General features: G+C 41.0%; 1 protein-coding gene across 2 annotated transcripts; it reads right to left on the bottom strand.

Moving 5' to 3' along the window:
* Positions 1 to 15,288: 15,288 nt before the first annotated feature.
* Positions 15,289 to 36,729, bottom strand: LOC139470221 (photoreceptor-specific nuclear receptor-like). 2 transcript variants are annotated; one of them, XM_071252543.1, is made up of 8 exons: positions 36,563 to 36,729; positions 21,906 to 22,200; positions 20,524 to 20,627; positions 18,507 to 18,707; positions 17,595 to 17,794; positions 17,060 to 17,300; positions 16,621 to 16,726; positions 15,289 to 16,155 (listed from the first exon to the last, which is right to left on the bottom strand). In XM_071252543.1, exons 1-8 carry the CDS (start codon positions 36,594 to 36,596, stop codon positions 16,023 to 16,025), a joined length of 1,314 nt encoding a protein of 437 aa, XP_071108644.1. In that variant the 5' UTR covers positions 36,597 to 36,729; the 3' UTR covers positions 15,289 to 16,022. The 2 variants fall into 2 exon arrangements, with proteins under 2 accessions (XP_071108644.1, XP_071108652.1); XM_071252551.1 differs by lacking the exon at positions 18,507 to 18,707.
* Between the last annotated feature and the right edge of the window lie 17,184 nt (positions 36,730 to 53,913).

Below are 53,913 nucleotides of genomic sequence, written 5' to 3'. Positions count from 1 at the left end.
TTTGTGGTATATAGGGACATGGATACCTTCGGAAGCTTGGAAACGTAAATAGGCGCCAACAAACCCGCCCAGTGTCATTGGTTTCAATATTCAATATCAACCTGTTAGACTAACTTGTATCTCTTTCTAGACCAACGACTTTGATGTGGAATATTGCTGAGTGCGGCGTTGAACAGCAAACAAACAACATGTTTTGTCTATGTATTTATATCATATCTGAAATATAACCAAACAAACTCTTTTTGACTGAGCTTGTCATCTCTATTTACGGTAGATAGAACGATCAGTCAACAGTTCTTTGATCTTGGTCTTGCCCAAGTTCTTACAGACATGTTTCAGAATTGCCTACAGCAGCAGCATGACTTCACACAAGGTTTATAAGATCATAGAAAGGTTGTTTTTTTTTATCGTGAAACTTTTAAATGTTGAACTGTTGGCATAACATGGTCCTTGATGTCTCACACTCCACTAGGGCCATTTCAACACTCTACGGCTTTTCGTCTGCATAAAGAGGCTATCTATGGCACCAGTGATGTTTGGTTGCCAAGGTTACGCCAAACCACACCACCCATTACAGCATTATTGTTATTTATACACGCCCATGAACGCACCTTGTGGCTTCATAATCATTCAGAAGAGAATGTACAAATATTCCAGGAGACGGGGAATTCTTTCAATGTCCAATGGCGTGCAATGTACCCAAAGGTACAGGTCATTCAACGACCATAAGTCGTTTGTGGATGAAGTCTCCATCAATAGATTAAAGTGGAGGATTGTCATGTGTGTGCTAAGGAACACCAACACGATCTATTTAGAGCATAAATATTATGCTTTCAATGCATAGCAATGTTACTTATAGATTTGACGGCGCTAAATGGAATGTGCGAACCGAAAGCGCATTTCTTCTATATCCATTCAAACAGGACAAAAATAAAAAGGGTGTATGAAAGGGTGAAAAACTATACCAATGTTTCACCCCTAAGGGATATAAAACTATACCAGTGTTTCACCTCTGAGGGATATAAAACTATACCAGTGTTTCACCTCTAAGGGATATAAAACTATACCAGTGTTTCACCTCTAAGGGATATAAAACTATACCAGTGTTTCACCTCTAAGGGATATAAAACTAAACCAGTGTTTCACCTCTAAGGGATATAAAACCATACCAGTGTTTCACCTCTAAGGGATATAAAACCATACCAGTGTTTCACCTCTGGGGGATATAAAACTGCATCATTGTTTCACCTCTGAGGGATATAAAACTGCATCATTGTTTCACCTCTATGGGATATCAAACTGCATCATTGTTTCTTCACTTTGGAATATAAAACTGCATCATTGTTTCACCTCTATTGGATATAAAACTGCATCATTGTTTCACCTCTATTGGATATAAAACTGCATAATTGTTTCACCTCTATGGGATATCAAACTGCATCATTGTTTCTTCACTTTGGAATATATAACTGCATCATTGTTTCACCTCTATTGGATATAAAACTGCATCATTGTTTCCCCTCTATGGGATATCAAACTGCATCATTGTTTCTTCACTTTGGAATATAAAACTGCATCATTGTTTCACCTCTATTGGATATAAAACTGCATCATTGTTTCATCTCTATTGGATATAAAACTGCATCATTGTCTCCCCTCTATGGGATATCAAACTGCATCATTGTTTCTTCACTTTGGAATATAAAACTGCATCATTGTTTCACCTCTATGGGATATTAAACTGCATCATCGTTTCACTTTTGTGGGATATAAAACTGTATCATTGTTTCACCTCTACGTGATATAAACTGTGTCATTTTTTAATCTGTTGCTGGTCCATAGTGTGCAAGTGCTAAATTGTGTGTGTTGTGTATTCGAGAATACAAATACTGTGTTGCTTTTGTTGTCCTTAAATCCCAAATCTACGTAAAAAGATTTAAATAAGTAATGATAGCCGACGCGGCGTGTCAGATGAGAGGTGTTCCCGCGTGGTCTCTCGGGCGCTCACCGCAGAAGTCTCTTCCCATTTGGTTAACAAACCGATCTTCTTTTGATATAGATTGGACTGAGTTGTGCTGTCGGTGAAGTTTCATCAATGATAAATGTAACTTTCTATGTGCGGAGCAACAATCTTTAATCCACTAACAAAAGCTTGTACAGTATTGATAATTGAAGCATACTTTTCACATCGTAAGACAAAACAGATCAGTCTTGCATACAATAATGAGCACAAGTCCTTAGAGAGAAAATTTCAGACAATTAGGCCAGACTTGCATATTCATGCCCCGCATCAGTCGCCCCCATGCATCATCACCATGCGTCTTAATACACCACCGTCATCATCACCGTGCATACCCATGTATAACCGTCATCATCACCGTGCATCCCCATGTATAACCGTGCATCCCCATGTTCAACCGTGCATCATCATCATGCATCCCCATGTATAACCGTGCATTGTCACCATGCATCCCCATGTATAACCGTCATCATCACCGTGCATCCCCATGTATAACTGTGCATCATCACCGTGCATCCCCATGTACAACCGTGCATCATCATCATGCATCCCCATGTATAACTGTGCATTGTCACCATGCACCCCCATGTATAACCGTCATCATCACCGTGCATCCCCATGTATAACCGTGCATCATCACCGTGCATCCCCATGTATAACTGTTCATTATCACCGTGTATCCCCATGTATAACCGTGCATCATCACCGTGCATCCCCATGTATAACCATATGGCTGAGATACTGCCGATGTGACGTAAAACTTTAACTCGCTCACTCACCATGTATAACCGTGCATCATCACCGTGCATCCCCATGTATAACCGTGCATCATCACCGTGCATCCCCATGTATAACTGTTCATTATCACCGTGTATCCCCATGTATAACCGTGCATCATCACCATGCATCCCCATGTATAACTGTGCATTGTCACCATGCACCCCCATGTATAACCGTCATCATCTCCGAGCATCCCATTGTATAACCGTGCATTGTCACCATGCACCCCCATGTATAACTGCCATCATCACCGTGCATCCCCATGTATAACTGTGCATCATCACCGTGCATCCCCATGTATAACCATATGGCTGAGATACTGCCGATGTGACGTAAAACTTTAACTCGCTCACTCACCATGTATAACCGTGCATCATCACCGTGCATCCCCATGTATAACCGTGCATCATCACCGTGCATCCCCATGTATAACTGTTCATTATCACCGTGTATCCCCATGTATAACCGTGCATCATCACCATGCATCCCCATGTATAACCGTGCATCATCACGATGCATCCCCATGTATAACCGTGCATCATCACCGCGCATCCCAATGTATAGCCGTTCATCATCACCGTGCATCCCCATGTATAACCGTGCATCATCACCATGCATCCCCATCTAGAACTGTTCATCATCACCGTACACCACCATGTATAACTTTTCATCATCACCGTGCATCCCCATGTATAACCGTGCGTCATCCCCATACATCACCGTCACCATCACCGTCTATCCCCAAACATCATCGTGCGGCACTGTGTATGTGCTGCTGATTAAAGACCTGCAAAGCGTCTGTGAGCTGTGGTTTAATACAGTTATTTAATCAAACATTTAAATACTTAATACATTTATAACATAAGGGACGGCCGATGTGTTAGTTTACACATGACAGAAACAGAAGCAATGGTCAGTTGTGTACAGGGACCAGAAACAGAAGCAATGGTCAATTGTGTACAGGGACCAGAAACAGAAGCAATGGTCAATTGTGTACAGGGACCAGAAACAGAAGCAATGGTCAATTGTGTACAGGGACCAGAAACAGAAGCAATGGTCAATTGTGTACAGGGACCAGAAACAGAAGCAGTGGTCAATTGTGTACAGGGACCAGAAACAGAAGCAGTGGTCAGTTGTGTACAGGGACCAGAAACAGAAGCAATGGTCAGTTGTGTACAGGGACCAGAAACAGAAGCAATGGTCAGTTGTGTACAGGGACCAGAAACAGAAGCAATGGTCAGTTGTGTACAGGGACCAGAAACAGAAGCAATGGTCAGTTGTGTACAGGTTGCGGATCGGGGGCAGGACAAACCCTGCTCAATTCATCCCTCTTCCAATCTGATCTAACCATGATAATGGAAGCACGGAAAAGTGTTGCCAAATGTTCCCGAAAACTACAACATTGGATCAAGATCGGTGCCAACATTTGTAATTGTCCCACATTTAGTGGTATGTAGCGTCGAAGGTCCCGCATCATTAATGCATGGGACGGTACTCCAAGGCTTGCAATTGTCCTGCGTTGGAGTAATAGTTCGGGGAATAATTCATAGCGGCGGTAATAGTCCGCCTGGCAGTGTTCCAGCTCGCGAGTCCCAGGTTAAAGCAGTAAGACAGGAACATAATTAAACACCGGTAATGTTGGTAATGGTTCAATGCAGGAACCAACTATTGCTTCCAGTCAATCGATCAGAATGTTAAGTGACTGATGTGTGTCACCAGTAATGTAAACGTATTTCAATTAATCAAAACAATTTGAGGTAATGTTTGAGGACAGTATCCACTAGCAACTATCTGCCGTGACTGTCGTTTGTAAACACCATGAACCTTCATCCGGCATTCATCCCTGTAGACATGGCCGTAGATCTACCAAGGTTCCATGCGTGTTCTAAACGGGATTAATTGGTCTAGTTATGTTGGAACATTCGAATGCTTGTTGTCACTGACCCTCGGTGACTAATCACTCTGCTGCTGTTGACGCTTGTTGCCTGAGTTGAAGTGTGCGTGCAGACCAGGTCCGTGATAGGTACATGAAAACAAGGTGCTTGAATTGAAGCATGCATTACAATTATAAGACTGAATTGTAGAGTGCACGAGAACCTGGTGTCTGGCTCAAGAGTGCATGTGAACGAGGTGCATGAATTGAAGTGTGTGTGTGAACTAGGTGCACGAGTTGATGGAAACTTGAGAACGAGGTGAATGAATTGATGGATGCGTGAGAACGAAGTGCATGAATTGATGAATGCGTGAGAACGAGGTGCAAGAGTTGATAGATGCGTGAGAACTAGGTGCATGAATTGATGGATGCGTGAGAACGAGGTACACGAGTTGATGGATACGTGAGAACGAGGTGCATGAATTGATGGATGCGTATTAACGAGGTACAAGAGTTGATGGATGCGTGAGAACGAGGTGCACGAATTGATGGATGCGTGAGAACGAGGTGCATGAATTGATGGATGCGTGAGAACGAGGTGCAAGAGTTGATGGATGCGTGAGAACGAGGTGCATGAATTGATGGACTCGTGAGAACGAGGTGCACGAGTTGATGGATGCGTGAGAACGAGGTGCATGAATTGATGGATGCGTGAGAACGAGGTGCAAGAGTTGATGGATGCGTGAGAACGAGGTACATGAATTGATGGATGCGTGAGAACGAGGTGCAAGAGTTGATGGATGCGTGAGAACGAGGTGCATGAATTGATGGATGCGTGAGAACGAGGTGCAAGAGTTGATGGATGCGTGAGAACGAGGTGCACGAGTTGATGGATGCGTGAGAACGAGGTGCATGAATTGATTGATGCGTGAGAACTATGTGCACGAGTTGATGGATACGCGAGAACGAGGTGCACGAGTTGATGGTTGCATGAGAACGAGGTGCATGATTTGATGGGGGCGTGAGAACGAGGTGCAAGATTGGATCGATTCGTGAAAACGAGGTGCCAGAGTTGATGGATGCATGAGAACGAGGTGCATGAATTGATGTGTGTGAAGTAGGCGAGTGAACTGATTAATCCGTGTGAACCATGGAGATGCATTGCAGTCCCTACATTGAAGTGTGCATGTGAACTATAGTTCCCAACGTTTATTACGAACACGGTCATAATGAACCGACGGATATAACGAACTTAAGTTCAGGTCCCGGCCATTTGTTGTATATATTCTGTATATACACTTAACACGAACTATGGTTATAATTATATATTCTAATATTAGTCGTCCCTTTGAGTTCGTTATAACCGTAGTTTACTGTGCGTGCATGAATTGAAGTGTGCGTGAGAAATGTGTCTCTGGATTGAGGTGTACCGTGAGAAATAGGTGCATGAGTTGAAGTGTGTGCATGAACTGGGTGCATGACTGGAAGTATGCATGTGAACGAGGTGCATGAGTTGAAGTGTGCGCATGAATTGGGTGCTTGGCTTGAAGTGTCAAACAGTTCAGCCACTTTGTTTTACACAATCAACAGTTCAACCACTTTGTTTCACAAAATCAACAGTTCAACCACTTTGTTTCACACAATCAACAGTTCAACCACTTCGTTTCACACATATCAAACAGTTCAGCTGAACTGTTGTGAGCGTGAAAAAAAGTGGCTGAACTGTTGTGAGTGTGTGAAACAAAATGGCTGAACTGTTGTGAGTGTGAAACAAAGTGACTGAACTGTTTAGTGTGTGTGAAACAAAATGGCTGAACTGTTGTGAGTGTGAAACAAAGTGACTGAACTGTTGAGTGTGAGAAACAAAGTGACTGAACTGTTGTGAGTGTGAAACAAAGTGGCTGAACTGTTGAGTGTGTGAAACAAAGTGGTTGAACTGTTGTGAGTGTGAAACAAAGTGACTGAACTGTTTAGTGTGTGTGAAACAAAATGGCTGAACTGTTGTGAGTGTGAAACAAAGTGACTGAACTGTTTAGTGTGTGTGAAACAAAATGGCTGAACTGTTGTGAGTGTGAAACAAAGTGACTGAACTGTTGAGTGTGAGAAACAAAGTGACTGAACTGTTGTGAGTGTGAAACAAAGTGGCTGAACTGTTGAGTGTGTGAAACAAAGTGGTTGAACTGTTGTGAGTGTGAAACAAAGTGACTGAACTGTTTAGTGTGTGTGAAACAAAGTGACTGAACTGTTGAGTGTGAGAAACAAAGTGACTGAACTGTTGTGAGTGTGAAACAAAGTGGCTGAACTGTTGAGTGTGTGAAACAAAGTGGTTGAACTGTTGTGAGTGTGAAACAAAGTGGCTGAACTGTTTGATGTGTGTGAAACAAAGTAGTTGAACTGTTGTGAGTCTGAAACAAAGTGGTTGAACTGTTGTGAGTGTGTGAAACAAAGTGGTTGAACTGTTGATTGTGTGAAACAAAGTGGTTCAACTGTTGATTTTGTGAAACAAAGTGGTTGAACTGTTTAGTGTGTGTGAAACAAAGTGGTTGAACTGTTGTGAGTGTAAAACAAAGTGGTTGAACTGTTGTGAGTGTGAAACAAAGTGGCTGAACTGTTTGATGTGTGTGAAACAAAGTGACTGAACTGTTGTGAGTGTGAAACAAAGTGGCTGAACTGTTGTGAGTGTGAAACAAAGTGGCTGAACTGTTGTGAGTGCGAAACAAAGTGTCTGAATTAAGAGGAGTGAGATATTTAAGTTCCTGAAATGACGGGTGGTTGAGACCTAATCCGAAATTAAAGAATTCGTGTGTAGCTACCCCCGAAGCATTTAGCCAAGCGTGATCTTCATGATCTTCATTTGTTGTAAAGACCGTTACAGTTGAGATGACTTCTCACTAATTGGATTTCACGCCAAGACTCACAGTAGAAACCGTGGTTGAGTTAATGGCTGGTTAATATTTCATTAGTACATTCGACAAATCACGAAAATGACCCCCGGGACATACGATTTGCATTAATAACTAGTCCCCTGGTCCTGTGCGGAGAGACTCGTAGGGTGGTACGAGCATCATTTATCAACTCTTGAGACCACACGCAATTATTCATGTTTCACACATTGTTCATATAAACCATTTATACCTTTACTATCGTGTAGAACTACATGCAGTGTGAATTGTTTACATTCAAGTCTTTTGTGTTTGGCCTACCTAGTGCTGGTCGATACTTCACATCAGTCGTGCTGTCGTTTTAGCGACTTCCACAGATACCGCCTGCCATGTTTTGTGTTTATGTAACTTTAAAAATGCAATGTTTTGATAGTTTGAGTGTAATATTATCCATGTCCCTTGTATAATACTTCTCGTGATATAGCTTGAGACAAAAACCCTTGGGTATTCCTAGTTAGAAATGTTTCTAGTAAGTACCTACGCTGGTGGTAAGAGGTGGCTAAATGGGTCGGGAGGTCATTTATCAGTCTCGGGGACTTGGTTGATTGCATGACATTGTGTCTCTGCGGCGTGGATCGATGCTTATAATACCAATCACTACACACGTACGCGCACGCACATACACACACACGCGTCTACACTCAAATACATACACACGCACACACACACACGCACCTACACTCAAATACATACACACGCACACACACACACACACACGCGCACACACACGCGCACACACACACACACACACACACGCACACACACACACACACACACACACACACACACACACGCACGCACGCACGCACGCACGCACGCACGCACGCACACACACTCACACGTGCATGCTCGTGAAACAATCTTGAAGGCGACGTTAAACTCCATTTCCCCTCACCTCGCCACAATGTGTTATTTTTGTCTGCATACCCAGGTCTCTCTCTGTTAAATGCGCTCATAAAATCCCCGTTAGGAATCCCAAGCTAACTGAACATTTCACTCCCCGTCCATCTGACATCTATCGTTCCGGCTACAACCCGAAATATACACCTGTAGTTTAAACATGGAGAATACATGTATTCTTGATGAAATGTATTCTTATATCATATTTCTAAAAATAGTTTACTGTAGCGATCTAAGTCCCCGAAACAAGCTGTGCACCACCCCGTCCCGGTTTGCTTGTTTGTTTGTTTGTTTGTTGTTGTTTAACGCCCCACTCAACACTATTCCAGCTATATGACGGCGGTCTGAAATAATCAAGTCTGGACAAGACAATCCAGTGATTAGCATCCATCTACGCAGTTGGTATACGATGACACGCATCAACCAAATCAGCGAGCCTGACCGCCCGAGCCCGTTAGTCGCCTCTTACGACGAGCACAGTCGCCTTTTACAGGCAAGCATGGGTTGCTGAAGACCTATTCTCTATCCGGATCTTCCCCGGTTTGATGGTAGTGGGTTCGAACCCTGTATTCTGTCAGCACCATATCTGGATTGTTTAAGTTTAAGTGATCGACAACATGACAACTTGATCGACAGGTCTTTCTATATTTAAATGACACAAGTGACGCTAAACCCATCTCTGAGTAAAATCATTCTATAGTTTTATCTGCTATTCATTCTACCTCCTAATTGTTACATTTAACTACTGGCTCTACCAAAGATTGTATTTACACGATTTGACTGTGTTTGACAATCATCTTCATGATGTAATGCTGCTGTTGTCATGTGATGGATCGTGTCGCGTATCCGACAATCCAGTTCAGCTCGTGATATTCCTGGACAAGCCGAAGAGCGACTTGTACCCCTCTCTTCTGGCCATATTTGCGACTGGGTTCCGCCCAATGTCAAATAGGCATAGCTAAAACATTTGTCAACTCGTTGCGTAATCTTTCACGTATATTTTCCCCATATTTCATATATATTCCAGATGCTATTGAAAACACATTGGGCCTTTCAGTTGTATACATCATGATCGAAGATACGAGTATTTAACTGTTGGGTATATATTCAAATGATGACATATGTAAAAAATAATTAAAAAAATTCTGAGGGATTCCTTGGCCGAATTACTTGAATTCATATGCGCATTCTGATTGGTTTGTCGTTTTTTCGCACATAACATTCACCGATCGTCTTTCTTGCAAGTTACGAAAAGGGGCGAGTTTTGCCGAATGGATAAGAAAAAATGCAAATGACCATTCGTGACCAACTCGTGTTATTCCGGGACAAGCCGGATCTTCTTGCAGGTTACGGAAAGGGGCGAGTGGTGACGAATGGCAAATGACGTTCCCTCGCAGGAAGCACTTTTAATAAGTTCCACACACCGATGTTGTACCTACTCGTGCAATGCACTGTTGTAAGTATAGTAAGTTAAGATAGGGTAGGGAAGGGTACCCTGATTCTTGTCTAGTTACACATCATTTGGTACAGTGTGATAATGGTTTACTAAGTGTATAGTTTTATTTGTAGGTGGTTCCTAAAGTTACTTCAGTGAACAAAAATACTCGCATAACACGCATTTCGCCTTGCCAACATATGATTTTTATGATAAGGTAACACCCAAATACTTATCTCCATATACCTCTAAACTATTACTCATCAACCAATGTATTCTTAACATAACCTTAACTAGCACTAACACTAAATGAAGGTAGCGTACAATGTATCGTTCAACAATCAGAACTTATGGAATTACTTAATCAAACATTTAATTATATATGTATATTTTTCTGTACGTGTTTCACCACACGTTGCTGACCTGACATGTACATATGTGTATGTGTGTACTGACACAGATGTACTGACACATATGTACTGACACATAAGCACTGACACATATGTACTGATACAGATGTACTGACACATATGTACTGATACAGATGTACTGACACAGATGTACTGACACATATGTACTGATACAGATGTACTGACACAGATGTACTGACACATATGTACTGACACATAAGCACTGATACATATGTACTGATACAGATGTACTGACACATATGCACTGACACAGATCTACTGACACAGATGTACTGACACATATGTACTGATACAGATGTACTGACACAGATGTACTGACACATATGTACTGATACATATGTACTGACACAGATGTACAGACACAGATGTACTGCCACAGATGTACTGCCAAATATATTCTGACACAGATGAACTGACACATATGCACTGACAAAGATGTACTGAGACAGATGTACTGACAGAGATGTACTGACACAGATGTATTGACACAGATGTACTGACACAGATGTACTGACACATATGTAATGACACAGATGTAATGACACATAGGCACTGACACAGATGTACTGACACAGATGTAATGACACAGATGTACTGACACATATGTACTGACAGAGATGTACTGCCACAGATGTACTGACGCATAAGTACTGCCACAGATGTACTGCCACATATGCACTGCCACAGATGTACTGACACATATGCACTGACACAGATGTACTGACACATATGCACTGACACAGATGTACTGACAATATGTACTGACACAGATGTACTGACACAGATGTACTGACACAGATGTACTGACAATATGTACTGACACAGATGTACTGACACAGATGTACTGACACAGATGTACTGACACAGATGCAATGACACATATGCACTGACACAGATGTACTGACACATATGCACTGACACATATGTACTGACACATATGTACTGACACATATGTACCGACACATATGTACAGACACAGATGTACTGACACAGATGTACTGACACAGATGTCCTGACACATATGTACAGACACAGATGTACTGACACATATGTACTGACACAGATGTACTAACACTGATGTACAGACACAGATGTACTAACACAGATGTACAGACATAGATGTACTGACACAGATGTACTGACACATATGTACTGACACATATGTACAGACACAGATGTACTGACACATATGTACTGACACATATGTACTGACACAGATGTACTAACACAGATGTACAGACACAGATGTACAGTCACAGATGTACTGACATAGATGTACTAACACAGATGTACAGTCACAGATGTACAGATACAGATGTACTAACACAGATGTACTGACATAGATGTACTAACACAGATGTACTGACATAGATGTACTAACACAGATGTACTGACACAGATGTACTGACATAGATGTACTAACACAGATGTACAGACATAGATGTACTAACACAGATGTACTGACACAAATGTACTGACACAGATGTACTGACACATGTGTACTGACACAGATGACACACCGTACCACGGGGACACCGTACCACGGGGACACCCTACCACGGGGACACCCTACCACGGGGACACCCTACCACAGGGACACCCTACCACAGGGACACCCTACCACGGGAACACCCTACCACAGGGGCACCCTACCACGGGGACACCCTACCACGGGGACACCCTACCACAGGGGCACCCTACCATGGGGACACCGTGTCAGGGGGACACCTACCAGGGGGACACTGTACCAGGGGGACACCCTTCAACAGGGACACCATACCACGGGGACACCCTTCAAGGGGGTCACCCTACCACGGGGACACCCTCCCACGGGGACACCCTTCCACGGGGACACCGTACCAAGGGTACACCCTACCACAGGGACACCGTACCACGGGGACACCCTCCCACGGGGACACCCTTCCACGGGGACACCGTACCAAGGGTACACCCTACCACGGGGACACTGTACCACGGGGACACCCTACCATGGGGACACCCTACCACGGGGACACCCTACTGACATAGATGTACTAACACAGATGTACTGACACAGATGTACTGACATAGATGTACTAACACAGATGTAGAGACATAGATGTACTAACACAGATGTACTGACACAAATGTACTGACACAGATGTACTGACACATGTGTACTGACACAGATGTCATGTAGTACATATGTGTCGGTATATATGTATCAGTATATATGTGTTAGTACATATGTGTCAGTTCATGGGTTAGTACATCTATGTCAGTACATATGTGTCAGTACATGTGTTAGTACATATGTTTCAGTTGGTATGTGTCAGTATAAATGTGTTAGTACATATGTGTCAGTTCACGTGTAAGTACATATGTTCCACTACATATGCGTGAGTACATGTGTCAGTATATATATGTCAGTATGTATGTGTTAATATATATGTGTCAGTATATATGTGTTAGTACATATGTGTAAGTACATACGTGTTAGTGCATATGCGTTAGTAGATGTGTTAGTACATGTGTAAGTAGATATGTGTCAGTACATATGTGTCAGGACATGTGTTAGTACATATGTGTCAGGACATGTGTTAGTACATATGTGTCAGGACATGTGTCAGTACATATGTGTCAGGACATGTGTTAGTACATATGTGTCAGTTCATATGTGTCAGTCTATATGTGTGAGTACATATGTGTTAGAACACATGTGTAAGTACATGTATGTCAGTATATATGGGTTAGTACATGTGGAGACATCCTACCACGAGGACACCTTACCACGGGGACACCCTAGAACGAGAACACCCTTGAACGGAGACACCGTACCACAGGGACACCGTACCACGGGGACACCGTACCACGGGGACACCCTACCACGGGGACACCTTACCAGGGAGACACCCTTCAACGGGAACACCCCACCACGGGGACACCCTACCACAGGGACACCGTACCACGGGGACACCCTTCAACGGGGACACCCTACCTCAGGGACACCGTACCAGGAGGACACCCTTCAACTGGGACACCCTACCACGGGGACACCCTACCATGGGGACACCCTAACACGGGGACACCGTACCACGGGGAAACTTTACCACGGGGACACCCTACCATGGAGACACCCTACCACGGGGACACTTTACCACGGGGACACCCTACCATGGAGACACCCTACCACGGGGACACCGTACCACGTGGACACCCTACCACGGGGACACCGTACCACGGGGACACCCTACCACGGGGACACCCTACCACGGGGGACACCCCACCACGGGGACACCCTACCACGGGGACACCGTACCACGGGGACACCCTACCACGGGGACACCCTACCACGGGGACACCGTACCACGGGGACACCCTACCACGGGGACACCCTACCACGGGGACACCCAACCACGGGGACACCCTACCACAGGGGCACCCTACCACGGGGACACCCTACCACGGGGACACCCTACCACGGGGACACCCTACCACGGGGACACCCTACCACGGGGACACCCTTCCACGGGGACACCCTACCACAGGGGCACCCTACCATGGGGACACCGTGTCAGGGGGACACCTACCAGGGGGACACTGTACCAGGGGGACACCCTTCAACAGGGACACCATACCACGGGGACACCCTTCAAGGGGGTCACCCTACCACGGGACACCCTCCCACGGGGACACCCTTCCACGGGGACACCGTACCAAGGGTACACCCTACCACAGGGACACCGTACCACGGGGACACCCTCCCACGGGGACACCCTTCCACGGGGACACCGTACCAAGGGTACACCCTACCACGGGGACACTGTACCACGGGGACACCCTACCATGGGGACACCCTACCACGGGGACACCCTACCATGTGGACACCCTTCAATGGGGACACCTTACCACGAGGATAGACTTTGTGGTGGTCTCACGATGACGGGATTACTATTTACAAGATGTCCGCATGTGCACTTTCAGTATTCAACAAAGATGCTACTGTATATTACGATGAAAGTCTTTCTATGGCCCAAGATTAAAAGCTGTTGCTTTAGTTAAAACACTTCCTCGGCCGGAGCTGCCTATACAGGTCACATCAGGGGACAAAGATATTCCTAACGATTTCTGTTTGAAAAGAGTCAAATATTTAATGCCTGTGCAAATTTCACTATCAGTGATCAAATTCTAACAAGGTTTCCTCTTGTAAAGTATTTCTGAACAGATTGGTATCGATAACACCTGGTGTTGAACATTCCATCTTTGCTGCTGCTGCTGCTGTACGTTCAGCACGTATGAGCTTCACATATGAAGTAAAGCATGTGGGAGTGGGCGGGTCTCGTGTCGGGAGTCCGGATCAGAACAGGTCGAACAATATCATGGTGAGAGCCGATGAATATGAAGATCGGTTGGACAGACTCCGGCTGCCACGTGTCTGACCCAACGTCATCAACCCATGATGGCGTAGGGCGCTGCTGATTTCAATCACCGGTTTTCCTGGTCCAGAATCGATTCTCTGTATGCCGCCGTCATGTAGCTGGAATGCTGACAGCGGCGTAAAACAATACTGACGCGAACACTTTCACCACCAGACTACCCACGGACCCACCCCAGCGTGAATGCCTGGACTTAGGTCCCATCCTTGGTGACCCAGGTTATTATACCTCCACTCTATTAGTATATATACCCTGGACGCTTCCATAGTCTCCTTTTGAGTCCGCATTGAATAAAACGACGCTAAATAAAGCCGTCTCATCAAATTACTCTGTTGAGCGAGAGGAATATTGTGCTAACGTAGTAATAGGAGAGATCGGGGTACAGACGTCACTTCCGGACCGAAGAAAATGATGCTTCTTGATACTATAAACATTCAGTACTGAAAGAAAACGTAGTTTGTGACGAATGAACGGTTTATTTGTGTCTCACAAGATACACAATGAACAGTTATGGGACTTATATACACATATCTATTTCAATGCAATATATGACTATATGTATATGTACACGATAAACACGATTAAGCATCACAAGACAGTCACATGAAATTGATTGGATAATAAATAGAGTGATGTATGTACATTGCAGGAAGACGATTCGTGTTGAAGACTACTGAGCACTAGATAATGGGATAAATGTGTAAATAACACCAATATGATATATATGCAAGCTATTTACAATAAACTATTTACAGGGTCTCTTGGTGAGTTACTCGACTTCTTTTGGTTTTGTGTGTACAAGAGAATGTTCTGTATATGAAAATTCTAAGTAACATAAAGCACGTAATTTGTCACAAAATGTGAGATATTGCACAGGTGCCCGTAATATAAATATAATATACAATGATACTCATGAATAGACTCGGATGTTCCATGTGAAGTTATGTACATTCTTAAAGAGATGGGTGGGTTCCTTGTTTTGCATTTATAGATGTGGGAAATGTGTAGTCGAAGAGGATAGCGATAAGACGTCTTTCATACAAAAATACTGTGCAAAAATTCAAAGTATTCTGAAGAATGTTGTATAAATCCGACTGTGACTGTGTTACCAAAGGGAAGTAACTACTGCTGCAAGAACTTCATATCCTTCAAAATGATCGAGATCACGTGATTTAACTGACTAACCACGTGGGCCAGCGAATGTCTTTGAAAATTTTATGAACACTTCAACTCTTAAACATATCACAAAGCAGTTTCTCCATTGGTGTGTTGCCGATAGTTCTGCCAAAAAACAGCCTCTCGATCCGGTCTGACGGAACGTATCTCAGCGTTGGGAGGAGAAGCAGCAGACGGCCAAATCTGAAAGAAAATATTCCAAATTAACTTCACTGACAGAACGTGACAAATATTTGAATAAAAAGTTTTTCCTGTGCAACAAACTGTTGGTCGGATGGAATTATCCTCATAAATCGATGTTTACTTCAGCCCCGAGTGATCGACGCTCTGTATTTTATTAGGTGAAATGGCACAACTGACGCGCACCCTGTGACCGTGGTTCACAAGTCGACCTCAGCACAGCAACCGTGTCATGTCCATGTCAGATCATAGGAGAGTTCTATCTGTGGTAAGTCTATGTTAAAGTATTGAAGTCACGACTCTGCTGAGTCTATCTTAAAGTATAGGGATTACGACAGAGGCAAGCCTCTGTTAAGTATACAATAAGTTACTACGGTGATAAGTCGATATTAAAGTATAGGAGTTACGAATGTCGTAGCACCAAGATAGACATGTGACTTTGAGACCTGGAAGATGACCTGATCGTACCTGCAGGGTTGTGTTGGATGCTGTGCCCGGATGTGCTGGCCAAGCATGACCTGAGCCTGGTCCTGAAGGTTCTCGACCTGGGGCGGGTCCTTCAAGCTGCGCGTGTCTAAAGGGAGATAACTCCGTATAAGTAAAGGCATTTTCGCGTCATGAAATGAGATAAGTCCTTGTTTCCAATAAAAAAAGTATTTGTTAACCTAAGACAAAGAACACATACAGTGGTATATTTGCGCTTATTCCTATTTAATAAAGGGTATTTGTACATTGACGTGGAGGTGCAATTATTAATTTTCATCACATCGTGATGAAATGGTTCGCGTACTGGAACGACCGAAGGCTAATTGTTATCAAGCAACCATTACCATTACATGACGTAAGAGGTCGATACAACCACATAAAACATGAACAGAGCATTGGTATGAAGTTGGATTATTCTTACCTGGTTTGAAGAGCACGATGGCCTTGAGACAGGCGAATTCTGCAGGGTCGACTTGGATGGCTTTGAACCTGACCATGACCTCTTGAAGCACGCGCATATCAGAGAAAGGAGAGATTTTTCCGTTTTGTGCGTTGGGAGCGTGGTCAGGGAGCACAAAGAGTGGACACGCATCCATCGGCATTGACCACTGGATCGCACAGAGAAGGAACAACTCACTCCAGGCTTCTTCGAGAAGGATGACCTGGAAGAGACCAATAGAACTAATTTATTACAACGATTATAGATTTTGATTATCGATCATGACCTTCTTGACTGCGCGCCGCCATTTTGTTTGAAGCAAATGCAAGTGATATGAGAAGTGGAGTCTGATTGGTCAATAAGAGGGACATGGAAGGGACATAACTCGTAATGGCCACTGGTAACGCTACGATAGAAACCAGAAATTCCAGCCTAGCTCGGCAGGGGTGGAAACTGGACTTTTACAGTCAGTTAACTCCCTTGCCTCTGGACGATGGACTTTATCACACAGTCTTACCTGGTCTCTGAAAGGGAGGTTGGCAAAGGAAGGCAGGTTCTTGGACCACTTGACTGCCATAAAGAGAAGTCGTGCCGAGCACTCGTAGATGGTTTCCTGCCCCGCCGGATATAGGGTGATTTCTGGGTAAATGTGGGGTTGTTGAGGGGGCGCTCGCTCCTGCTCTACGCTAGTGACATCGATGTTTTCTTCTTGAATGGCTGGAGAAGAAATGACGTGTGATACACAAGCAGGTTGGGTAACTACATCAGGTTGTTTCACATACTCAAACAGCAACAGTTACTCTTACATGTCTTATGTACATATATTAGAAGAAACTGCGAATGTTTTTTTAAAAGGGAAATCAGAACAGCCCATGACATCTGTGTTTCAGATGACCAACACAGCTGATTTCAAAGGATGAGCCTGCGGGCGACCAAGGGAGATAACTCTGTCCTTAAATGACGTGTTACTGCGGAGCCGGAGAAAGGTATCGTGTGGCCCAAGTAAACCCTTGTATCCACAACGACTCTACTACTACTACTACTACTACTACTACTACTACTTCTACTACTACTACTACTACTACTTCTACTACTACTACTACTACTACTATTAAAACCACTACTATTTTTAACTTCGGGACAATACCGCCCCTCGTTTGAGTGGACATAGACCTGCATAAAACTAGTTTTCCGTTATGACTGAGTGAGTGAGTATTGTTTTACGCCGCTTTTAGCAATATTCCAGCAATAACACGGCAGGGGACACTAGAAATGGGCTTCAAACATTGTAACCATCTGGGGAATCGAACCCGGGTCTTCGGCGTGACGAGCGAACACTTTAACCACTAGGCTACCACACTGCCCCTTTCCCGTTATGATCTGCGTAAACATGACCGTGTTTATTCTTTGATTTTAATATAGTCTCTACCTGAATCTTCTGGCTCGAGTTTAGCGCAAGTCTCCGCGGTCATGAGACTGGCCATAAAGCGGTGGTTGGCCCCGGGACTAAAGGCGGGGTGGGTGGCGGACACCGTGGCGTTGTTTGCCCCCAGGGGGTGCTCCAGTTCTCGATCTATCTGGTCCTCGCGCACCTGCGCTGTATTGCGGGGCTGCCGTTCATTCTGTACAGCTGCAACACAGACGAACTCAGATTGAGGAGAAGTGATGGCGACAACATCGTCGACGGTGGCAGTACAACAATGGGAGTCTCTTTAACGAGCGCAGTACTTAAGGGAAGCCATCGAGCGATACCCAAAGGCTGGAAGACCTACAGTAACACGTGAACAAGATACGTCACGATGGAATTCCCGTTCTTCACACGACACCAGACTTATCGTTCACGTGCACATGGGTAATATATAACAAATTTACAAATATATGTTCCCAAAATTACAACTTTTAGGAACATCAATATTATCTGTGTAGCCTTACAGGAATGTAACAGGAAACGATATGACAAGATTATGAAAAACTTGCATATCTTAAAAAAATAGTGTTTCACTAGTTTGTTCCCTTGTTCCGTAATTTTTATGTCCATCAAAATCTCCAAGAGAAAATTACACACATTTGTCGCGGTTTCAACAGAATTTTGATAAAAATATCACGGAACCATGTATAAAATTTTTGGGATATTTCTGCGGTGTAATCGATTGCAATTTTAATTAATTGCCAAATTCAAAGACCAAATAATTTCTTTCTTTTATATTTTTTTCACTTCAACACAAGAGTGTACAACAAAGGGATGCAATCCCAGCATGCTATAATGTTTATTTTGGTAATACACTTCAACTGCTTTCCATCAGATATGAGTAACTCGGAGATTCTACGGTCTCTGATGTGTTTTAGTGAGATGACACGTCTTATCATTATTAACTTTTGTCATAAACTTTAACAATGGTTAGTTATCAGATAACAAACTTCATGTCATCATGGCAAATCGCAAGAGCACTTACACCGACGCCGCAATGTAAATACCAAGAAAAATTATCATCTGCCATTGATTTGGAGGATTATTTCACCGGAGAACAAATTCCCTGACTACAAAACGCTTCCGAGGAATTAAACCGATAACAGCACTTGACATTTAGCAATATTATCATAATTGACAACAATCGGGAAACGCTCTGGTAAAACTATTTTGTATTTTTCCATTACGATGAGTCCGTAATTCCATCATTTTGATTCTGCTTTTTAATTTCCCGCGTCACGTGACTTGCACGCGTGCCGCTCCAGGTCACAAATTAGATCTCCTTCAAGAGGGATTTAATGTTTTGTAGCAAATAAAATTAATTCCTAATGTGATTTCCCCTTGATTGCGTTTACCTTCAGGCGTAGGAACGATGTTCGCCAGTAGAAAGACGATAGTTGAAGTTACTGTAAGTTTAATCGGTGTCACGTGATCAGATCAATACGCCATAAATGTTCGCGTTGGCCGGAAGATTCAGGGAGAGACGAGAGTGTGCCCATTCTTTGTCGTATAATTAATATCAACATATGTCATACTTTTGACAATATTATCTTACAAAACAATCATGACTGCCACTAGAATACATTGTTTCACAGTACGTTTTTTCAATTAATCTAGAAATTAAATAATTAGCAAGCTAGACTCAGATTTACTTAAAGTTTACTTTTCATTGTAATGCTATGTGATAGACACTGCCTACAGATAGGATCTAAACCTATTCGCCGCAGTGAATTTAATTGGCCCCCGCGTCAGTCATGATAAACTGAGACTTGTCATGTCCCAGAAGTGTTGAGTCCTGTTCACAGGATTAAATTGTAAGATTTGAGATCCAATCTGTTGTCATCCTTGACATGCAGTGGTGCACGTTCCCCATCTGAGGGACGACTATATGGTGTATGACAGATACACACGTTCCTTGACATCCGGTGGTGCCTATTCCCGTCTGAGGGACGACTATACAGTATAGACAGATACGTACCATCCTTGTTCATCCCCATGGTGAGACACTTCTTGAGGCGGCACGCCTGGCACTGGTTCCGGTGCGCCTTGTCCACGTTACACAGACCCGTACCTGCCTGGCACCTGCAGCAGACAGAACCATAAAACCATGAATACCTGCACCTACATCAGACAGAACCATAAAACCATGAATACCTGGCACCTGCAGCAGACAGAACCATAAAACCATGAATACCTGCACCTACATCAGACAGAACCATAAAACCATGAATACCTGGCACCTACAGCAGACAGTACCATAGAACCATGAATACCTGAACCTACAGCAGACAGTACCATAGAACCATGAATACCTGCACCTACATCAGACAGTACCATAAACCATGAATACCTGCACCTACAGCAGACAGTACCATAGAACCATGAATACCTGAACTTCGGCAGACAGTACCATAAAACCATGAATACTTGGCACCTACAGCAGACAGTACCATAGAACCATGAATACCTGCACCTACAGCAGACAGTACCATAGAACCATGAATACCTGCACCAACATCAGACAGTACCATAGAACCATGAATACCTGAACTTCGGCAGACAGTACCATAGAACCATGAATACCTGACACCTACAGCAGACAGTACCATAAAACCATGAATACCTGGCACCTACAGCAGACAGTACTATAAAACCATGAATACCTGGCACCTACAGCAGACAGTACCATAAAACCATGAATACCTGCACCTACAGCAGACAGTACCATAAAACCGTGAATACCTGGCACCTACAGCAGACAGTACCATAAAACCATGAATACCTGCACCTACAGCAGACAGTACCATAAAACCGTGAATACCTGGCACCTACAGCAGACAGTACCATAAAACCATGAATACCTGGCACCTACAGCAGACAGTACGAGACAACCATGAATACTTGCACCTACAGCAGACAGTACCATAGAACCATGACTACCTGCATCTACAGCAGACAGTACCATAAAACCATGAATACCTGGCACCTACAGCAGACAGTACGAGACAACCATGAATACTTGCACCTACAGCAGACAGTACCATAAAACCATGAATACTGGTTTAAATGTACGGACAAAAATATTGTATTGAAGCATCTAACTTTCAATACCCCGATTTAAACATTCATTTGTGCATGACAATGACAGGTTTGCCTCGCCATGGCGAAAAAGGTTTTGTTGATAAGCTTGCTACAATAGCTTATCTAAGTGTTATTACATTTGTACTTAATCATTTGAAATTGTGGTTAGTATGGTTTATATTCATAGTGTTCATAAAAACGACATTATTTTCTAATTTATTGAAGATTTGTACTATTTGTAGTTCAGTCAATTATATTTTGACATCGTTGCGTGCATACCTGTATATTAGTTTTCTTCGAACACTTCTCTTGAAAAATCCACTGCACCCATTGCATGCCAGAATGCCATAGTGTTTGCCGCTAGAGGTGTCCCCACACACAACACACAATAGCCCAGGGCAGGGCTTCTTGGCTGGGCCACCCCCGGGACTTGGAGAGCAGCTTCGGCCCGACCCAGGGGAAGCCACAGAAATGTCGATAGAGTGGCTCAGCATGGGGGAGGGGGATTTTGTAGCGCATACCGTCACGGGGGACCCCTGGGGAGAGATGCGGGGGGACAGATCGGGACTCAGTGCTGGAAAGGAAATAGGAAATTACATTAGGCAAGACAACTTTGAGCCAGAGGATCACCACGTACGGCGCTAAGGAATATTGTAGCATACCTACCTGTCAAAAAGCGTATATAAGTGACCAAGAAGCTAAAACGAATTGTGATTTGCATGTGGTACCTTCAAAGTCAGGAATGAGAATATGGCACATTTCAGTTTCACATTTCAGTTTCAAGAAGAAAACAAAAATATTATGAAAACATGTAATCTTTTTTTTTTACAACAATGACATCCGGAAACATTTGTTATTGTTTTCAAAGAAGCACTTATTTAAACTGCCTAATCGGGGCTTAATATAATGCATCAGTTTTCAGCAGGTTTGTACGCCACTGTTGTTTTCCCAGTACATAATTTCTTCGATAACGTAGAACGATTCGTTCAGCTTTTCTGTCTGGATAACAGTACGATACTTCATATATGGGTATTCATTTTATAGTGTATTTATGTGCTATGTATAACATTATATTTTCTCTTATTCTAGAACAGCACCTTACCTTTTAAAGTAATGAATTGGCTTATTATTAATACATAACTAGGACATACTTACTGAATGTAAATAACATACACCAACAATGTTTATATGTGGATACAGTGCGTATATGTTTGTTATATAATCTTATAAATGATTGTACAAATGAGAAATTGTGGAAAAGAACATTTTGTGATTAAACACTGCAATGTTTCATGACTTCATATACATCAGACATTACATAAGGTCATAACAATTATTTATCTATGGTTTTAACTAATTTACATACGATTTCATCGTGTGTTTAGTTTTATAAAAGTTTATACAATAATACTATAAAATATTAACTTACTACAATCTTGACATGGGTCGTGTTAACTGACACCGATTTAGAATTGACCAGAATAAAATTGACATCCGTTTCTAAATAACGATTGATGCAGTTTGAAATTGATCGACATAATTAGTTAACTTTCGGGCCAACTCCAATTGAAATCAAATTTACCATTTCTGGAGCCTCTGCTTTTGGAAAGAGCAGTAAATTTCAGCAAAAGTGATATTTTCTCTATAATTGCAAGAAAAGCCAGATTTTGATAAAGCCACTTTGTAATAAAAAATCAAATCTTGATTCCATATAAATGACAAGTACTTCTGAAGTTCTGCACTGTTTTTGAAAATAAAAAACCGCCACAGCCCAGCTCTACGTTGTCAAGTAGTAGGTGCCTCGACTCATACGGTCCTCCAAGCCGGAGTCATTAATTCTGTCAAAGGGGCTAGTTGTTAGATCACTTTCTGAAACTTTTTCACCAACTTCGAATTGTCAATTTCACGCAAAATCGATTTTATGTTCGCTTGTGGAAAGTGCCAAAGTGACGTGTGAAATCGCGACCTCAGAAAGTGCTAAAACTCGAATAAGAAGCAAAAGGCGAGAAATAGCTGTTCAGCATTTGCTCATATATTACGTCCATATCAAATTCATTGTTGGCATCGCCCCAAAAAGGTGTCAGATTGCTTGTGAGAGCAATATATTTGTATCACTTCTCTTCTTTTCCTTAACAATTTGCTTCAAACTTTCCTTTTTATCCGAAAATAATTTTCAATTTCTTGAGATATATAGGGTATTTATCAAACACCATTATAACAGAGAAAACATCCCTGACAGCGTTCAATAAATTACCCTTGTGATGGACTAGGTTTTGAAAATGCTTGAAAGGGATCAATTTACTTGGATCCAATTCCGGAAAGTGATGGTTCCGTGTCTTGTGTTGTTTGTCTTGCACTTGTTGAAATACACCTAAAACATTCCGTCTAACATTCCAATCCAAATACGCTAAATTTAAAAACACTGTTTAAGTGTGTAGACGAAAAGCTATTTTCACGGTTTCAATTTCAATTTTGAACATTTTGAGATAAGACTACTTTTCTCAGTTTTCATGTGTTTTTTAGTTTTAAGAGCAGCCACCGCCAGGTCGTCAAGGGTGTGATATATAATTATGCTTTATGACAACACGTCTGGGGATGTAAAGAAACAAAACAAATAAAAAACGGATCAGACCAAGACGATGAAATCGGAACATTTCGAAATTAAAAATGACACTGTTACACGGATTACAATAACATAGAATACCTTGATAATATTAATCTTTGTTATTACGCGTTTGCTCCATGTTGTTTGAAGGTAACGTTATTGAATGACGTCACGCGATTCCAATTCAAATCACTTGTCACTAACAGCGATTGCACAAACCAGATAAGAGATTACTAACAGATAAGGAATGAATCGGCTTATGCTTTTCGGATTGGCTCATTACAATATATAATTTCCGTCTGCTTTCAAGACTTCATTACCGTCATTCTTCAATTGCGTTCTCCGCTGGAGATCAAACCAGGTGACCTAAAGTAATTAGTAAAATGGGATCGAAAATGCTCGTTTAGCGAGCCTAGATACACACACCTTTCATCAGCTCACCTGCAATTTGGCGTTTCTTGATCGAAAAATTAAATTTTCATGAAAAGAGACTTGTGTTCTTGCAACAAACGGGTACAAGCAAGAGCAAAACGCGAGGACAAATGCCATGTGCTCACGACGAAAGGTCACGGCAAAAGAGCGCGTGCTCCATGCACGCGTTACGAGAAAAATCGCCATTTGTTCATTGGAAGTTGTCGTTAGGGGAACTCGATGAAAAGAACCTATCATTTCCGGTGTTTGGGATCACCTTGTTTCCTAATAGGCCCGTCGGTGAAGATTGGGCCAGCAATTAATCTTTGAAATCGTTTGATTCGAGCGATAACGGGCTGAGGGCAAGATAGGGAATTGCTATTCAGGGCATTTTGCGATCGACTAATCGCGCTCATCAATATTTGAAACAAATGTTGTCGCAATTTTGTTTTTCAGCATGATTACCCCGAAACAAGATGGCGGTTAGCCAGGCCACACGTGTTTAGAGATCGGTTTACATGCTTTCGGCGGTGAAATATGCCGACTGATTTACACATCTGTCTGAAAATAATATGTGCATGTGCGCAGCTAATATCTCCATGTAAAAATTACGATGAGGATGTTTTTGAGATGAGTTGAATGATTATATTGATGTGTTTTGAAAGTGCGTCATCTCTGAATAAAAGAGGCACAACAATCACTAACACGCTTCAAGGAACGTTGTAAGGAAGAAAACTAGTGATGGTAATAAGCGACAAAACCCATTCCATATTCATAACAAATCTCCATCGTACGATTCTAACTATATCATGAACATCTGTGAATCAGTTTTACAAAGTGACGATACCATACGTTCGCGAAATGAAGGCACACGGCACAAACACATGCAAAGGCAAGTGAATTGTTCATGTCTTAAAAACGTTTTGAAAGCTTTACAGAGGCCTTGAATGATGAAACCTTGAAATGTTACGGTACGTCGTCGTGCACATGACTGGCAAGAAATGTCTTAATTTTCAGGAAGTGAATCCGTAAAAAAGTCTTGTGTTTCTATAAAAAGTTACGGTATATTGTTTAGTAATATTTTAGGTCTGCCTTTAAAAACAAACTCCGGAAAGTTTTAAGCAAACACATACACATAGATAAAATATTTTCAATATTGGAATGATCTCAACATTTTAGTGATCGTTTTTATAACGATGACATTATCAATGTGGCTTTGAAATAAAATCCAGCGCGCTCAACAGCGACTTCGGGCCCTCTGACCTCCGACGGTTACAGTACATGTTTGACAAAAACCTCATGCAATGAGATGATGTGTTTATTGTGGCCCGCTTCAAATGATGTTGAGCTTCCTGCGCCATGAGATCCACCAATTAAGTATGTTTTACACCAACCTAACGGCTAGAAAATGTGGGAACAAAGCGTGATTTTTGCAAAATAAATTTGAAAAAGTTATTGATCATAATATAGATATTGTTTGAAATTGTAAATTATCGAAAAACGGCCGTACATCTATCGGTGAACGAATATATATGTCCGTTTATATATCCTAAGGAAATTCATTTCAGTGTAAATCAAGGAGTTTTTAAATCTTTGAAATGAGAAAATAATCATATTTCATGTGACTTTTTTATAGCAGAAAACTGACATGTTTTGAACTTAACTTATTTGATTAAGTACGTGCTGTGACAACTGCCACCAAAAGAGTTTCAAGTACTTCCAGATTTATAAAAAAAACTAATAAACTGGTTAAAAATATTTCTTGGTTTGAACAACGTTACTGGTTGGAGCAGACTGCAAGTGATATGATGATAGTCCCAGTTTGACGCAGGTGTTCCAATCTCCCTCTTGTCCCATGATAGGCTTTTTACTCCGATATTGACATGCAATCGGCATGAAATTGACGTGATTGTTTGACAAATGTTAGGTTCAGCAACATATCGAAAACACCTGTATTTTCCTTTTGAAATTACTGTTTTCGTCTTTCTGCGGTCACTTTGTATAGCATCGACCAGTGGTCACTTGAAAATTTAATTTATTTCGCTAAAGAAAATGTTTGCTTGTCTGATAAGCCCCTATTGTCATGTTTCTCTTTTGAAGGGGACTGGGTGGGAGGTGTAAAATACGACCTGCAAGATTGCTAATAACATCGGCAATTGCGAACAATCAGCAACATTGTCACGGCGTATTTGCTTCTTTGGCGAATATTTGTTTGTGTAATGTAACTTGTTCATATCAGAGGTGAGATTTCCTCTTTGAAATGCCTTGATTAAAGTCAAATAGGTTTTCCAAACATGTTTGTGTGTGTGTATATTCATATGAGGGGATAAGCCGTGTGGTCTTTGGGTTGTAATTTTCAAATGCTTTAGTCAGGTTTATCTAGCTCGGATCGCATCAGGCACGACCGTGGGGACACATCAAACGAGAGTGATCTCTGAAGCCAAATTGAAAACTAAAATTAGCATGAGTTTCATCCCTTGTGCTCTGTTCATTTCTAATTCAAGAGATGAGCAAGGCTGTTTATTCTCCGGCTTGTGAAATACGGTCTAGTCGCGCTCGACTGTCAAATGTCAAGTCACGGATCCGATGAAAAGCACAGTACCTAGGCTCGAACTTGTACCTGGGAATTGACAAGGTATCCTAGTTCACCACATGAAAGGGTTGAAAAGTTTAGCTCTATTAAGAACACACCCCTACCATTTATTATCCCTTTCTTCCCCTCGCAACTCGATTTCGTCTTATTTGCTATAGAGCTCATAACAAACCCGTATACAACAACGATCTTGTGTGTTGATTGAATTAACTGTCCCGTCGAGCAGTTTTATTCATCCCGCTCCCCATGCAAGGATAATGGAATTAGACATGGCAGTAAAAGTAAGATTGGGCACTAATCTCCCCCGATCCTATTGTCACACAATCAGCCGATGATTCCCCCTTTAATGTAATTGAAATCAAGAACGCGCCGGACATATAACGACGGCTGTTCAAGCCAGGCCTGTTGACAGAGCGAGGTCTGAGCCAGAGAGATACACTCCGCCGTTGCCTTTTGCCCCTTGATGAAACGTACATCGTATACAGGATAGTAATACCTCACTTGCCCCCTTTTACAGAATTTTACACAAATACGCGACAGTGAATAACGAAATAACCGTTTGATCTCCTCCGTACGACTGAAGGTAGAGCGTTTTAACAAAGCATCAAAGCGGACAGTGTTGAATATAGCGCATCCTTACTATGAATGCTAATGCAGGGACTACCTTGGTATGTGGTTGACTGTCATGAAGTACACTGTCTCCACAGTCGACGAGGTTGATGAGATAAGGGAGGGGACTAGAGGATAATGGGGAGGATCGTATGGCGTGACTCATACCATCTCTCACTTCTATCCTGACTGTGGTATGTGTTTTGACCCAGCAAGACATTATACGAAACACATTAAATATAACTGAATGGATCCAATTTTAGTTTTAATTTTCGAACTGTATTATTATCCAAAGAGGGGGCTAAATCTATGATGTATGTTAATGTTGAAAGTTGTTATGTGCGTGTTATATACATGAAATGTCAAAGATTAAGATAACCGGTATAGTTGTTAAGTTTCAGATCTATACAAGGATAATTTGGAGTAACATGAGATAGACAGATGTACTATACTTAAATGAAGTTTTATCATTCAGTTATAACCATATTTCTTTTGAAAAAAAACCCATAACATTTAGCGAAGTGATCCATTTACAAAGTCCTCTTACTTGATTAACTCTGTATTGAAATCACTTAATGATACAAGGATATGTAACAAAGAGTTCCAGTGAGCACAATCGTTACATTAAGTAACATATGAACTATTTCCCCATGCTCTCAATATACAATCTGGCTCAACAACCACTAATTTAAATGTGCATATGTTCGTATCTCGTGATACCGATAAATAATTGTGACAAAACATATGTATGGGTATGGGTTAAGTAACGTCATTTACACCCGGTGACACTACATTCTTAGTCGATTCCTACATTATGTGCAGGGGAAGGAAAGCTAAAAGTTATGCTTGTTGTCTCCCAAGTAACAACAGAAAGATCGATGTACCAACAGGATTACTAGAATACTTTAAGTCAAATCAAAGTTCCTAAGTGGATATACGAGAGACAGCTGCATATCAATATCGCTCAATACTAATTCGTGTCTGAAAAGTTCTTCTTAAAACTTTGCGTTATGTAAGCTGTTTCCAAAATAATTCCGGATTGAATTTCTTACAAAAGCAATAGAGAAAGGTGGCTTTTAATTTCCTAGGAGCGATTTGCTGGAGATGCATTAGCGGTGGAGAGACAAACTAGCAGGAAAATGGCATGAGCAAATTGTCACAAGTTTGAAAGAGCGCTCATTTTTCACCGACATCGTTCTCGCGAGATAAAACGTAATCCCACGGGATTAACGTGTCCGTCTGAAGTGATATTGAGTTGTCGAATTTCGCGTCAATTGCGCATCGCCGTATTTGCAGATAAATCAGCTCGCAATGACATTAGATCAGAATTATGGTCCAGCGATAGGAGCTTGATGTAATTTTTCCTCACAGGCGCTGATAAGATTGTTATGAAATCTCTCGACCAGCCACAAAAACAAGATTTCCACCCATTTTCCCACACCGCAGTCAAATATATTTCTATCTTATCAAAAACGGCCGAGGTTTTTCAGGTCCCGTCCGACACTCTGTGATTAGGGTATGATAGGGACTTGAGAAGGGGCTAAATCAAATGATGAGGGACAGTAAATTGAATCATCTCGTTTCCATGACCTTTATTGCATTTGGTCCGAGCACTATTCACCCCCGTCCCTTCTGGCTTTTTATATTTAATTTATGGCAATAGGGGAAGCCTTGTCGTAGGGCTTGACTGAGGAGGACTCAAAAGGACTTCAAGTGTCATTTCCAAGCTTGTAGCAGCTGCGGTAGCAAGTGAGGTCTATTTCTTGTCCCTATCGCACAAGACGTACAACGCGCGCCATTGCTATTTTAAGCTTTTCTCTCACTGCTCGCTAATTGCCTTTCCCTATTCCTCGACTAACGACTTAAATGTGTTCTGCTCGATGATGCTTTAATAAAGTTAACTGATATCATTATTCATTGCCTCAAAGCACAGCGAAATGCTTCTCAACCGGAGTGATTGGTGCTCCCTTGGGCCGCGACTAGCCCTGCTGTCAAATACGTTAACAGTCGCGAAACGGGCGAAGTCGGGAATCGTTGTGCTGTCGCTCTCCCGGGTGCACTTGAGGCACAGTTGACGACAAAATCATTGGAATTCTCTGAGCACACACTTCAAGGGTTGAGGCATCAGACGGCGGCATGGGAAGAAAAATAAACTAATTTCCCCCAATTAGGTTAATTAACAGACCAATTCATAACACCTTAACGTAACAAGTTGACTTAAAGGTTACCTTGTGTTTTTTTCATTTTGCAGTGATTGTCACATCCGCATATGCAATGCTAAAATAATTTGTGTCGCGGACTAATGTCTAAAGAAAAAAAATCTTCTTCCATCAGCCATCCAGATGGTGTGTTATTAAATGACTAATTAATAACCATTTCAAGAAGAGTCAGAGGCGATATAATCAAGATGGCGGGTACATCAGTTGATGTAGTGCTTATAGGGTTAACGGGGTACATGGACACGATGAGATGAAGATATCAACTACATGTGGGTGATGTCTTATATAGTTTTCAATCACGGAAAATTCCCTGATTGCATGAGCTGATCGTCGTTACGGACATGTCACACGAATACAGCACCGCGCATCTCACCAGGTTTGTCCAGCGAGCCACCGCATACCTCAGTTGCACTTATAACGGGGATGTCTTTTATATCATGTGTCCTATTTGTTTTAAAACATTACGTTTGTAACAAAACAATCAGACATGGGTAATGTTATAGATTATTTTTCATTTACATTTATAAACATTTTGAAACAATTATTTGCCTACATGGTGACGTTGTTTTTTGCTAGAATTCAATATCAACTTATGTCGGGTAAACGTTTAAAGTGGCATGGCAGCAAAGTCATGTTTGTATGGATATGCAACCAGCTGTTGATTTCTGAAATCCAAGCTGCTACTTTAAATTTGATAGCGGGACACCTGCATTAAGTTTGTGCTGGACAGTCACTGCAGCCTTGAAACAGAACAATAGTCATACATTCGATTAAAAATTAATCTATATAATCAACCAGACCAAACCTTAATCTGATGTGCACCTGGTGAATGAGGACTTATCGACGAGTTGCTCTATGTACTGCACCTCTAGGTTCTTTCAGCAGAACAGAGGCACTACCACGCCGATAACAGAAGCAGGTGGATCACTGTTGGAGCTAAACCCTGGTTACGACATGCCGCCCCACGAGGGGACTCGGGTCAGAGTAGGTAACTGCGTGGCATCGTACCGCGACGGCGTAGGACGTTGCTCATTATATCAATCATTAGTGTGTCCCTACAGGTCGCCGTCAAATTATCTTGAATATTCCTGAGTCCGGCGTTAAGCATGAAACAAACACTGCTTGTCGCAAGGACCGACCTATGATTATAGGATGGTTACAAATATGTGGGGGCTCATCGGGGTAGCCTAGTGGTTAAAGCGTTTGCTCGTCACGCCGAAGGCCCTTGGACACATGGATGCAACGTGTGAAGCCTACATCTGGTGTCCCCGCCTGGACATATTGCTGAAAGTGGCGTATAACCATACTCACTCATTCACAACAAATATGTGTGTCCTCGTGCCCCGAGACGTGGGACATGACTCATGCTGTCAACCACTGGTTTGATGACACACTGAAGTGCATGACACACTGTATTGACACACCATTGCATGACACAGTGTAGCGCATGACACACCATAGTGCATGACACACTGTATTGACACACCATTGCATGACACAGTGTAGCGCATGACACACCATAGTGCATGACACACTGAAGTGCATGACACACTGTATTGACACACCATTGCATGACACAGTGTAGCGCATGACACACCATAGTGCATGACACACTGTATTGACACACTATTGCATGACACAGTGGAGCGCATGACACACCATAGTGCATGACACACTGAAGTGCATGACACACTGTATTGACACACTATTGCATGACACAGTGTAGCGCATGACATACCATAGTGCATGACACACTGAAGTGCATGACACACTGTATTGACACACTATTGCATGACACAATGTAGTGCATGACACACCATAGTGCATGACACACTGAAGTGCATGACACACTGCATTGACACACTATTGCATGACACAGTGTAGCGCATGACACACCATAGTGAATGACACACTGAAGTGCATGACACACTGTATTGACACACTATTGCATGACACAATGTAGTGCATGACACACCATAGTGCATGACACACTGAAGTGCATGACAAACTGTATTGACACACCATAGCGCATGACACACCTTAGTGTATGAGACACTGAAGTGCATGACACACTGTACTGACACACTAGTGCATGACACGCTGTATTTACACACTGAAGTTCACGACACATTGTAGTGCATGACACACTGTACTGCCTGACACACTGTATTTGACACACTGTATTTGACACGCTGTAGTGCATGACACGCTGTATTTGACATGATGTAGTGCATGACACTGTATTTGACAAGCTGTAGTGCATGACACACTGTATTTGACGCGCTGTAGTGCATGGCACAGTGTATTTGACACACTTTGTTTGACACGCTGTAGTGCATCACGAACTGTATTTGACACGCTGTAGTGCTAAGCACAGTGTATTTGACACGCTGTAGTGCATGACACTGTATTTGACATGCTGTAGTGCATGACACAGTGTATTTGACACGCTGTAGTGCATGACACTGTATTTGACATGCTGTAGTGCATGACACACTGTGTTTGACACGCTGTAGTGCATGACACAGTGTATTTGACACGCTGTAGTGCATGACACAGTGTATTTGACACGCTGTAGTGCATGACACAGTGTATTTGACATGCTGTAGTGCATGACACAGTGTATTTGACACACTGTAGTGCATGACACAGTGTATTTGACACACTGTAGTGCATGACACAGTGTATTTGACACACTGTAGTGCTAAGCACAGTGTATTTGACACGCTGTAGTGCATGACACGGTGTATTTGACACGCTGTAGTGCATGACATGTAGATAGATTTATACGACAAATGCTTTTGATGCGTTTACGTTAAGAATTAAATATTGGTTTTAAAGACACTGTAGTTTCTTCATGATTTCTCTCATGACCAGTTATTCTGTGTTCACACAAGTATTTCGTGGACAAGACAAGGAAATGAGGCAAAAGTGAGTGAGTGAATGTAATAGTCTGCCGTCAGAAATATTCAAGTGACTGATCGCATGAGCAGCCATCACCTCAAGCTGAATCTCACCATCCCGTCAGTCAGCTCGATGGAACCTGGCCCAGAATCCCCACGCGGGGAAAGGAGTTGAAAAAAGTAATCGACAAATCCAAGAATCATTGCCGAATCACTCCTCGCCTACTAACGGAAAATGATGGCATTTAAAAAAGGTTAAAAAAAGAATTGATATTCTCACGCCCACACATCCCCTCGGTACCCTCAGACAGAGTGTTCAAAACCTGGAGAGCGTATTCCGATAACTGTAATACGTTCACGACATTACGGTGTAATTGAAAGTGGATAGCTGAAATAACTTGGCATATTCATACAACGATAACACCTTACATTTTCTTCATTAAGGCAAATATCAATTTGTGAAAATGCGTTATTTATTCGCAACATCTCATCTATGACAACATATCATGCTTTTATAAAGTTTGTATATTTTATATACACCATTTAGAAATCGATAGCGATCAGCACAAATTTCTAGTCTGTAGTTTAATTGAATGTTCTTTAGCTAAACACGTGTCTTCATTTTGTTGTGCAAGCATATGCTTATCTTTTTTTGCTGAGAAAAATCATTAAACTTTATGAAGCTAGACTACACAGCAGGTATCACTAAAAGGTTGTAATCAGGATTTTGCCAACAGCTGTTTGAGGTATTATAAATTAGTATTCTGTTTTATCACTAATTTAACGGTCTTATCACTGATGAGGATGCTAAAACGGATGGCATGATGTCAACATTCTCCACTCATCACATTAATATATACCATTACTTATCTGATAAAATTGTACAGTTTCATATTGCTTCGATTTCGAACTTTTGATTAAAATCCTTATCGTTGTCGTCCTAACTCCAGGCATTTTACCAACCGACGGTGTGACGAAATCCCTGCATATGGGACTCAATTAGTGACAGATTTTATCTTTAAGCCAAGTTTCAACAGATATAAAGCAGGTTGGCGTCACATCGTCAAACAATACTACCATATCCCCCAACCATATTCCTATCAATAACGATCAACCTTTATATCATTTCTCTTTGTGAGGGCTGTTAGCGTTTTGCTGCCTATTCAGAAGAATGACCTGTCGCCAACATATGCGAGGGAACTGTTAATCTGCGATATGCAGATGACTAGATAACTTGACAATGTGGTATCTTGTCTTAATGGGCAATTATAGAGGGCCATGGCGGTTAGTGTATGAAATAGGAAATCACATGGTTAGTCTGGTGGATTAGGTCAGATTTGGGAGATTTAGCCCCTTTCCCACTGTCATAATAAATTACTTATTAATTCTTCACACCAAATAGGCATTTTATAAATTGTTTTCTTTGACGATAGGATCTTATTACATTTGCTCATTGGGTAAATGTCATTTATCCAAAACACTGGTGTCAGTGTCACATGACTAAAACTAGTTTATACATACACTTTCTCCTTATTTTTGTTACGGTTTAATTCAAGTAGCCACTCTCATGTTTCATAGTTTCATTCATTAGTGTTTTAATGTTTTAAATTATTCAACAATCGCATTGCATCGAAATAAATCAATAGTAATTAATAATAAAACCTTAAATTGCTATATTTCTAACAACGATGTATCAAGATACTGATTTATTAGCATTTAAACATTCATCACTGTAAACTCTATTGATTTAATTTGTGTTCTGTACACAAACTAGTATTGTCGAAATAACATATAGTCTTTGATTTTTACGTCTCAACACTAAGATAACAATATAATTAATCTTACTTTAATATGAAACAATAGATGAGTCAACACCAGGAACTGAAAGATGCATACAGTTCACCCGGACCCGACATGCAACATCACATATGACATCCAAGTTTAAATATTCAGTGAATGTCTACCGTCGCCATTAAAAGTCATATAACGATTAACGAATTTTGGTTGTTTTTTGAAAAGCTTGTATTACTTAAACTATCACGAATCACTCGCCTGGATCCTGTTTGTACAGATATTATCACGTGAACCGTCAGATGCACATGAGGATGGAGACGGTGGGGGCCCATAGTTTTTGTTCACGAATTAACATTTTTTTTCTTTCTTTCATCGACATATTCTTATCTGTTACTGATATTTGATACATTTAGTCTAAACGATACAACATATTTTCCGTAATTTGATCAACCGCACAAGTCAAGTGGATTCCCTTTGTGACTTTGTGTTTTCCTTTTCTGATTTGATAAAAACGGTCGTTCAGATAAGATCCCATTACCACAATAATGTGGTCGAGGAAAATAACATATTTTAAGGTCCGTGATGTTGTGCATTAACCTGTCAAAGTAAGTTATCTTATAATTCTACGCTGTGACGTAGACGTGATTCGGAGTAACTGGAGAGTAGTTATATTGCTGTGTTCTTACTGAACATTAGGCGTGTAATATTAGCAACATCAGTTTAATTCTGTATTTATTTCTATGTAAGTAAACCCTATATCCTGATGTGAACTAAAACTCAAATGTCGATAATTTTCTGTTATATTCAACATTTGATACTTTTAGAATTTAAACAAAAGTTTTGAATCTGTTTGATTACTTATTACTTATATTATACGATAATATGAGTATCTCAATGTGGCATATGAAAACCAACACGTCACAAGCTAGAGATGAGAGTATACCAGGTAAAATTGTTTTGCGTCATGCTTGAATATGTGTACTATCGAAATATATGCTCACTTAACCAACCCCATTTCAAAGTTTGGTTTAATTTCGATTTACCACGACTCTGTTATTCTGAAATATAATGTTTCACTTTAAAAAAATAATTTTGGAGTTGAGTCAAACATAAAGAAATACAGGTGACAAGATTATCCCGCCTAGGGCGCAGTAGTGGTGTGCCAAAGTACGTATAGAAACCCATTTGTGCTCATATTTAACTCAACAGGGCTTCCGTGTTTACCACAATCTTATCGTTATGTCTGTGTGCCATTTGTAACGCTAAGTCATCGGTGCATGAATGTACTATACACAAATATCTAAACAACGGGAGAAAATAGAACTCTGCGAATACACACATAATTTATAATCAGTTACGCAGAGTGAACGATTGAAAATAAAATTAAATATTTTGCAGTGCCAAGGAACTTTAAGTTGTGGTTCCTGACATTTGAGAAAAATACTGATACAATATGTTTCAAACAATTTACAATATATCACTGAATAAAATGATTATGAATACCGGTTCTGCGCAATTTCATATATAATAATAACAAATTTTATGTTATGAAAAAAATAAAACGAATGCATGTCAAATGACTAGAATAAAATCGGAAATTATTTAGGTAAAAATTCAAACGAATACGAATTATTAAAATGAGTAAAATCCCCTAGGAATAGGTTTTATCATTTTCACGACAAGCTGTTTTCAAAATGACCAAATAAATGTTTGCCTGAGATAAGAAAAAATAGTTTTGAAATGGCAATGTCAAATTTAGGAATAAGAGGCCATTTTTCTAATGAACATGTACGTGTACTTACTTCCGTGGTGGCGACTGGGATCGCTCAGGTCCATGTTATCCGGTACACTTGTCGAAAACGGGTGTTTTCAATTTTACGGGGCGTTTTCAATTGTGCCTCGGGTGTCTCGACTCTGTCTGAGGATGAAATGAACAAGCTGTTGTGAGAGCTACCGTGAGATCAGCTGACATCAAATTAGTCGTGGCTTGTTATAGCCCCGCTACTTGAATCAGAATCTGCTACAAAGGATGCTATTTGATGAGCGAGTCTATTGTTAACCATCGAGGGTGGTAGGGTAACTTCACCTGCCTGATTCATGCTCGACTGGGCGGGTGTTATTTTTTCTATGGCTGCTTTTATTTATAGTTTTAAACCAAGTTGAAAATAAATTCGATTTCTTGAATAATGGCACTGACTGAAATAAGTTGACAAGTTTGAAAAGTTTTAAACTGATATTTCTAGTTTTTTAATTATTGAATAAAATAAATCCATTTATGTTTTATAAATTGACTACGAAACTTTAAAGATATTTCAATAATGCAATTGCAAAGCCCGCACGTTGAACGAAACGAAGATGCCACAACATCCCTTAAGCCGGAATGGACTCGCCCGACGTTTAATGGGCACGTGTCATTTGTTATTCACCTGTGAGGTGTAGATGCTATTGGATGATTTCCGCCGTGTAGTACTAGCCTCTCTCCTCACAACCTCTCTCGACAAGAAGGCGGGTTGGCGAACTCAGTAACTCAACTGCTCATTAACATAGAAATAACTAGGGCCGAGCAAAAGTCCCCCTTAATCAGCCTTCATTTTGTGAGACACGGCGTTTTGTTCCGAGTTCCAAACACATTCAAGATACTAAATCCGATCAAATACTAGGTAAATCCGGGGCAAGATACTCGGTTTGATTTTTTATTCAATTTTGACGTCGTTTTGGCGAGGTTAAGTCTTGTATTATCTGTCCCCGCGAGGAAGATGTTTGGTCGTATTAATTGAGTTACAATTGTAGGAAAATTCTTAATTGATTTTACTTTTTTATGAATTTGGGTAGCGATTCTCAAAGGACTGAGCGTGTATCAGCTTAGCGTCCACCTTTGGGGGATTTAGTCCGAGTGAATCACTCTTCGATAAACAAACTCACTTTTTGTTAAACAAAGGCTGTGACGACAGTGCAGAAAATTCCTCCAGAAAGCGAACAGCGTATTTTCCGTCTCCGCGAAATATAAGATCAAAGGCATATTGTCAAATGTGAATTAGTATTTTAATGCTGGAATCAAAGTAATGACTGCTAATGGCGTCCTCGATGGCAATGGCGTAGCTTAGGTCAATACTTTGAAGACTTTTCTCCCCATAGACAAATGTAATAGGGTCCTATTTTCAACGTTTGGCTCATTCATTGAGTAGTGGTAGAAGGGTTCTAATTGTAATTAGTCGGTTTCTTCACATTGTCGAAGTATCTGCCACACCATCTCTGAGAGGGGTAGAAAGACATCATGTAACGACGGATGGAAGCTTTGATAATTTGAAAGAGTTTACCTTGAGGATTAAGAAAAGCTATTACGTTCTGTGTTGTTTCTTTGAACTTTAATTTCATAATTCAACATTGTAACATTTTATAGTAATGGTGGTGTAATTAGATATGTCAGGATTGATTATTTGCATAAACATAATAAACATCTTTTAGATATTGTTTTGTGTCGAAGTATAATGTTGAGTGAGTAAGTGTGTCTCATAATACCTATTTATTTTTTAAAATATGCAATGGAACACTATACTAATGCAAGCTATCTTAGTTCTAAAACAAATAACATTTAAATTTGACTTATCTGTAAACAGTTGCACAGGTTACAACAATAACCCTAAACTAGGAAACTATTTGATTTTTTATATTATCATCATATCAAAACTAATATATGAATATTTTATTAAGGCGTTATTAGATCAAAACTAAAATGACATAAAACAAACAAGAAATTTGACCAGTCTTTTTTAGGGATTAGAACAAACCCCTTAAATCCTCTGGCCTCTGAAATATAAAATGTCACTTATTTTAGTTTAGTTGGTCGGCCATTGTTAATGAGTAGGCTGGTCTAATGAACTCACCACCAAATCTCGTAGTAGGTGAACCCAAAAATCATTCATGGTACCCAAACAAATTAAAATGTCACAGACAAAACGATAGAATTGAAGAAGCGCTCGCCGCGAGGGAAGACAAAGTCAATTAATACAACAGCACGTGCGCGCGTGAATTGTGGACGCGCTGATTGGGGCCTGTGGCAATTGACAACTTTCGGAAATGAACAACATGGCTCAAGCTTTGTTAGCGACAGGGGCTGTGAATCTCAACACGCGAACACTTAGAATTTCACCTGAACATCGCCGAGCGGGTACGTCCACACCTCGTATGAATGGACCGGTATGATGGAGGGAGAGGGGTGGAGGGTGCGGACAAATAGCGGGGCCGGTTATCTGTTTGCGGGGCTGATTGAGAGCAGACCGCTGTGGTCAATATGTCTGTTTTATGTCGTTTGGAAGAAGTGGCATGAAGAGTTTGTTCAAGTGTTTGATATTAGTTTTTGTGACGTTAAGTGTTGTCATTAATAATTACAACAAACTCGTCCCTGTCTTCAGGATGTTGGACCTCAAGTTGAGGGGCATATAACTTTATTATCATGTTTTGAGGGATGCGCGTCACCGTCGCTAATCCTATCAAAGTTTGACTCCCGTATCCGGTTGTGATGAATTTGTAAGGAAATGTATTATGCAAGCGGATATTCATAATTCTTCAAATACAGAAATTGATGTGAACTTCATATACATGTTTGCGTTTGCCACACTAAAACATATGTTAATCCCAGATTTGTCTTTTTTAACTTTAACGCCGTGCACGTTGTGACACTAACTTATCTTTAAATCCGTCCTCTGCTAAATACGACACATGAATCATTATTGTACATTTCCTATCCCCCGGATCGTAACAATACATTTAAATACGTGTTGAAATATTAAACTAACAGTTCTTTCTGATCTTTGTAGTTTTGTCTACAACAGTCGCGTGACAACACTGCAGCCCAAACAAAGGGGGAGACTCCTTTACATTCAACCAATGCATATTTCAACAAAGTAAATTGTCCTCTTTAAATATTTCATTCTTTGTTTTCCTATTATACGTTTCCCAAATTGTAGATCTGTTGTTGAAAAGGAGATTCAAGTTAGGACCTGTCTGTTCGTTTCTCGACGCAGGCAAAAAAACAATGATAAATGTGATTAACGAATATCTAAAAGACTTTTCCTAAATGTTTTTTTAAATAACGAGTGAGTGAGTGTGTTGGGTTTTACCTTAACCCCCTGTATCAGTATTCCTTTTAAACAAGGAAAACGACAATATGACAACAAATATTCTTTTACTTTATCCTCAAATGTAATTTTATCTATGATAAATTAGGTATGTTTTAAAAAGAATTTACTCCAATAGATACACACTACGTCAGTACATTCATCGTATAGACACGTAGTGAACGGAGTCGTCGAACGGAAATTCTATTTGTATGTGAAGTACGGTAATGTACAGTATCAATGTGGGAACACACACCTGTTCTTCATGTGAAATCCCCATCAGTGTCTTTCTCCACATAATTTATCCATTCATATTTCAGATGACGTTTAATTCCCTTAATGAGCAGTGTTCACTGAATCTTGACGTAGCGGAATTATGTGGACGGAGTGGGCATTAGCCAAGCAGAGAGAAACCCACCCATTGTCTTCATGTTCGTAAGGTATTACATGTTGCATGAACGTTTACCACTAATTTGCAATAAAGGTAATATGAATATTCACTTCAGTATTAATGTTGTAATCCGACACAAACCCCTGCATATGAGGCGGAGGAAATTGACACCAGTTTGTCCGTGAATCCGCGCGTCCGTCTGGTTGCCCGTCCAGGCCAAGTTTTGATTTTGACTTTTCCTTTTTTTTAAACCGTGAATATGTCTTCAAAAAAATGAATATGTATGAAATCAATTGTTCCAGCTGTCCATTTGGGAGGTTAAATTGACCAAAGTGTTCGTTTCAAAGTTGACGTTCAAGAAACAATTCAATACATAGCCCCGATACTCTGTACACGTGGAAACATGTGCCAAAGTGTCCCCCTTTTCCTATTAGGAAATATTGTTATTTTCGATTTTGTTTATATTTGTCACCAAAAGATCATTTGGGACGTTCGCGTTCTGTAAAAAACGCTTTTAGTTTTGAAACAATCATATGTCGGAAATATGTCCTCACATGACATCATATGATATAAGTTCGCTCTATTAAACCTGTAAACCTTCTAGCGCCACACAGCTTGGTTTATATACTCCCCACGGAGCTGAGAATGATATCCAATAGCACACTGATCAAAATAGCAGGGTTATAACAATGCCGTGCCATGATCATTCACTTGGTGAGTCGAAAGTGATGCGCGATAGATGAACTTTATGTGGACAAGTTGAATTAATAACATAAATAATTCTAAAGACCATGAAAGAATTCCTTAAATTTTGCAATCTCAGAAAAGAACCAAGTTCAATGATGACCACACGACAAACTTAAGAAAAAACGTAATTCCTTGATCCATGGGGCATTGTCACCATACGCGGCGACCACATATTTAGTCTGTCTTCAAAAGTTCAGGACAATTTGTCAAAAAATGATATAAAGGGACAAAACCTTTCCATATCCAATAGAAATCTCTGCATAAAGCAGAGTCGATTGTACAATTCCGACTTTGTCATGAGCATGTGTTTAGGAATGACTATCACATAGTAATGATACCAGGTGTTCGCGAAAAGGTGAGCGTAACCTGCCCCACCGGTGGCACACGTCACAAACACATGCAAAGGCAAATGTCATCTGAAGTTTACTGAAAAAAGAATATGTAAAATACGGGACTTCCTCACAGATAGGATCTATGTGAAATGTGGATAAGTAGATTTACGTTCACAATTGTAGAGGTGCAATCGAGCAGGCTCTTTCTATGAAACTTTCAAACAGCCTACATTTCACAGAACCTGAATCACTATCACATAAATTATGATACCAGGCGTTCGCGAAAGGATGAACATATCCTGACACACCGATGGCACCCATCACAAACACATGCAAAGGCAAGTCAATTGTTCACTCGAAAATATACCAAAACATTGTACATGTCAAACAGGGATTTGCATCGGACATTATTTTTGTCACTGACACGTCAAATCTGGAAATATCCTCCACATGGTTTTCCCTAACACATTTTAATTTTTTTTAGACTTGGAATGATCAAACTCCGGGATATTGCTCCACACAAAATGAAAGAGGATGCCTCCTTGCCTAAATGCCCTGTCCCCAAATTTCACATAGAAGGTATTTACATACATGCTGATCCTGTTGATTCTGTGGAATATTCTGTTATTTAATGAAAGCGATAAAACAATATTCTCCATTATCATACGTCCGTTGTACGAATCTGAATATATGGTAAGAATGTGTTTACGACCCACTGTCAAACATTGTCAACATTGAAAATTAAGAAAAAACGCGTCTGTGTGCCGGAATTTGATTGGTTGAAAAAGCTGACTTGGTGTTCGCAAACCGGAAATCTTATGGATTTATAATAGCAAATATATTTTATTCTTATAACTATTGATTTTGGTTCAGTTCTAACTGCAAACACGTGGTGTTAGACATAGCGACATGGAGATTGTAATCATTCTATATTCAGTTTGATGCCTAGTTCAGAAGAAAAGTCGCTGTGGTTGATTTATTGCAGCACGTTCCAAGCCAGGAAGTCCCGATACGGGTAAATATATGACGCCGGTCTGTAGTTTATACTCGTTATATTCTAGTGTCGGTGACGTCATTTGTAAATACACTGGAGGTTACAATGACGTCATTGACATGATGTAACTTTCTGGTTCCTCGATCACCACCCAGATGTCAGTCCATCAGTTCCCTAACAAACTGCAGGACAAAAGAAAGTATATACATGCGTTTGCTGGTGACTGAAAAATGAAGGAAATAATTGTTGGTGATGTCATTGACACGGGATCATGGTTGTATTTTGGACCCTAGATTTGATGTGTTTCGGTAATGTTTTCAGCCTTTTAACGTTTTGATAACGTTTGTAATTATTTGGTCAAATCCAGTTTTCAAGGGGCTAAAACAAGAACTGGTAGGCTCGGAGTCAGTAGACTGTGGGGTATTCATGTTAAACTGCGGCATGGTATCTTAATGGGCTAGCTCTATAAATCGGCATCAGTCGGACTAGTACAAGCAGCCACACAAACACACACACGTACATGCACGTCGCTATATAAGTGCAATAATCTTGGCCGCGATGTTAAACCCAATTTCAACTCAACAGTTTTCAAGTGTATACTTTCTTTTGCCCGGCAGTATAGTACAGCTGTTTAGCTAAATTGGATATAATTGTATAATTGTATATTGTATATATATATTGTAGTACAAGAAATTTGTAACTCAACATTATTATCAACTGTCCTGTGACAAGAACGATAAGTATTGTGATTATACATCAGGGAGAAAAATACGTTTTAATGTCAAACAAATACCACCAAGATAAACATATGCTGTTTTGCAATGCTTTTTGTATTCTTTATATGCAATCTCGTGATAATTCCGAAAAGCGATACACATCAATAGATACAATAAGATGTGTTTCTCATGAGAACAGACGGATGAAATTGCACTTTCGATGTCGTTCAAAAGGAGACGCTGTTGGAAACCTACTAATCTGTCCTTGATATCCATGCGCTAAGCGACACGCCAAGCATCGAAAGTAACTTCCGGTGCGGTGCGTTCGCGCTCCAGACGCCATTGCCACCCTAAGGAGGTGATACGGATTAGGTATAATCTTGTTCAACTATTGAGGTTCGCTGATTGTTCAGTGTCTTATGTGACATTGGCGGCAGATAAGATTAACGGGCTGTCCAGGAAACGTTGTGGACGGTAAATTTGTTGAGCTGTGGTTAGTCTCCCCGAGTTGGACTCAATTATCTGAATATAAAATCCATTTTAAAATTAAGAAATATTTAAAAAAAGTACATTTCTGGGATTCGGTACAACGTTGAAGAATGGGACTTGCATCAAACAAAGCATGGAGATGGCTTTGTGGAACGAGGCAACTGTTAATGAATATTTTCCATTGTTTTACTATAACGGCATTATGATAATTTTGTTCTGATTTGCAGAATTTCTGTCGGGAGTTACACTCTGGCTCCAAGCCTGCCTCGTGTCAGTGCTGGAGCCAGTGTTGGAGCCAGTGCATACAGCAGTGTATGGGCCATGAAACAATATGGACTGGAAGTTGTCCTTATATCATTGTTATTAAACTTCGATTGGCCCCGAAAAAATATAACCTATTGTTATTAAGAACTCCTCATTCATCGATAACCTTGTGTCAGTGCGTAAGCGCCATCTTAAATCGGAATCGGGGTCAAATCGACTTTCCAGCTTGGGTTACACAAACCATTCCGACAAAAAGTATCATTTACTGTCTCAGCTGAGGCCCAATATCTTGTCCACGGTGGCCTAGATACGACCCGACTGATGATCATAGCCTAGTCACACTGTGTGAGTGAGCGAGTATAGTTTTACGCCGCTGTTAGCAATATTCTAGCAATATCAGGGCGGGGGACACCAGATATGGGCTTCACACATTGTACCCATGTCGGGAATCGAACCCAGGTCTTCAGCGTGACGAGCGAACGCTTTAACCACTAGGCTACCCGACCGCCCCTCGCACTGTGTGACTTGGCTGATTGTGTGAGGTTCGTGGACGATGGTGTTCATTCCGTCAACCACTGGTTTGCCTGACCTAAATTATTTACAGTCCACCATCACTCACTCACTCATTCACTCGCGTTTTTCATTTAATTATATCCTTGTGAAGGGAATCTTTGTCTACAAAGTACGATATATATCAGTGAGTGTTTTTACACAAGAGGGGCGGTCGGGTAGCCTAGCGGTTAAAGCGTTCGCTCGTCACGCCGAAGACCTGGGTTCGATTCCCGACATGGGTACAATGTGTGAAGCCCATTTCTGGTGTCCCCCGCCGTGATATGGCTGGAATAGTGCTAAAAGCGGCGTAAAACCATACTCACTCACTCACGTTTACACAAGAGTCTCAATGCGCATGTCCCAGTGATGAAAGCATAAACAAAATGAAACCTTGAGGAGATGAATGTCTACCTGTTCTTACTAGTCTACAGAATGGGTAACATTGATCCCTACATATGATATAATTTACCTATCGCATTATCAAACAAAAGCTCTCAGGAGCTGTAAAAAGTTGCTCGTTCCGGGGCCCACCTGTCTAACACCTGTTAATCGAACATGTCCCTCGCTGTCGCGTTACCTGAAATCGACAATACGATGTCTATTTCACCAACAATCGATCTCGTCAGTTGCAAGAGTCGTGTCGATTTCATCCTCGGTCCACACATTTGTGATGATTCTCATATAACGTGTGTGTGTGTTGTCAACACGTTATGTTTAACGTTTTATTGACTGGCGGCTATATCAACTGAGGATCCTCACACCAAACAAAACACCCCTACCGACTCACCGTGATTGGAAAACTTGACATCTGCCGACTGTTGAAACAAACAATTAGCATCTGACGAACATGTATGGAAATACTCTTCTTGAACAGGAGATGCCTATGTCCACCGCGACAGCTTCAAGCGTAGTCTTAAATACATAATAAATATATTATACATATATCTGCAAGGGCAGATAGGAACGTTGTGGCCATATGGCAAGGAAGTCCCTTCTTGAAAATCTTTCTGTGAAAGTAATAAACACATTTAAACACATATGTGCTTGACGTGCTTTAGCGATTAGCTCAAGTTAATGAGTGAATAACGTTGTAGCTGTGGTCGTTTGGCATCACAAAATGTTGTTTTTTTTTCATAAAAATCTTATGATTCGTAATTTACAAAATATTTTTTACAAACATGCATTAGAACACCAGCAGTATTGTTGTTGTTTTTTTACTCAAGAATAAGTCTGACAAAGAGAGGAACATGCGAATCTGAGACCCCAGCAAGACCTCATTCAACAAAGAAGTCCTTGTTGACTATAGCTCTCTAACGTTAACCTACCCCCGCGATAGATCCAGCGTTAAGATCGCTTTGTGGAACCGAGCCCAGGTGTTTGGGAGCGTATACCTTTTCTCTGCACGACCGAAAGCTTAAAAAAAGTCATCATCGCCATGGTATAACAGCCTTATAAATCTCATTTCGAAAGCTCGCTTTAATAATTGAACATTTTAGAGTTTGGATAATAAATCAAAAACTAATTATTTACTGCAGCTCTCAAATCGTTTTGTTATGTTACAATTCATCACTACCAGGGCCATTTTAAAATAATGATACGTCCCTCGAAATTCAAATATCGTACTGATTCGTTTATTCATACGACATCCACTCACGTTTGGCGGCACAACATGTTGGAGACGAAATACTGTCTCCTGCTGTCGGATCTCCAAGTGTATATTCCAAAGTGACTCTAAATCAATAATGTATTTTATACAGTATGTTTTTTTATACCAAATGAAATAGGTTGTAGCATCTATTTTTGTCTTTGTAAGTACTAATTTTAGATTATAGTACATACACATACACACACATACAATATCCTGGACATCGTTCATTTAGAAGTACCTTAACCTATTGTCGCTGCACAGTAAAATCAAGTGTAGGGATTAAGATAGGTCCGCGTATTCAGTTGGTGGGCCTTAATGTGATAGGGTGCGCATGCTCTGTGACCTCGCTGACGTCACAGCCTGGTGTGCTCATTCTGTCAGTCACCTGGTTTGTCTGGTCGACGCTCGAAGACTAACACGCCGCCGTGGAATAGTTTTACTGCGGCGTAAAACAACATAGACACAACACGATTTCCGCAATATAATATCCCAGCAGATTAAGCTGTTAAACCGTACTCTAAACTCTATAAACATAGTAAGCAAATATTGGTAACTATGGAAGCAATAATAAGTATAAAAACTACCTTCCTCTCGTAAAGATTTTTCATTGATAACGGGAATTGTTTATGGTTAATATTACATAATGTTGCGGAATTGTACAGTGGATTGTGGAAAGGGTTTGTTTAGTTCCCCAACAGTGGTATAAGGCGTCACAATACGCAGCGTAGTGTGGTGTCCATTACCAGTGCCAGGATCCGGGTTCGAATCCCAGGATTCTTATGTGACGCGACGCATAATACATTGGTCCACCAGTCGGAATCCCTTTACTCCGGAGCAGTTTGTATTTGCTCTTCGGCGTCAGTAAAACTTATTCTTCGTCCAGATGCTCGTATAACCTTAATATCTACCAATTGTGATTCTTGGTTTGTAATCCATGCTCGTGGGATTAACGTGGAAAACATCTACGACCTGCGGGTTTGGAAATTCGCGTGCTCCCATCCATAGCGCACAGATCACACCGGCGGCAGTGAGTAGAACGATGGGTGAGCGCACTCCGCAAGCTGAGGCGCCTGCGCGTTTCTTTGGCATACTGTCATCACGAACAATGTTACTGAATACTTCTCAACTAAAACACTCTTGCAGAATAGCAGAGAGAACAAAACCTTTAACTCATCTCAACTATCATCAAAACAGTCACTGCAGCAACTCACAGGGACATCGTTGACGCCTGAAATAATATCACTCGACAAACTAAACCTAAACACACACTAACACACACAAACATACACATACACACAAACATACACAACCATACAAACATACACAAACACACACACATTCAAACACATACCCATATGCACACATACACACACAAACACACACACACATACACAAACATACAAACAAACATACACACAAGCACACAGTCAAACACATACACATGCGGCCCGTGAAGATCCGGGGTAGAATAGGTCTTCAGCAACCCATGCTTGACGTAAAAAGGCGACTATGTTTGTCGTAAGAGGCGACTAGCGGGGTCGGATGGTCAGGCTCGCTGACTTGGTTGATGCATGTCATCGATCCCAATTGCATGGATCGATGCTCATGTTGTCAACCACTGGATTGTCTGGTCCAGACTCGATTACTTACAGACCGCCGTCGTATAGCTATTATTGCTGAGTTCGGCGTTAAACAATAAACAAACATACACATACGCACACATACACACACACGCATGCACACACACACACAAAACACATACATACACGCACACACACACGCTCTCACACACACACACACACACACACACACACACACACACACACACACACACACACACACACACACACACACACACACACACACAGATCACCCTAATTAATTAATGTGTGCATGCAATTTGTTTGAACATTGTTTTCATTGTCGACCTTAATAAAGGCTCATGCTTCGTCTCCACCAGTCGCTGTATGTAATAAATGCGAAAAGAAATCCTTATTTAATAAATGCTGTGTTTATGCATAATTATTAATATCGTATTTATTTTGCAAATATTAGCGACAGAAACATTCCCGTGATCATAGGGGCCCACTGTACGATTCCGACAAGATCATGAGCATGTGTTTATGAATCACTATCATGGCGATACCAGGTGTTCGCGCTATTGTGAGGGTGTCCTGCGCCAATGGAGGCAACCGTCACAAACACATGCAAAGGAAAGAGAATTATTCACACACGGGAAGATAGGGGAATGCATCTGATATCATTTTTATCAGTGATGCTTCTAATTTGGAAATGTCCTCCACATGTCTACCATGACACCTTTCGAAAGCATCACTGAGGCCTTGAATGTTTTAACCTTGATCAAACAACTGGTCGTATGACGCTCTTTTACATCTTCGTCGAAAATGCATGATCGAATGTACCACAAAGTTGTGAAATGTAGACACCAAAGGCTGGAACTGCTGGAAAGTTGTTCCACAGAAAGGGAAAGTTGATTGTTGGAAAGTTGAAAAAAATCCAGTTCTTCATATAGCACCAAGGATGTCAAATCTTTATAATGTGTTTTATAGAATTAGCATATTCAGTCTACCTTGGGAAATATCGGATTATATGCTGTGAATCATGAACTCATGAGCCCTGAGTCCTTGGTAGCCGCCACGCTTCGACACGTTAATACTGTACTCATGTTCTTCCAAGTTAGCTTCATCTAACGAAACACATTGAAGAAAAACGTAGAACATCTCAAACTTTCAAACACAGACAATATAGTGTCATACTGACTTTGCGCTGTAATTGAAAATGAATGACGTCAAATGATATTGTTCCACGCCGGCCTTTTTGTTTTTCAAAAAGAATGCCTAATACTGGTTAAAATATATTTTTGCTTCAGGTTTTGTAAAAATCTGAACGTCAACATCAGAGAAGAGGCAGTCTCGAGTATCCATCGAAACAGATTCCATTAGGCGTATACGACAAAATAGAGGTGAAAAATATATGAATGGATCACTGAAAGTGAGTGAAGACACCAAGTCAAGAAAGGTATGTCTTGATGCAGCGATCAAAAATATAAATTCTATCTCAAAAATAAAAATCCAAGTCCCCTCCGCCCCCACCCAAGCCCCGAAAATGAAATGGTCGTCCCCTCACCATAACCAGAAATATTGCACTTTTAAAACAATTCTGTAAAATTACATAATAAAATATGAGAAACTACACAAGCGTATCTACTTTCAATAAAATGTCGAGTTGAATAATATAAATAATTATACTTATATATGTTGCATCCAACAAGTGTATATTCAGTTTCTTGACGATGTTCAATATTCGAACGTGCAATATATTCAATCACGGTATTGTGTTCTGATGCCAACGAAACAACAGGAGCGCGACAACGTGAGAAGATTCAATTCCTGGAGCAGATTTCTGCTCCCAGGAGGAACTCTATGATCAGGTGCGTTGTTTAATGAAGTGGGATGAAAGAGTGTAGCTAGTCTTACATGTGAACGTGACATGGATAAAAGAGCAGATCAGCCGACCAAAGCGTGTAAGGTATGTGTTCAATATCCCGGGGCTTTAAGCTCGGAGCGTGCTGGCGTTTATCCAATGTCAATAACAAATTAGTTGCTAGACCATCACGCTCTCGCGATGTACTTGTTTTTTTCGGTTGGTCAAAGGTAATTCTACAGGTGTTATCCTGTGTAGTGGCTGATGAGAACGCCAGCCCAGCTCCCCCTCCTTGCCCCTCCCTCTCAGATACCGCACGTGCCCGGCACGCGCGTACAACTAATTTGGTGTCTGTACAAACATGGCTTCCGATTGGTATTGTCTTCCCTGTGTGAAGTAGCATGGGGTAGTTCGAAAACAAGGAATGGTTATCACAGCGAAGCGGGAATAACGAGGCTTTAATACAAGGCAGGAAACGATAGCATTGCTATAACAAATTTTCAATAGGTCTCGCATTTATATTATCAATCATAACGGGGGAAATTAAAGGTACGGAAAGAGCGATTTCCACTTGTTCTTGGTTCGTATTGTGTGCTATCCTATTGCAATATCATATTAAATATCCAATGAAGTTTTATGGCTGCTCCGGCCGATAGACATTGATGCATCAGGCTGTGCTCACCTTTATTAGAACATCGTTCTTTACCGTCACAGTGGCGAGACGAGCGAGCTCTCAACGGCGGATATGAGGGAGAGGCTAGCGTGTTATTGAAAATCGCTATTCACTTGTTGAACTGGGGAAAAAAGGAAAGCGAGTGACAATAGCCTGCAGAAGCATAAAGTGGTAACTAGTTTGTGGTTTCCGTCACAATGAATTGTGTCTGAAGAGAGATATGAGAGACTACTCAAAGACACAAGGGACCAAAAAGGCCGCCGCTTGTCCGTGGATGGTCGGGTCAATGCAGGGGGATATTGTCCGAGACTGAACCTAGTCGGGGATTAGAAAGCAAATTAACATCTTTGGTAAAAATATGAATGATTGTCTCCAGATCGGTGCCATTAAACCGCTCTTGTTAGAGAAAGAAGTAGTGTTATGTAAATTAGGTGGGTGGTTAATAAGGGACCTCTCGTTCAATATTCTATGGGGTGGGGTTGTTGGATGCAAATGTAGATATTTAACTTCTGTCAGGTATGGAAGTAGCTGCAAGTAGCGAAATACTCACTTAACAGATATTTTCGTATATATTTTAAGAATACAATTTTAAAAGCCCCCCCCCCCCCCCCCCCCCCCCATATTTATATAAACTATAATAGCTAACAAATATACATCTAATTAAGAGCATGCTAGGTTAGGATAGTATGGGTGCCTCTGTGTGATACAAGACAGTGCTTTATGATGAATAATTTTCCATTCGATACGGTCACTGATCTTAACTAAAAACTATACTTCATGAAATATTGCTACAATATAGTAAACATTCAGCAACTTAGTCCAACGTATTCAAATTAACAAGTTTTCATTTGTGGTTTCATTATGTGAACACATCAATATCTATAAGCTCAAAGTTATTCTCGCAGGCTCAACTCTACCTGTCACTGTCTCATCCACTTATTCTGTTTTTTTCTGAACTCTGATTTATTTAGTTTCTTCATTTATGTCACCATGCATACTTGCTGTTCCATATGGAGGTAGTCCAGTAGTTCAGGGTTTCTGTCGTCTTCACGAAGGCCCGGGTTCAATTCCACACATAGGTTCGTTACAATGTCTGAAGCCCTTTGCTAAATGCTCCCCCACCCCCATCACCGCCGCTTTATAGAGATGGACGAGGTCGCTGATCCCGCACCTACACGTTTGCTTTCAATCTTATATTTATGATGCGCGCCACGACATTTATCACAAATATTAGATGCATCTTGAATATCTTAAATGTAATCAACAAGCTATTCTAATTTAATAGTTTTAGTATTATGGCTCATTTTCTGGTCCATCACTTGATTGTGTGGGCTGCTTACACGCCCCCGTTGCATGGGAGGAGTTCTGCTGTGTGGCAACAAACAAACACAAACGTTTTTAATTCAGATTGTGTGAGTGGCGTGTGCTACCGGTAGGGCAGGACAGACTTAACCTTTTTGCGAACACCTTTCATCACTGATTTTCAGTGATCCATTTAAATAATTTTCACAGCTTATTTGTTTTTTACCCATAATGGAATCTGTTTCGGCGGATATTCTGCGTATTCTCTTCCTTTGACGATTTATAATCAAGTATAATGTTCTTTAAGCATAACCAATACACGTGTAATTCCTTGACATAAACAAGAGCAAACTAACATAGTTAACGAGACAAAGGCTAAATAATTATGTATTATTTTCATAATTCAAAAACGCTCCAACCATACAAAATCAGTTTACTTGTCTGTGTTTAATGACGCTACGGCGAAGACAGGGGCACAGTCCCCATCTTTTTAGCGCACATCGGGGGCAAATGATCGGACTACAGAAGATAATCAAGTCCTCGAAGAACTGTTTGTACCATCAAAGGTTTCATGGGCGCAAATGGATAACGAGATTTACTACAAAAGCTCCACGTTTGATCACAGAACGTCCATCTAAACTATATTGTGACTGTCTCTATCTCATTGTCTCGGTGATACAAGCATCTTAGTCAACAGTCTGATTGGATAATGTCATCTGGTGTCTCTGTGTGAAGATGAAAGTTACCGGTAACACATCATAGCAGTGGAACCCACATCCAAACAGCAAGAGCGACTGTACGCCAGATGCACTCTAGGGAACAGTTGCGCGAGGTGTTCTTGTGTGTACCATCGGCGGCAGTTATGCAGCTACCAGGATCCAGCTGTGCATCCATGTTCAAGGGGCTGACAAAGGTTCCATGCATAAAAAGTGAGAGTAACTCTCCACAGCACTGCATGACAAGGGGGTGACTTCAACTTTCCAGTAATCAGCTTTCCCTTGATGTCCAACAGTGTTTCTGCAGCTCCAGCCTTTGGTGTCTACATTTCACAACGTTTGAGGTGCAATCGTGATTGCACTTTTTACGAAGATTTCAAAGAGCACCATACGACCCTTATTCAAAAGTGGTTTGATAAGGTTTACAATATTTAAGGTCTCAGTAAAGCTTTCAAATGGATTTAAGGTAGACAAGTGTCCTAGGCAATTCCACATTCTGACAATCCTGTGTTTTTTTTCAGGTGAACAATTGACTCGGTATTTGCAAGACGGGTGCCACCGTCGGGCTGGATACGCTCACGTTTTCGCGAAAACCTGGTATCATCACTACTTGATAGTGATTCATAAACACATGATCACCATACAGTCCGAATCGTTAAGCGGACTCTGCTTTAAAAAGAGATTTCTCATGATTATGGAAATAGCTGTGCAAGTTTTATCTGCAAGAGAGGCAAATGTCTCTTGTGTACCGTTACGTGTCGACTTTCAACTTGAAATAATAAGTAAACTCAGAAAACTATATGTAAAAGAATTCAGGATGAAACCAACAAACAACAAAGAAATGCTGTAAAATTAACAGTTGTATTATATAATTAACCAGGTTTGAAATCAATACAAAGTACTGCACAGCAATTACAGTGGCACCTCCCAATAGAGTGGCAGTGCAAAAGTCAGTGGCAGTACAATTACAATGGCTGTATAAAATATAATAGCAGTGGCAGTAATATTCACCTACCGGTAACAGTGTTCAAGCTTCCAAAATAGGCTTCGGCTGGATATCCAGGGTGAAAACAATGATTGCACACATCTGACAGTTCTGATGTAATGTGAGATGTAATGCGAGATGTAATGTGACATGAGGGAGGCACGCACGTGCGCCCAATTTAGTTTCAATCACTTCAAGATGGTTCTATGCAATCCTGTATTAGTCTAGCTGTTCTTTAATATTCTAGATTACACTTGACTCCAAAAGCATCTAAACATAGTAACTTCCACACCACTGCTTACGTTTGATAGTTCTACATTCCTGACAACTAACCATTGTCAAAACACAATTTTATGAACTTCCACTGAATCTTAACAGAAACAATATACATGTAATACAATTACAGTTTAACAATACAGTACACTAACAGTACTTTGAAACCTCGTTAAATCAAAGCCCCATACTAACGGCCATATATGAAGTTATCAGATGTTCGCGACAAGCGAAGTGGCGATATTTCACTATAAATACACTATAGTGGCGATACCATAAAGTTACATCGTCAAAAATGAGCTTTCGAGTTCAACAGCTTTCACTATGTAAATAACTAGTATCTTAATGAGAATTCTCTCTGATTTTAAACTGGAAACATTTGACAACGAGAATCGTGATAACTGCGTGTCCTACTGATCTCAGTAATGCAAATAATACGCGTCAGTACCGTGTGTCATGTAGAAAACAACATTCTAGTATACTAGTATACTAGCATTATATAGATGCAAT

The sequence above is a fragment of the Haliotis cracherodii genome, unplaced genomic scaffold (genome assembly GCF_022045235.1).
Source record: "Haliotis cracherodii isolate W230 unplaced genomic scaffold, xgHalCrac1.p SCAF_1, whole genome shotgun sequence".
Taxonomy (NCBI): Eukaryota; Metazoa; Mollusca; class Gastropoda; order Lepetellida; family Haliotidae; genus Haliotis; species Haliotis cracherodii.
This window is presented reverse-complemented; position numbering and strand designations above follow the sequence as displayed.

Bases quoted from the DNA above. Each gene is read 5' to 3' on its own strand.
- LOC139470221 (XM_071252543.1), bottom strand. From the start codon at position 36,596: ATGGACCTGAGCGATCCCAGTCGCCACCACGGAA. The intron at 17,301-17,594 runs GTAAGACTGTGT...GGTCTCTTCCAG, and splicing joins ACCTCCCTTTCAGAGACCAG to GTCATCCTTCTCGAAGAAGC. The intron at 16,156-16,620 runs GTACGATCAGGT...ATTTTCTTTCAG, and splicing joins CATCCAACACAACCCTGCAG to ATTTGGCCGTCTGCTGCTTC.